This window comes from Quercus robur, chromosome 3 (assembly GCF_932294415.1).
Source record: "Quercus robur chromosome 3, dhQueRobu3.1, whole genome shotgun sequence".
NCBI classification, from domain to species: domain Eukaryota; kingdom Viridiplantae; phylum Streptophyta; class Magnoliopsida; order Fagales; family Fagaceae; genus Quercus; species Quercus robur.
The window spans coordinates 52,869,984-52,942,072 of NC_065536.1; the positions used below are offsets into that span (position 1 = coordinate 52,869,984).

A 72,089-nucleotide genomic window follows, 5' to 3' on the forward strand; every position below is an offset into this window, starting at 1 on the left:
GTTGAACGAGGTGGGATTGCGAGCTGAATTGTAGGATTGTACATAATTGCAATCCTACAAGGATTAATCACATATACGACAAATGGGCTTTTTCTTGTTATTGGTTAGTGATCCTTTAATTTGATCCCAAAAATGAAAGGAATTTGTTGCTCATTCCATAAGCAACTTCAAGTCGGCCCAAAGTCCATAAAATGACAATAAAATAAAAAGAAAAGAAATGTAAAGTAAGCTTAAAATTTCTCATTTGAAAAGAAAACGTGATTTCCTTCAATTCCCATTTGCTACATTTGTTAAAACCGTAAGCTTAAAATTCCTCATTTGAGATGTTTACCGCGTCAGGAACTATTACTACTAGTCTACTATTGTGCTATCATGTACGTGTTTTTTAGCCTTTATATAATTTTTTTTTATCAATGTCAAAAATATAGATCAAAATTAGCTTTGTTTGATGGCACTTTACCCTTTCATGTGCATGAGTTGGGTTAAAGGGTTTCTTCAACCCGAAACAAGCATGTCGGATTGAGAAATTCTGAACCTAACCCAACCCATTACATGTCTAGAAACCAAACCTACCCTACTCACATGAGTTGGGTTAGATTAGACTAGGTCAATGTATACATATTTCATGTATTGTAAAAAATTAAATTTTTGTCAACTATTTAAGCCCTTTTTAAAAATAAATTATTACAATTCACAAATATACATAAATTATATTCCAAATTTCTAAATTCATCAAAACTATTTTTCAAAATAGCAAAAGCAGTCAAACTAAAAATGAAATAAGGTTAATAAAATAAACTTATACATATAGTGGGTTGTGTTGGGTCAAATGGGTTGAAAAAAACTATCATCACAAACTCGACCTAATCTGAGGCTCGAAATAAAAGTTCAATCCAACCTAACCCACCAATTCACGAAAAATCAACCTAAGGTATTGAGTTGGGTTGGTTCATTAGATTGGTGGGTTGAATGCACACCTCTTATTTTAATTGTCCAGGGAGTAATATTCTCAAACATTTAGGGCATGTTTGATACATTGAACAAGAATTAAGACATGAATGATAATCTTTATTACTGGGAATAAAATGTGTTACAATTGAATAATAAAACCTATTCATAAGTTTGATTGTGAGTTGTGAGTTGTAACATTAAAAATAAAACATAAGATATATTTTAGGAAATATTTTATTCAGACAATTATATCATCTAAAAAAAAAAATTTAAAATTTGAGAGAGAAGTTAGTTATTTTTTATAATTTTTTATTTTCATAATTTTTATGTGCATATGAAAATTTTTGTTTATTTAGAAAAATATTAATTTTAGAAATTATTACACCTACTAAGGAATAATTATTACAACTTTCTTAGTGAGAAATAGTTATTCCTCATTTTAAAGGATAACTATTCATATGGAATAACTGTACTCAATTATAAAAACATAACCAAAATACCGAATAGTTAAACTATAGGAACAACTATTATATTATAGTACCTATTACAATCTATCAAACATACTCTTATTGTTAATGGGTATGTAGAATTACATAAAATTAAAAATAAAAATAAAAAACTCATTCATGTAGACGCCCTTTAGTTGCTTTCTAAGTTATTTTGTTGTTAGGTTTCTGGCTTTACCTCAATTACAGATAAAAAATTTGATGAAATTTAGCTTAGAGAGAGTGTTCATAAGTTAAGGTTGTTAATCCTGTTTTAGTTTATCAATTAATTGCCAATCCTTTTTACTTGCTATTCTTTTACCCTTTATCTTTAATAAGTCTCCCTCTCCCCACTCTTCCCATGGATGATATGGGTGCTAATAAGTTATTACTTTGAATTTTGGAGTTTGTCATTTTGTTTATGTATTGGTAATAGGTTACTTAGTAGCTATTCCCATTACAATTATTTTTGTGTCAAATTTATTTCTTTATTTTATTGTTCTTTAACATATATATCATAGTTATTGGTGATTTTTTTTTTTTTTTAATGAAAAATAGAATCTTATGATCCTCAATCCTATTTGAACCCCTTTATCCTTTCAACTGTCCTAAGTAAGGTCCCAATCTTGTCAACCATGGACACAACTAATTCATGAATTTTCCACAATTTGTTGATCTTGATCAGAAATATTAAAAGTGGTATTAACCATGAGTCCATGTAAGTCATGAGGAAAATTATAAAATTAATTAACTTTTTCTTAGTATATTTGATTTGGCATAGGTTGAAGTCTAAGGCTCGTTGGTATGGAGCTAAGCCAAAAGAGTTTTAAAGAGGTGTAAACCTTTTCTTTTTCTCTTTTTTCTTTTTAAAGAAAAATTCGCCAACCGATTTGTAATTTTACTAAAGAACATTTTTCTCTCCCCCTTAAAAAAAGAAAAAAACACTTAGACAAATATAATTATACCTAAAAATAAATTGTAGCTAGAAAAATAAGTGGTGCCAATTGTAAAATGGACACTTATTAAATGTAGTAGTACTGTTATCAATAATCAATCTCTTTTTTTTCCCTCCTTCACCCCCCAGATTCGAAGGAGGGAAAAAAAAGAGAGAAAAAGATTGATTATTGATAACAGTACTACTGCATTAATATTTAATGAATAATACATCACTGAGGTGGCTTTCAAAAAAAAAAAATCTTTTTTTTTTAATGGGTGCTAAATGTCTATTAATAATCAACCAAATTGCTTGCGTACAGATATCATATGTATGATGTATCACCGTATTAATTAATAATATAGGAAGCAGGTAGGAGCTGAAGTTCTTACATCTCCTTTGATATGTGCTATTTCCAACTCTTTTTTTTTTTTTTAAAGAGAGTTTTAACTTATGACGTCCGCTTCTAATGATAACTTTTTATCATGAAACCAAGACACTAATCGGTTTTTGGTGTAGGTGAAGATTGAACTTTAAATCTTTTATTCAACCATCAAAGACTTTATCAAATGAGCTAATTGGAACCACTTGATTCTTCTTTTAGCTAAAGTTTGTCATGTTGTGGCTAAATATCTGGTAAGTAGTAGCCAAAAAAAGAATCTGCTGCGCCTATAGCAGTTAACCAAACACTATTTACAGCATCTATAATGAATGAGAGAGAGAGAGAGCATGACAAGATTGCTTTTTAGCTGTATATGTGAACAGTGATATAACCAGCTTATTGTTTAGTTTTTCTACAAATTGTGAATCTTGCGTGAGTTATTTACTTTACCTTTTTTATTTAGCTTTTAATTATAGTACTTTGAGTAAAAAAAATATAAAAAAGAAAAAAGAAAAAAAAAAGATAAATTGTTCTCAAAATAGACACGTGCATAAATATTAAAATATCATGTGATTGAGTTAAAACTCAGTTTTGTTCCTAATAAGTTATAACCCAAGAAATTGAATCTTGGCATCGTAAGTATGGGCCATCTTTCAGCACCGTTGTCTTTGTTCGTGGTGTATTTTATTGGCAACTTATTGATACCAATGCCGTCGAAGTTCAGACGATTGAACTTTCATCAGCTAGCTTATCTGCAACAAGGCTGGCATTAAAAAAAACTAGCAACTTGTAAGTTAAATACAGTATATTTATTATCAAAAAAAACTAGCAACTTGTAAGTTAAATACAGTATATTTATTATCAAAGTCTTCAGAATACCAAAATTTCTAGTAATGGTTGATTCCGAAGATAATATACCAAGAAGCTAGTCCGAGTTCCATTATTAATTTTGGAAGTATATTGACGTACACACAAACGTATGCTTTGTTCAAAACTGAAAGTGTGCAAGCTAAAATTTTGATACTAAATAATTCAAGTGAAAGGGGACAAATCTTTTGTCCAAGTCCAACCAAATATGGTCGTTTTAGAGATTTTTTTTTTTTTTTTTTTTAAAGAGTTTCAACTTATGAAGTCCGCTCCTAATGATAACTTTATATCATCAAATTAAGACATCAATCAGTTTTTTGCGTGAGCGGGAATTGAACTCCAAGTCTCTTATTCACCTATCAGAGTTTTTATCAGTTGAGCTAATTGAAACCCACATGTTTTAGAGATTTCATTTCAAAGTTAATATTTTATTTTATTTTATTTAATAATTAATATACATGATGTTAGATCATTTACAATTTTAAATTACGTGACTTTAAATATATTTTTTTAGATCTATCATTAAATTGAACAGGTTAAAATGAAGAGTATGGATGGAGTTGTTATAATGTTAATTAAATAAAACCTTAGTATATTTAGCCTAATGCTTTCCTCTCTCATTTCACAAGTGGAATTTTTTAATTATTTATATCGGATTGTATGAGATGATAATGCTCAGTTGATTGTATGCACCAACTGGACCTACAACTACGAACTACTACAAAATGGGGAGAGGGGATCAATGAGCTCAGCAACTTGTTTTTTTATTTTTTATTTTTTATTTTATTTTATTTTATGTTTGACCTGATCATCTTGGCTCATCTTGTACGTAGGTTGACTTAGAATTGAGATCCGGTACAATAGTCATTACACCATGCAATACTCTTTGAATGGAGAAGAATGAAATTTAGAAATTTTACTTTAATTTTTTCATTTTTTTAAAAAAATTTCCCTCTCACACATTATGGGTCTATTTGAATAATACTTATTGCTAAAAACTAAAATCTTATTGCTGAAAACACTGTAGAAAAATAATTTTTAAATATGTGAATAGTACTGTGTAACCCAGTTTTAAAGTTGATTTTGTCAGATTCTGTACTTGCGGGTTCCATGAACAGTGCATAGGATTCAGGGGAAAAAAATGCAGACGCACAGAACGTGTAACCTGCCACTATCCAAACTCACACTATATAGTAATTGCACAATGCAACAGCTAGGGCAGAACCAAATCTATGGACATGGTAATTTTGGCGTATGTCACTTGATCTTAATGCTTAATTAGTCTTGGTTTTGGTGTTCGAGCTCGGCCTCTTCACTCGTCTTTGGTCTGAAGCCTTAGGTTGTCACACAAAATTAACATGGTTTGGTTAAACATTCATGGACTATGCCAACTAAAATTTACTATTATTTAGAAATTACAACCACACATAAACTTTCACAAAAAATTCTCAAATTTGAACAAAACCAAAACCCCAATACACCTAAAGGTGCCCTGATAATAACTCACAAAACCTTAATTAGTCTTTAACTCTCTCACATGAAGAAAAAAAAAAATTGCTTCTAACTCTCATACATACAACAAAGCTACACGATCCATCACTTTATTTATAAGGAATGACACACTTTCTTACTTCTTTTCTTTTCTTTTTAACTTGGGAGTCGGGACTACCGCTTTTAATATAATTAGTGTATTTCCTTATTATTCTACTAGCTAATGTGTGATTCTTAAACTAATAATTAAAAAAGGGTCATACTAACAAGTGTCCTTAGGACACTCGTTAATAATCTATTTTAGGAAAGTTTTGATACCACTTTTATAGGAAATGAAAAAACTGTCAAAATATTAATTTTTTTTTTTTTTCATTTCCCATAAAAACTTTCTTTAAATAGATTATTAACGAGTGCTCTAAGGACACTCGTTAGCATTTTTTATTAAGAAATTCTTTAAACTTTTCTGTCATGAGCTAGACTAAAAAATTCATGAAACTGGATGTCTCTTGTATTAGGGTGATAACATCATTTTCATTTCTAGCTAATAGCCTAATTTAGATGATGAATGTACACCATTGTCCATTGTTGTATACTAAATTCCTAAAGGGTATGGGATCATTCCAAATATGTGGGCAACCAAATTATTGAGCCGTTTGAATCAATCAATTTCAAAGAAAAATAAACATGTGCGTTTATTAAAATGAAAAAAAAAAAAAAAAAAAAGCCCCTTTAAGATTTTTTTTTTTGGGGGGGGTGGGACTTTTTTTGGTCCTATGGCCATTAATTAGTTGCCCACGCATGTCGGCAAAGTGTCCCTTGAATTTTGTCCTTCTACACAAATGCTTTGTACATTAGTACTGTGAGCTATACCTGAGCAAGTGTTTAGCTTAATTAGCTTTTCAATAGGGTGTGTAAACAGTGATATATCATATTTATTGTAGCATTGCTAGTTAATAATACCTCTGATCAATGGGACCATCCTAATTCCTAAGGGCTAAGGCTAGCTCTTGCACCGGACAAAACAACAAACAAGTCATGACCTCTTTTCCATACTTATTAGTCAGAAAGGTTAACGACTATTTTTAGATAATTATAAATAAATCATATTAGAAAAGATTTGACGTTGAAAATATAAAACTTGTTAAAATAATTAATTGTTTTATCACTTTTTTATAAAATGTTTCTAAAAATAGTTTCTAATTAAATAAATGACATTTCTTAACATTTTCCTTTAATAAAATTTTTAAGAAAGATCCCGAGAAACAAAAAAAAAGAAAAAGAAAGATCCCGAGAAAAAAAAAAAAAACCCTTAAAAAGGAAAAAAAGATATCACAATCCACAAACATGAAACCCACCTCATGCATATGTGATTACATGTATGATACACATTTTATACCAACTCTTCGAAAAGAGACAAGCTAGGTTAGGTTACAAATTTTCATGGTTTCTACATTGCTCCCCTGCATAAAATGAGTGTTCCAGTTTCCTTTTGTTGTTTTTTTCTTTTTTTTCTTTCTCATACTACAAGCATATAACATACACGTTAGACGATTACCATCTACATGACTTTCATAATCTATTTTTTTTATTATTATTATTATTAACGATTGTGAGTTTGTGTCCACAAAGAAAGGCGAGAAAATCGAGAGAGAAGACAGTCTTAGAGATCTATATACAGCTTGAAGATCAAGGGGTCATTTGGTAACGTTGTTTGTATTTTTGAAAATACATGTGAATAAAAAATGTATAAAAATACGTATAATATTATTTAAAAATTAAAAAATACTATTTCAAATCACATACCAAACAGCTCCCAAACCTTTTAGCATCTTGTCTGTATATGCATGCAAAATGCCAACCCAAACAAACAGGAACCCAATATTTTTAAACATAAACTAGCGGAGAAAAACAATCCACCTTTTCCTGTTGGCTGTTGTTTAGAAATTCAGATACGAGTCTAGCTAGTCGTGCCCTATTGTAAACCCACGGTGCTTACAACATTAATTAATTCAACCCACTAGCTTTGTTTTTATTTATTTGTAGGATTGCATAATTTGAGAACAATGCTACTGCTGTAACATTTTACATAACTTTTTATCACAATTTTACCACGTGTGAGTTGTAAGTGATGGAAGAAAAATTGTGAATTCATGTGAGTTCACATCTTTACCACTTACAATTCACCATATGACAAATTAGGGCAAAAATTATATAAAAAGCTGTAGTACTAGCATTTTTCATGATGTGATTGAGCAATTAACAATGTTGATTTTATACGCTCACTTACACATGTTGCACATACTCTCCACTTTTGTACAAAAATTGTGATTGGAAGTCTTGATTTTGAAATTTCAGTTCAAAAAATTGTGCATGTGTGTATTGTGTTTGAAATTTTCCTAGCTAATTTGATCACCTCTTATTACTATTTTGGCCCAGCTCCAAGCATCAAGCAAGCGATCGCTTACATATTGATCTTCCATGGTGACAAAGCTTGACCTTTCAGAGGATATTCCGCTAAAGCACTATATGCCAATTCCAGAAACCTATACTACACTAGCCTCTGAACACGTGCTCACGTGCGAGCTCAGAGGCTCTTCTATTTTTTTTGGGTAAAATAATTTGCATCTTTTTTTTTTTAATTTTTTATTTTTTATTTTTATTTTTTATATTATGTCTAACCTAATGATCATCTTGGCTCATCTTGTACATAGGTTAACCTGGGATTGAGAACCGGTGCAATACTCTTTGAATGGATAATGATAGGCCAAGAATGTATTGACCCCTTGTGATAAATTAACCAATTAATTAGCCAAGTTAATTAATTAAGTTAATTAACATGTAATACACGTGGTAACACAAACAAATCACCAACTAAGTTAATATGTAACGGAAAATAAAGTTGACACGGTGATTTGTTTATGAATGGGGAAAACCTCCAAGGCGAAAACCCCCCATCGAGTGATTTTAAGGTCACCGCTCCTGATAATCTTCTATTATCATAACAAGCGGTTACAAGTAAAAGAATCCCAGTACCTTATACCAACCTACAGTTGAACTCTTTCCCTAATACTCAATTTGACTTGTTCTATAGTGACAATCTCTCCATTTAATGCATGGCTCCCAGTACGTAACTAACCAATTGATACACGGATTCAAGTACGTGACTAACCACCAACTTCAGAAGGATGTTGGTTGCAAAGTTCTTCAATTCATCAACACGATGAAGATTACGAAACTCCTTGGTTACAAAACCTTACGGCATACAAACCAGCAGCTTCTTGAAGAGAAAGATGAACTAGGGCAAATTTTCAAGCTTCTTGAAGAGAAAGAAAAGAAATCATACACTAAATCGGTTCAATCAGAAGCAGATTTCTAGAGACTGAGCATCTCGTCAAGCTTTGCACTTGAAGTCCTTTTCAACCGAGTTCTGACTTGGAACAGCTCTGCCTCAAGCTTCTTAACCTTTTCAGCCAATAAATTATTTTCAAGCCACAGTGCTCCAATGGTCGATTAGCTTCATCAAACTTTGTGGAAAGCTCTTCTCGATCAAGTTTCACATCACTCAGCTTCTTGGTGGCCACCCTATATAGTTTCTCATGCTTCTTAGAAGCCTTATAGAATTTTTCATAGGCTGTATGGATATCATCTTGATCATTCATTTTCTTGAACTTAGAATCCACCAAGTCCTCTTCATCATCTACTATTTTTGAACCACCATCAGTAGGATCAATTGTAGCAGTGAAGGCATTCAAGATTCCCTCGTCATCATTGTTTGAATCATCCTTAGGTTTGGTGTCGCTTAAAGTAGCAACAAGTGCCTTGCTTTTCCCGATGGTCTTGAGATACGTAGGGCACTCTTGTTTCATGTGACCAAAGCCTTGATACCCAAAGCACTTTGTTCCTGAGGGAACAGTGTACTGACCGCCTTCCTTAGCATCCTTCTTTCGTCTGTCTTGGTTCTTGAGTTGAGACGAACTGGACTGCTTAGATCTTTATCAAATCCTCTTGAATTGGCATTCTTCATGAACTTTTTGAACTACCTTGTGATATAGGATTTCATCTTAGAATCTTCATCATCAGAGGACTCATCAGTATCACTGCTTTTGGCCTTTAGTGTCATGCTCTTACTCTTGCTTGATTTCCCAATCCTTGTCAAACCTAATTCATAGGTCGGCAGGTTGCCGACTAGCTCTATCAAATGAATTTTATCAATATCCTTTGATTCCTCAATTACGGTGATCTTGGCATGAAATCTCTCAGGTAGAGATCTAAGCACCTTTCTAATAATCTTGGGTTTGGGAATGGTTTCCCCAAGATTAAAGGCTGAGTTCATTATGTCCTTGAGCTTGGCATAAAACTCATCGAATGACTCATCCTCCTTCATCTTAATCTCTTCAAAACTCGTGGTAAGCCTCTGAAGTTTTGAATCTTTGACAGCCTTGGTTCCTTCATAGGTTGTCTAAAGGATGGTCCATGTTTCTTTTGCAGTTTCAGTGGAAGATATCTTCTTGAACTCCTCATTTGTGACTGCACTGAATAAGGCATTCAATGCCCTGCTATTGAAGTTAGCCGCTTTGATTTTTGCATTATCCTAATCAGCCGGAGCTTCCTTAGGCTTGGTCCAGCCTATCCCTACAGCTTACCACACTTTTTCACCTAATGACTGCAAGAAAGCTCTCATGTGTACTTTCCAATATGCATAGTTAGTGACATCAAATAAAGGAGGTATAATTAAAGATTGTCCTCTATCCATGATAACAGGGGTCAATGGATCATATAGCAAAGATTAACTCTAATCAGAGTATGCCTGCTCTGGTACCACTTGATAGGCTAAGAATGTATTGATCCCTTGTGATAAATTAACCAATTAATTAGCCAAGTGAATTAATTAAGTTAATTAACATGCAATACGCGTGGTAGCACAAACAAATTACTAACTAAGTTAATATGCTACTGAAAATAAAGTTGACAAGGTGATTTGTTTATAAATGGGGAAAACCTCCAAGGCGAAAACCCCACTAAGTGATTTTAAGGTCACCACTCCTGAGAATCCACTATTATCACAAGCAGTTACAAGTAAAGGAATCCCAGTACCTTATACCAACCTACAGTTGAACCCTTATCCCAATACCTAATTGGATTTGTTCTGTAGTGACAATCTCTCTTTTTAATGCACGGCTCCCAGTATGTGACTAATCAATTGATGTACGGATCTAAGTACGTGACTAACCACCAACTTGAGAAGGACGTTGGTTGCAAAGTTCTTCAGTTTATTAACACGATGAAGATCACAAAACTCCTTAGTTACAAAACCCTATGGCGTACAAACGCGGCAGCTTCTTAAAGAGAAAGTCGAACTATGGCAAATTGTCTCCGGTCATAATATGCTTGGGAAAAACTTTTGCATCAAGTTACACTCTCTTGCATCAACTGTGACGGCTCTTAAAATAATCCTTATATATGTTTAGAGTTGCGAGAAAAGAAAGCCTAAACATGTATACATGGATTGGAGTGAAATCAGAACGAACAAAAGTTGTCTTTTAAATCTCGATAGATAGATTATCTATCAAGCAACTGTCGAGTATCAGACAAAAGTTGTCTTTTAAATCTCGATAGATGCTATCTGTCGAACTAGCTGTTAAGTTTTAAAATCTAACACTTCTTTACTTGATTCTTGGACAGATTTGCATGGGTTTAACACTTGGATTTGAAACCTTGTTCCATGAAATATTAAACACATCCTAGATTTACCCAATTACAAGTAAAGTGCGTTTTGTCAAAGGATTAACCAATTCTATATTTACATATGTTCCTAACATGATCCACATATGTCCTAACATATAAGATTGAAACTTAAAAAATTTACTTCAATTTTTTTCACTTTTTATTTTTAAACTTTCCTCTCACACATTATATTATAATAGCACAATGCAATAGCTAGGGCAATGGTAATTTTGGCTTTTGTCACTTGATTGTAATGCTTAATTAGTCTTGGTTTTGGTGTTTGAGCTCAACCTCTTCACTTGTCTTTGGTCTGAAGCTTCAGGTTGTCACACAAAATTAATTAACGTGGCTTGGTTAAACATTCATGGACTATGCCATCCAAAACTTACTATTATTTAGAAATTACAATCACACAAACTCTCACAAAAAAAAATCTCAAATTTAAACAAAACCAAAAACCCAATACACCTAAAGGTGCTCTCACACTAACTCACTAGGCAAAACCTTAGTCTTTTACTCTCTTACATGAAAAAAAAAAAAAAAAAAAAAAAAAAAAAAAAAAAAAAAAAAAACTTTGTTTCTAACTCACACACATGCAATAAAGCTACACCATCCCTCTATTTATCCCTCTGTTTATAAGGAGTGACACACCTTACTAATTACTTCCTTTAGTTTTAATATGGGACTACCACTTTTAATATAATTAATGTACCTCCTTACTATTCTTCTAGCTAATATGTGATTCCAAAACTAATAACAAATTCTTTATACTTTTCTATTGTGCACTAGACTCAACGATTCATGAAAATGAATTATCTCTTGTATTAGGGTGATAACCAAGGTTTTTAGACCTGGACCATTCATTGAACCGTAAAAGGGAGAGATTCAAGGTTTTTGAGGTTGAACCGAGATCGAACCATGATGACGTCATAATTAATTTAATAATTAATTAAAGCTTAAATATAGATATTGAATTTATAAAACTAGCAAAATTGACAATATATCTATATATGTGAGGGAAATTTAATGATTTTCAAGCATATAAATTAAATAAGAAAGTTAATAAAATAATATAATAACCATGAAAACATTAAAATTTATGATTAATTTTTGAAGTAAAGTTGAATATCTTTGAAGGATTTTAATTATAATTTTTTTTTATTCCTTGTAAGAGATGGATAATTTAATTAAGTAGAATAAAATTGTGTTAAGTTGTTTTTATAAATAAAAAAAATGCTAAGGGGTTCACGCTTTTTGCCACCGATTCGTGCAGTCCAACCCCGGTTTTAAGGGTTCACGGAATTAACAAAAAATTCGGTTTTTTATGCTTAAAAAACCAGTTTTTATCCCGATTCCTGGTTTTCACGGTCCGATCTCCCGGTCCAGTTCGGGTCTGAAAACCTTGGTGATAACATCATTTTCATTTCTAGTAACTTTTTTTTAAGAGAGTTTTAATCTATGACATCCGTTAGCTTCTGATGATGCTCTTTATCATACTAAGACACTAATTGATTTTTGATATAGATGGAGATTAATGAATTCCAGATCTTTTATTTAACCTTCAGAAACTTTACTAATTAAGTTAACTGGAATCCATAATGTATAATTTGGACGATGAATGCGCACCAATGTTGTATACTTATACCAAAAGGGTATGGGGTCATTCAAAATATGTTGACAACCAAATTATTAAGCCGATAAATGTTTTGTGACTCAATCAATTTCAAAAGAAAAATAAACATGTGCGTTCATTAAAATGGAAAAATGCCCTTTAAGATGTGGGGGGGACATTTTTTTTTCGGTCCTTAATTAGGCCATTTATTAGTTGCCCACGCATGTCGGCGAAGTGTCCCTTGAATTTTGTCCTTCTGCACAAATGCTTTGTTCATTAGTACTGTTACTACTGTAAGCTATACCTGAGCAAGTGTTTAGCTTAATTAGCTTTTCAATAGGGTGTAAACAGTGATATATCATACATATGCATGGTAGCATTCCTAGTTAATAATATACCTCTGATCAATGGGACCATCCTAATTCCTAAGGGCTAAGGCTAGCTTTTGCACTGGACAAAACAAACAATTCATATCCAATAACTCATAACTATACCATCTTCATAATTCTTTTTCAATACTTACTATTAGGTCATGTTAATGGCTATTTTTAGAGCAATTGCTAATAAATTATATTATGAAAGTTTTGAAACTATTTTCATTAGATATTTAAAAATCTGTAAGAAAAAAAAAATTAAATTTTTTTATCATTTTCCTAGAAAATGTTTCTAAACCAATACTTTCCCTTTATTATTTAAAGCATTAGGACATGGTTGACAAAATCGCGATTTGGATTGTAAGATCGCACGATTTTACAATTCCACCTCACTAAAACATTTTAGATCGCACTAGGATCGTAAAAATGGTAAGATCGTGTAAGACTGTACAGGATCGTAGGATCCTATGGGATCTTACCGATCCTACCAAGACATGGTTTTTTAGTTTTTTTTTTTTTTTTTTTTTGTGGGATAAATTTTTTGTTTTGATGAATCTTTAAGGGTTTTTATTTTTCCATGTTGTGATGGTATGACTTTTTTTTTTAACAATAAAATTATGTTAACCTAAGCAAATGTTTTCTAGTGTCTAGTTCACTTGTATTCAAAATGAAGGAATGCTTCATCATTTCTAAATGAAAAATTTGATGTTGGCTTTACTACCTTTTAAGCTATAATGTTGTTAAATTTGTTTGATCAATATACTAATTTGTATTCTAATATTCTAAAATGTTTTTTATATATAATTTTATCTGTTATGCTTGTATTTGTATATTGATTGATTGATTTTTTTGAGCATGCTTTGTAATTGTTTCTGAATGGTATATATTGAATAGTTGAGTGTGAAGTTGTATCTTAATATCTTTTACAGTACAATGTCTACATAGATGATTTAGGACGATGGTTATAAGAGTCATAGAATAAAAATAATTAAATATTCATTTCATATTAATATTCATCTTACTTTTGGACTTCATATTGTAGTTAGCTAGTTTTCATTTTCTAACTTATTTTGGATTTTAAACTTGAAAAATATTTTCCATATATGTTGATAAATATTTTGGTATTTGGTTGCTAATTAGACGTCTATTGAACTTTTTAGATAAATTGGGTCAAAACTTAAATATATTTGTTTTGTTAGTATTGACATAGTAATGTATGACATGCAAATTACATTATATGATGCAAATCTTAGTTTTTTATGAATGAATTTATAACTTACATGATTATTCAACATATAAAATTATTATCAATATGTTTTTTACTTTAAATTTGAAAGTATGTAGCATCTTACGATTCACGATCCTATTTACTTCCCGTGATCCTACGTAAAATCTTGATTTTGACAACTTTTTAGAGGTCATGATTCCTATGAAATACTCCATTAATATATTTTTTAAGAAAGATCCGGAGAAACCAAAAAAAAAAAAAAAAAATTTGTGTGCTTCTGTTTCCCCTTAAAAGGACAAAAAGATATCACAATATACAAACATGAAAGAGACAAGCTAGGTTAGGTTACAATTTTTCATGTTTTTTACATTGCACCCCTGTATAAAATGTGTGCTTCTGTTTCCCCTTTTATTTTTTTTTCTTTTATTTCTTTCTCATACAGGTCCATTTGGGTAGTGCGGCTGCGTCCACGTTTCGGCTGTTTTTTTTTTTTTAAGTCTAGCGTGTTATGCACTATTTATTGGTTATGAACAGTGATTTTAGGTCAATGAACAATACTAAACAGTAAAAAAATTATTTTTTATTATTTTCAATTTTTAATAAAATAACCTGTATCCAAAGACACACTACAAGTGTACAACATACAATTTTTTTTTTTTTTTGGGCTAAAAACATACACGTTAGTCCGTTACCATCTTCATGACTTTCGTAATCTAATTTATTATTGTTATTAACCATTGTGAGTTTGTGTCCATAAAGAAAGGCGAGGAAATCGAGAGATCGAGAAGACAGTACTAGTAATCTATATACAGCTTGAAGATCAAACCTTTTAGCATCTTGTCTGTACATGCATGCAAAATGCCAACCCAAACAAACGGGGGCCCAATATTTTTAAACATAAACTAGCGGAGAAAAACAATCCACCTTTTCCAATTGGCTGTTGTTTAGAAATTCAGATACGAGTCTAGCTAGTCGTGCCAGTGCCCTACTGGCTACTGTAAACCCACAGTGCTTACATCATTAATTAATTCAACCCACTCGCTTTGTTTTTATTTATTTATAGGATTGTATAATTTGAGAACAGTGCTACTGCTGTAACATTTTACACAGTTTTTTATCACAACTTTTCCCCACGTGGGAGTTGTGAATCGTGAAAGAAAAATGGTAAGTTCATGTGAATTTACATTTTTATTATTTATAATTCATCATATGACAAATTAGGGTAAAAATTATATAAAAAGCTGAATACTATCATTTTTCATGATGTGATCTAGTAATCAACAATGTTTATTTTATATGCTCACTTACACCTACCGCAAATACTCTCCACTCTTGTACAAAAATCTTGATTAGAAGTCTTGATTTTGAAATTTTAGTTCAAAAAACTGAGCATGTATGTAATGTGTTTGAAATTTTCCTAATTTGATCACCTCCTATTACTATTTTGGCCCAGCTCCAAGCATCAAGCAAGCGATCGCTCTCATATTGATTTACCATGGTAACAAAGCTTGACCTTTCGGAGGATATTCCACTAAAGCACTATATGTCAATTTCAGAAACCTATACTACATAAAATGATAATACACATATTTTCAGATAAGTTGAAAGATTCTTTTTCCTTGTTATGTGGATTGGTAAAATTCTCTTTAACTGAACTGGAGAGCTCTTGAGTCTTGACAGATAAGTTGAGAAGTTTGAAACAAATTAATGAATGAACGCTTTATGAAGATTAATTTCAAAACCTCATCCAGATAGAGCATTTTTAATTTTTATTATTACTATTTAATAGAGTAACAAGTAAGTTTCTCAAAAAAAAAAAAAAAGTTTCATAGTCATTAAATAATGCATATACTAATTTTTTTTGGATAACTAATCACTATGTAAACCGTAGTGATGATGGGATGGTTTTACCTAGGTGAGTGAAGAGGTCATTTAATTTTTAATTGAATAATATTTTTTTAATTGAATAATATAAATATGATAAAATTTGAATCTAAACTTACTCTTTCTTTTTCTTTTTTTTTTTTAGAGAAGCTGAATCTAAACTTACTTGGAGTTATCTTTTACAACTCACAGGTGACAAAATTATATAATTATTTTTATATATTATTTAAATAAGTCACATGACATAACTCATTAAAAACAATTATGTGATTAAATTATATATGAACTCTCTTGCATTGTCATATAATAGGTTAGATCAAGATAGTTCCAAATATGTATAGTGCCAAATTGTTTCCTTATAAAAAAGTCATTTGACACAAAAATTAAGAAAATTATAAAAAAAATTGACACTTGGCACAAGATTAAACTAAAATTAAAAACTAAAATAGAGAAATTTTTTAGAGACACAGCAAAATCTCACAGTATTTTCATAACCCTGTTGTTTTTTTGATAAGAAGATCATAGCTTTTATTAAAAATTAAAAATAAGATAAAAACAATACATCCTAAGCCAAAGCTAACTCAACTATATTAAAATTTTTCTCTATCCAAGTTACATAATTGTCTATATTCTTGGCATAATGTGCCAAAACATGTGATGAGCAATTGCTTTATTTTTTAACATGTGATAATTGTTTTGAGTAATAATGAACAGTATTTAATATTTTTATTTTATGTTATTTTGACTTTAGAATTTTTTTTTTTTTTTTTTGGTTGGATAGGTTGAACTATAGTGGACTGATACATTGAATAATTATAAGAATAAGAATATTGTATAAATTTGTTTTGCATATACAAAAACTTTGGTAATATATAATATATACAATATGGTAGTTGGAGTACACAATTAAAAAAAGATTAACTTTTTTTAATCTTTTCTCCATGCATTACCTCGACCAATTGCATTCGTCCCTTTTATTTCTCAATCCCATCCTCCACGTGGCACATTCTATTAGCTCCCAACTCCCCAAATTTCTTATATATATACCCTCTCACACAAGTTTCCATATGACTCTCTCTCACACTCTAAAAGCCGGCATGAGGGTCCGCACATTGCTAGCCACTTGTTCCTCCTCCACATGCACCACCACCACCACCACCAACACCGACAACTACTCAACCATCCCATTCCCGAAAAACCGGACACCAACTCCGAAACTCTTATTAGCTTCCGATACAGGCAGCTCTTCCGATATTACTAGTAATTCCACTTCATCATCAAACTCAACCGATACCACCACCGTCACCAGCAGTAGCACCCTACAAAGCGACCTCTCCCTCCAGAGTCTGCCATCTGTCCCTTCCCTCCAAAAACTCTCCCCGGAAACCCTAAACCTCTCTGTCTCTCACCTCTGCACCACCACCATTAAACCCACTGCATCTCTCCCAATCACATCTCTCGCCGTCCATTCCAATCTCCTCTACGCCGCCTCCTCTCACGAGATCAACGTCTATGATTGCTCCTCTTGTTCGTCTGTCAGCTCATTCAACGGTCAGGATTCCTCCTCCGGTTCTCTCAAGTCCGTTAGTTTCTGTAACGGAAAAATTTTCACCGCTCACCAAGACTGTAAAATCCGAGTCTGGCAGGTAACGGCTACTCCGACCAAAAAGCACAAGCTTTTAACGACTCTCCCAACTGTCAACGACCGTCTACGCCGCTTCGTGCTTCCGAAGAACTACGTAACCGTTCGCCGTCACAAGAAGCGGCTCTGGATCGAGCATTCCGACGCCGTCACTGGCCTCGCCGTTAACGACGGCTTCATCTATTCGGTTTCGTGGGATAAAAGTTTGAAAATATGGAGAGCTTCCGATCTCCGTTGCGTTGAGTCCATTAAAGCTCACGAGGACGCCGTGAACGCCGTAACGGTCTCTGAAGACGGAACGGTTTACACGGGCTCCGCCGATAGGCGAATCCGGGTTTGGGCCAAACCGTTTGGCGAGAAAAGACACGCGTTGGTTGCCACGCTGGAAAAGCATAAATCGGCTGTGAATGCCTTGGCCTTAAACGACGACGGATCGGTGCTGTTTTCGGGTGCGTGCGACCGTTCGATATTGGTGTGGGAGAGAGAGGACAGCGCGAATCACATGGCTGTCACCGGAGCATTGAGAGGTCACAGTAAAGCGATACTGTGTCTGATCAACGTCTCCGATTTGTTGTTCAGTGGTTCAGCTGATTGCACGGTCAGGATTTGGCAACGTGGACTTGATGGCAGGTATTGCTGTTTGGCCGTTTTGGATGGGCTTCAGAAACCGGTAAAGTCGTTAGCGGCAGTTTCAGATGATAAATCAAACGGTGTCGTTTCTGTCTTTGGTGGTAGTCTTGACGGGGAGATTAAGGTGTGGCAGGTCTCAGTTTCGAATCATTATAGTCCGACATCCTCAGTTGTTCTTTGATGAAACTTATGACAATAAAAATTGTACCAAGTGGTAGTAGAATCAGATATGTACACACACTGTTTTTTTTTTTTTTTTGGTATGATTTTTTTTAGACTATACCAATGAGTAAATTTGATTTTTTTTTTTTTTTTTTGGTTTGAGTAGTGTAAATGTGAATGTGGTAGTTTGGTGTGAATTCATTTAGTTTATGCAGTAATAATTAGCTCTTGTTAACAATTACATAGACAATAAAGTAAGCTTTATTCATTGATTTCATTCTATGCTTAACTCTATTATCTACTGATGACAACATCGCCGAAATAATGCTAGGTTGCCTTGGACTTTTGAGTCATACCTTGAGCATAGAATATGTAAGTAACTAGTAAGTTTAATTTCAGACATTTTTCTCGTTATATTTATGATGTACATTTTCTTTATGTTGAATGAAAGTTTTCAAACTTTCTACCTCAAAAAAAGAAGAAGAAGAAAAAAAAAAAAAAAAAAAAAAAAATTCCTTGTTGGAAATTGGCCTAATTGCACATACAAAATTTTCAAACCTTGACTATATATAAGAGACTTGAAAAGAGAAAGTAAGAAGAAATAATCCTTTCTTTATCATTTATGGACGAAAAAATAAAGCAAAACATGACCATTCAATGTACATTATTTTGGATCCATACAGGTACCAAAACCGTGGACCAGTTAGCCAAACTTTAATTTCTTCTAGAGGATCAAACATGGAATCTTCCTATTTTACCAATAATTCATTGAGAAAAACGAGTGAAGAACCTCCCAATTCAAACGATGGAGTCCCCATTGGAATATGACTTTTTATAATTAAGTTTAATTTAGGTCAACGAAAACAATGCCAAATGCATGAATGATGCAACCTCTTTGTTATTTCCGTACCTTTGAAGAATAAAATATTGGATTATTAATTACTAGAAAACAGTCCAAGACCTAGCTGGGCAGATGAAGACAAGGAAGTATGAAATCCTTGTGCTTAGTTGGATAACCCTCTTTTTAATCATAATTAACTTCCATAACTACCAATCAATTGTCTTGTTTAAGCATGATATACCTCGGAATTATAAACAATTCTCCGGTTGAGCTAAACCTTTGATCACCGGGAATTGTAAAAAAAGAAGAAGATAGATTTTATACATATATACAGGTCAAACAAAGGAACAATACAATTTGCCGACACAGCATTAACTGGTTTAGTCCAATAGTATATATCAAGCTTTGAATTAAACTAACCTTAAGATTATCAAATTAGTTTTAGAATCGCCTTTAGAAAATAATCATTCCCTTAGGTATTGACTGAAGAAATCATGCACGAAGATTTATTTAACAATACAAATAATATCTTCGAGTAGTAGGGGCTAAATATAATCTAAGGATAATGTCTCTCCCACTTGACAATAAAGAAGTTAATTACATTCGGAGTGCGCTCTAAAAATATGAACACTTCAAGAAAAAGGATAATGTCAAACTCTTTAAGAAAAAAGGCTTTGAAATTTAAAGAAAAATTCATCAAGTTTGTTTGTGAAAAAGATGCCTTAACCACTAAACTTAATTAATCTAATAAGTTGGTTGAGAAGTATAAGAAACTTGTTGAACATTCTTTGGAAAAGTTGAAGGAGTTTGAATGTTTGAATGTGGACTTGGATGCTAAACTTGTTTTGTCTAACAAACTTGTTGATGATCTTAAATGTGAAATTGAATCTCTTAAGATGCATGCCAAGTGTTTGAATGCAAAACCTATTGCTAAAAGCCTAAAAATGAAGAAAATCTTTGTTGCAATCATGTTATGAAACCCGATTTTGTGTTTATTGTGAGTTTTACCTTTAAAAACAAATCGGTGTACATTTCTCCACAAAAAAAAAAAAAAAAAAAAAAAAAAAAAAAAAACAAAAAGAAAAGTAGAGAGAAAGGCTCTTAAGCCAAAGCCTTCGTTTAGGTCTCATCATAGAGATTTGAATGGATCTAAGTTTGTTCCTACTTACCATCATTGTAGTGTGATCGGTCATATTAGACCTCATTGTTCCATGTTGAAGAGAGAATAAAACCATGTTACTAGATCCTTCCCTAAAAAGCCTAGTGGACCTAAACACATTACTTGTCACCATTGTGGTGATTTTGGTCATCTAAGACCCCATTGCTTTAAGTTTCAAACTTTTAAAAGAATAAAAAGAAAAGAAAAACTTGAGTTTTTTGGAAGTTGTGCTAAGAAAGTTAAATCGGATTGGATTGAAAATGGTAAGTTGTTGAAGCATATGGTTAATGCTCTTACCTTGTTGTCTATGTGCATTTTCGGTTCTTATTCTTCTAACCCTCATCTCACTCTCATGAGACACTTACTTCAAAAAATCATTCCGTTTGAGTGAGAAAATGTTCCTATGATTAAGCTTTTGCTTTTTTGGTCCTTGATCTAATTCTTTCGATCTTTGTAGGACTCTTCATGCATTGAATGCTACACCCTTATGCATTTGTGCAACATGCATCTATTTATATGCATTGTGTTTGTTGATCTTGCTTTATTGTTTTTGTTTTGAGTGAGTAAAAATCCAAAAACTCATAAAAAGTAAAAAATCTCAAAAAGTTTGATCGCTTATATTGTGTCATATCACATATTGAGTTTGGTCTGGTACCTTTATACTAATGGCTTAGTGTATTTACGAGCTTAACTTATCATACATTTTAAGTGTGAGTGAAATCTAGAAATCTATGTTTGATTGTTGTAAATAGATCTTCAAACTTGTCATGAATGTCTAGCCAATAGTCTTGATTGATCTTGATACATGAGTAGACTTGATCCTATATATCTCCTCACATTTATTTTTATATCAAAAAGCTCTTCAAACGCCAATCTCTAAAAGGAGAAAGAGCTAAAAAGCCTTGCTTCGAAAACTAGTTAGACTAGGAAAAGGTGGAGCAAAAATGTATGATGCCAAAGCCAAAGACTTATTCCTCAAAGAAATATAAAAAATTTCATGGCGTCGTTGCTAAAAAATTGAGTTGTATTGATAAAAAGAGTATGAAAAATGGAAATCAAATGAAAAACTTTCAATCATTGTAAACACTTTGGTGAGGAGTCATATATGTTCATTTATATTAATGAGATAGATCACTTGACTTCGTGCTATTTGTGTATGACTTGATTGAATTGATCATTGAAATTTCATACTAGACTATGAACTAATTCATACTTGATACTCACACACAACACACAAATCTAATGTTCAATGAATATCTATTTTGTTTGCGTGATTGTACATGTTTAAATGTGATGTGTGTGCACTCAACTATATATGGATCAAACCAAAAAGTTTTTGATCATTTTATTTACTTTTGGAAGCGTTTTGTATCACCCATATTTTTCAAAGTTTTTCAAGTTGATTTTGTGTGAAAAACATGTTTTTTGGGTATTTTCGAGACTCATTTAATGAGTGGTATAAGTCACAGCCTAGTCACGAGTTTAAATGGTCCAATTCTCAAGTTTTTAAACTTTGGACAGAGAGTTTCGTGATTAGTTCACGACTTGAAACCTGACTCACGAAAATTTCACAGGTGGCTCGCTACTCAGCCTTGAGTCCCCAAATTTTTCAGCAACTTGCGAAAATGCTCAGAAACAGCTTTTTAAAGGGTTTTCCGTGATTTGTTTTGCTTATAACTTCTCCCATCTTCTCCAAAACCTTTATTTCAATGTTTCTACATCAAAACCCAACTAAATTCAATTGTTTTTCATTCCATTAACATCTTTAAGGTAATCTTTAACTCTTTTTATTAATTTTGATCATTAGATTATGTTTTTGGAGGTTTTATGTTCATAGTTGAGATTTTCTCAAATGGAATTTGGAAAAACTTAATTTTTGTCAAATTTCTATGTGCGATTTGTTTTTTTTGATGATTTGCTTTGGATGTTGGCCCCTTGTGGCAATTAGAACATGTATTAAGGATAGATTTCACCATGTTCATGCATTTCATTATATATAGGGTGTTAGTGCGCACACTAGGTGTTTGATGAATTGCCTCTTAAGCATTTTCTCACTCGTTTGGGCTCTAATTAGTACCAAACTTTGGAGTTTTTCATATTTCCTCGTTAGAAACATGTTTGGTTTATTGGTTGTGTGTAGTTTACACACCTTGCCCCACATGTGCATTTTCATGCATTGTTCATACATTGCACATAGCCACCTCTTGCACACACCTTTACTACCATTGTCATGCCTTGGTCTAGACTAAGACATTAATCGGTTTTTGGTGTAGGTGGAAATTGAACCCTTGATCTCTTATTCAATTATCAGAAACTTTACCAATTTAAATTAACTGGAACCCACAATCTTGTATCATTTTACTTTGGTACAAAAGCAAGAAATTTTGCTTAGGGATGCCAATGTATTGGGTCTAGTGGGTTTGGGTTCACATTTTAAACCCATTAGGGTTTGATTTTAATACCTTAAGTACTCGCATTTGACCGGATAGTGCATCTAAATTACTAAAATATATTTATTATTAATTGTCTTTAGATTAAAAAATTAGGGTTTTTTATAATAAAAGTAAGTGTGCATCTCATTATCTCTTTTTATATTTTTTTAATTTGGTGTAAAAATGCTTACTAATTAATGCGTAAATTTTGTTAAACATTATTTTAAAAGTTCAATTATTTTAGGTTAGTCCAACTTGATTTAATTTGTTTGGCCCAACTTTTGTAAGATAAAAGAAAAAATTTCTGTTTTTAAATATACATGTGTGTGTTATTTTTAATCCAAATTCTCGAACACTGTCATAGATTTTCAACTGACAATTTTATTGGGGGCAAATGCAAACATACATACAAATGAACGCAGAGAAAAATGGTATAAGCAAGAAGATATATATATGGCTGAGGCATAATCAAACTCGAACTTATACTACAGTATATGAAAGGCAAAAAGGTCAATTTGCATAAAATATTGCTCACTTTATGCCGACGAGCAACCAGAATTTTTGTGGTAGCCTTATCTTTCTTCGCTCTCTTTCTAATGATATTTTACTTGCTTTACAACCAATCAAGTGTCTTGTTAAAAAAAAGTGTCTAATGATATTTTTTAGGTTAAAACTCTCTAAAAAAAAAAAGTGTCTTGTTAAAGCATGATAACCACAAATAATATTATATTCTCTTTTCCCTTCGATGTCAGCTGGATGAGTTAAATATCTCAAAAAAAGCTGGACGAGTTAAAGCTTTGATCATTAGGAATTGTAAAAAGAAGACGTACGTCAAATATAATTCGAACAAATTAAGGATACAAGCTACCGACTTGGCTTAGTCCACTGACATAATGTAAATCATGTATATATATATATATATATTCTTTTTTTTTTTTTTTTTTTTTAAGTTATAGAACCACTATATAAATTATATTAATATGAATGCCATTTTTTATTAGAGAATTTAATCTAATTAAGTATATGCAAGTTGACAAGTTGAGCATGAAAGCAAAAGATTGAGAATATGATTAGAAAATTAATCCATGATCTCATTGGAAAATAAATATTATTGCAAGTTGGGGTCCATCCTATTGCATATCCAAGAAGATAATTGGCAAAAACAAGGGAGATGGAAGGGAAAGGAAAGGGAGGAAGAGAGGGGAGAAATGAAAGGAAATATACTTCAGTGGGTCCCACCAATAAAAGGGTTGTTCAAGTCTATTGCCTTTATCACACACATGTATCCTTTTGATGGAGACAAACTATACATATAGGTTAGACTAGGGACCCTTTTAGATGGCAAGGAGTTTAAAATTTGTAACTTCATGGAATTTATTAACCAAATGGATTATACCAATTGAGAGTTATTAATATAACATTGCACTTAACATGTAACTTTTACAAATAGAAAACTTAAATACATGATTTTTTCATCTATCACTAAGCATACATGGCATTTAAATAACTTGATAAGGATTTTCACTTTAATATGACCATGATATTACCCATGTCAACTAGTTGTGAAATGCTCTCATACAAATAATGAGTACTTCCTTCCATGTATTATAATGTATGGTAATTCATACATGAGTACTTTATGAGCCATTAATTCTTTATGAATGGACTATCTATTAACCATTTGAGTCCTGCTTTATACATCCTCACAGATATATCCTCCTTATATATCTCCACAAATATTTCTAACTTAATACTTATGTGCACAAAATTTAAAATATATATATATATATATACTTTCTTCACCAAGAATAATCAAATATGTGTCCAAAACATAGAATAATTAGAGAGAAATCAAACACCAAATGAGCTAACAAGTTCCATATGTCCAAAAGACTTTTATAGTGCTTTGTCCGCAAACCTTTAGTTATGAAATTAATGTATATTAGCTAAATAATTTTAACTCAGGAAACTCTTAGTTACTTCATGTTGATATGTTTTCACTATCATTATTCTTAGAGAAGAATATTATAGCCAAGTTATATTTAAAAATCTTTAAAGGTCTCATTATAAAATAGACAACGCCTATCCATAATGCGTGTGTTATAGCTTCATAGCATATATGATACCTTACATGGCAAAACTAAATCACTACTTCAAAGTAGTATGACATTCATATTTAGGCCTAAAAATACATTTGCTTCCATTAACTTAAGGTATATACACTGATCAATAGCGTTCTTAGTAAAATTAGATGAGGCAAGAACGTTGGAGAACCTTTATATACCATTCGCTGGATGCCTAATTCTTACCTTTAGCAACCTAAAACTTTTATTGGAATTCAAACCTTAGCGGATCTTGTAAATTAATATTAATAGCTTACATAAAACCTTTAACTTTATAGGAATAAATTCTCAAACCCTTACTCTTGAGCACTTAGATCATTCCAATCTTGCACTAAATTTCTCAATTGGCATATTTTACTCAATGAGATGGGTGGTTCACTAAATAAAATAAACTTTGTTGCTATGAAACTTAAACTTTAATTCTAAATTAACCAATGTCAATTTAATAGTAAATTCTAACATTCCTATGGGCAGAAGTGCATCATGCATGAATTTACTATAAAACTTATTGATAAGACTAGTAAATATAAACACTAAGAATAAATTTTTCCATGCCTATGGGCCTAGGAAAATTCTCATCTTTATGCTACATTCACCATCTCTTATTCCAATTAAATCATAAAAATAATAAGCTCCTTATGGGACATGGTCACTATCTTCATGAATTAATTGCAACTTAGATGTCTTTATTATGAACGAATTATTTATATATATATATATATATATATATATATATTTATGTGATTATCAACATGACTTACGATGCTGTGGTCTCTCCTAGGTCATCATGATATTCGCTACTTTAAATGGTATCATGAAGATCAACTAACCCTAATGTTGATCATGACAATATGCACTAAAAAATGACATGAAATAATATTTCAAAACAAGATAAGGGCAAAGATACCTAAAATACACATAATCAAATTGAAGTATTTCAAAACAAGATAAGGGCAAAGATACCTAAAATACACATAATCAAATTACTAACTTCAATGATTCAAATCTCATATGTAACAGTAAGCTTTATGAAATAATTGCAGAATTACATGCAACACATTTATCCCCATAATTTATTTTAAAAATTTATGGTCTCTAAAACATAAAGATCATTAGTGTTATCATGCCAAATATATTGATCCACAAAAATGGTCTCTAAAGCAATTTGTGATTGAAAATTGTACAAATATCAAGATGAGGCATGTTTGTCATATCGGCCACCATACTGCCATAAATATTTGCCAAATAATTAAGACTTTTATATCCAGGAAATAAACATAAGTACTCAAACTTGATGAATAACAAAATCACATTTACTAACACTTTAAGTGTCCTAGCATGTATTTTAGTCAGATTATCCACTGGTCCACATTGGTGTATTGTAAAATACTAGATGTGGACAATTTAATATTAGAGAAAACAAAGTCCTCATGTCGCACATTTAACAAAAAAAAAAAATAGATACAGCGTATCTACCATTGAGCCTATCTAATTCTATATAGATAATAATCATGAAGATTTCAAATTGATACTTCCAATTTCAAAATTCAATGTTAATTCATTGCACAAATATCAAAAAAAAGAAAAAAAAAAAGAAAAAGAAAAAAAAGATGCAAAACAAAACATGTCTACAAGGTTCCACACTTCCATGGTACACATGCTCTATATTGCCATCCAAAACAATGTTAACTTCACCCCAACATTAAATTAGAGAATACAAACTTTAATCATAGATGGTATAGATATACCATGATTGGAAATAACAGAAATTTCTCAAACTAAAATCACTAAACAACATAGCATGAAGGATGACTCTGATATTAAATGTAAGATAAATTTAGAACAGGGGCCAAAAAAAAAATCATACCTCCAACTATGGTTGTTTAAGTGTTTTAGAGAAAAAAGACTAAAGATAATGTATAGATAAAAGGCTTCTTCTAGTCTATGGCCTTTACCACACACATTTTTTTTTAAAAAAAATTATGAAGACACAAGCTATATATATTGGGACCCTTTTAGATTAACATTTGTTCCATAACTATGCTTCCATCAAGGAGTTTAAAATTTGTAATTTCATGGTATTTATTAACCAAATGAGTTATACCAATTGAGAGTTACCTATAGAATGTTACACCTAACATGTAACTTTCATAAATAGAAAACTTAAATACGTGAGTTTTTCATTTATCACTTAAATGTGGGCCACATAAATTCTTCTAAAGGGGATATAATCTTACATATACTTCCTTCCTCTTACAGAGGGGTGGGTCGCACCTATCATAGGGCACACCCTTTGGTGAGAGGGAGGGAGCATATTCCTGAAGTATGCAATAACAACTCATGTTCTATAAACATATCTACACACAATCACTTTAGATGTAGTTTCTTAATAGCACTTACATGTATTTTCTCTTTGATATTAGGGTTGCATACCAAAATTTCCATACAGTCTCGTAACTGATTGATAACCCAGTTGTGACCTAGGCCAAGGCTTTATGACCTTGGTGATCCTGACATCATCATCAATGAAGATGTTTCTGATGTTCTTAGTCTTCTTTCGGTCGTGATCAAGATCTTTAAGGGCCTTGATGAAGAGTCTGGAGGGATGATTGAGACCTTGCACAGTGAACATTGACTTCTACTGAGGTTCTTGGGTCTCTTTCTCTGGTTTGAGTAATGGAATGGAGAAGGCTGATATAAGAACTGATAAATTAAAAGATTTTGGAAGAGAAAAATAATAAAAAATAATAAAAATTTTATTAAAATGAATTAGAGAAATTATAAATAGGTTGCTTTTGTCTAGTGACTAGTTAAAATAAAAAGAGAGTTTAACTATAAAAAAAGATTTGCAAAAGTGACTAGTTATATAAAATAAAAGAGAGAGTTATTGTCCAAAATTTGGATAGAAATAAAATTAGCTTTTGGTTTTGGAGATGCTCTTACTTATGTATAATTGTGTTGTTCAATTATAATTAACAAAATATCTGTCATCTAGTCATGACATCGTCTGCCTTGCACCATCAGCATGCTTAATAATAGATTCTTCTCTGGAGTATTCTGAGTTAATTCCTATACGCATTAAGAATAAATAAATTAGTAGGACTCGCATGATTCAAAATTGAAAAAAAAAAAAATTTTGTTCAAAGTCAAATTGTCTGTCTTACGCGCAATTTATCAAAATGGATTCTATATATTGCATGTTGTGTATTATTATACTGTCAGTCTTGCCTTACATTAAATGATTTGGGGCACAAGCTTAATGGAGAAACTTAGCAAGCATTAACAAAACCCTACTTGACAAATTTATTACTCTATACATGCAAGTTGGGGCCAATTTTATTAGAAAAAAAAAAATTTAATACGAAAGCACGTAAAGTTGTCTCCTTGTTTCATATATAGAGAAATAATTTAAAGGCTAATCCATAAAAAAACTAATTTGGATAAAGAATAAAGAAATTAATTAAGATCAAACAATTGCATCAATCAAAAAACAAGAAATGAAGAGACATATACCATCAGCACTCTAATTAAACATATTACAAGGACCGGTCAAGCCCTTGATTAGAAGTTAGAACTCTATAGTAATTATCACAGTGCATATATGGTAAAGAAAAATGGAAAAAATTTGGTTGGGCAATGGAAGATTGAGATGACCATTGGTCACCTTTTAATATGTTTTCAGCTAATTTTTCTGAGTTTTCTCATCCAGAGGCAAGCAAAAGCTTAGGCCACGTTCTAGCATGCGGTAGGAACTCGTACTAAAGCTGAATGCTGATCTCTTTCTTTCTTCTACTTCAACTTCTTCTCTGTGTGTGTATATATATATATATATATATATATATATCTTAAGGTCTGTGACGAACAGAAACCATATATCTATATTATTTGATAATCACAGTGGAGTGTACCCGTGTATAAACACTGTCAAATTGAGATATTTTCATGAAGATTGTGTTTGGACAAGATTAAAATCTAGTTTATTTTCACCAACTCTGTTTACTACTTAAAATATATATATATATATATATATATTTATTTATTATACAAATAAACTAATAAAATAAGCTATCTCAAAGACTCAAACCTATCCTAAAAATCAAATAAAGAACGAAAACGAGGATAGGAAGACAAAATTATATACATTGTTAAAACATGCTGCAAACGAAAGCTTAGATCATAGAAAGTTTTTAGATTTTGTAAAGATTTGTCTCTTGGTTTAATTTAAATTTAAAAAAAAAAAAAAAAAAGAGAGAAAGAGAGAGAGAGAGAGAGAAGAATTTCAAGTAGATATTTTTATTTTTATTGATACAATATTGTAATTTCTATCAAAACTGGTGACAGAGTCACAGAAGCTCATAAACAACCCATTAATTGGTTTTAGATTAGGTGTGGCTGATGGCCACAACTTCTTATTTCCCTATGTCCCCACAACCAGTTCTTATATGAATGTTTACAATGTTCTTATTTGCTCACTCAACTTGCCAGGCAACTTGTTCATGCTCACCAATCTCTCTCTCTCTCTCTCTCTAATTAAGTATTTTATTGCAAATTCCAGCCAAAGCGTTTCTGGTCTCCAAAAATACTGTGGGAGTATTCCTCAATACAAACGAGCAGTTCTTTTTTGGACTCTTACTTATGATATCCACACTGATAGCCACGACCTGTCCTGTTCATTTTCTCCTAGTTTTTTAAACAACTAGCAAGTCGATATAGTAAGAGAGAAACAGTCCCTTTTAGTCAGGGAATTTATATTTTAAATTCTGCGTTGTCTTCAACATTTCACCAATAAAATATGGATGTGTAAATGTAAAAAAAGATAAGCTTCTTTATGTATCAGAACTCAGAAGGAAATAGTGGAAATCAATTTTTTTTTTTTTTTTTCCAAAATAAAATTTCTACTCTAATCTAATCTATAAGTGTATATGTGTGTGAGGCTCATTCTTAGAGATTTGAACCCTGACTCTTGCCCCCAACACCCCACAAGAATTTATATTTGTGAAGTGACCACCGTACCAAGAGTATGCGATAGTGAAAATCATATTGTTGGATATTCGTTGTATGTAACCATATACACTGCCTAGTTGTTTTTTCCTTTTATTTTAATAATGTATTGTTTTTATATAGTTATAGAGGTAATAGGGTTTAAAATTTATGACATTTATTTAAAGAATTACTCTTTATAATCAAGTTAAGACATTAATGGATATCTTTTTGGTGTTGACAGGATTCGAACATAATTACATTATTCGTCAACTATACACTTTATTAATTAAGCTAATTGGAACTCATTTATTTTTTTGTTAATTTTTTATTTGATAAGTCAATAGAAACAATGGGAAATAGAAGATTCACTGCAAGAAAAAAAAAATAAATAAAAAAATAAAAAAATAAAAAAACTATTTTGCAACAAAGAAACATTATAGTTGCAATAAACATAAATATGTGCCTATATTATTTTTTGTTGCAATAAAGACTTAAATATACTAATATATTGCATCAATATTTTATTTGTTGCAACAACTTGCAATAACTTTGTGTGAGAATTCTAAGCAAAAGCCAAAAAAAGAAAGGAAGAAGAGTGTGAGAATTGAGAAATTTGTGAATGAGTGATTGAGTGGGTTTTGAAATGGTGAGAATGGGATGATTGATCGAGCATTCTTTGTGGTTTGGTAGCAGATGCTTGACTTCTGGATCTTCAACTATAAAAAAGGACAGGAATTTGCTTCTATTTCTAACCTGGCTGACATTTGTATCTTCTTGTTTAAGTTCGAAGTCCCTCATGAAGTCAAGAATCACCTACCAAATAATCACACAAAAGGCAAAGTTCAGCATTCTAACCCAATCATGATATCCTCCTAAGCACCACTGGTGCATTACAACTCACAAGCAACTGAAGCAAGATTTTCATTATCATGTTGTTAATTATATTCCAACTATGTTTAAACTAATATCTTCACACGTTCTTGCCAAAGTATATATTCTTTACGTTTGCACATTTTCCAAATATCTTTTATTTATTTATTTATTTTTTTTTTTTTTAGAATCAAATCGGTAAAGTTTTATTTAGTTCTTGCAAAATCAGAAACAAGAATACTAAAGATGTCTAAAGGAAATAGACTATATTCAAACTAATAAAGAAAAAAGAATGCTTAACTCTCTTGCTTAAGGCATGAGTTACAATATTATCCTACCACCTAGTATGAGAGAAGGACTTGTTCACTAAGGAACCAGCAATAGATTTTGCATTTTTAACAAAATGTCCAATGGATGAAAGAGAAGCAGAGGCGTAGCCTAAAAAAATTTTACTTTTTTTGGGGGGGCGGGGGGGCGAATTGTAGTATTAATATATTAACCATAGTTCATATTGAATACAAAATTATTAACTTTGATATATTGTTATATTCTTAAATATTAATGAACATACAAAAATTATATAGTTTATTATAGACAAATAGAAAAAAAAATCCATAAAAGAACATTTCGCATCAAAATTATGCTTGATGATCTTTAATGGAATAAAGATAGCTGTGGGTGAACTGGGCCTGATGAACCAGACCGACCATCGAGGCAAAGCCCAACACAAAGCCCAAGGCCCATTAAGTGATGTGGGCCTGATACCCAATGGAAAGGTTACTCCGAGGCTTCATCATAATGGACCTGATCACTGGCTGAGTACCGGGAGTTAGTGCGGCCCTTCTCGAGGGGTCCTTTAAGAGGAAAGGGTCTAAACCAGTAATGAAAGAAGTCTGTACGTAGTCTTTAAGAGGTTGGTAACCGAGAGTTAACGATTATGAAAGGAATCCACTACCGAGCCCTATCCGGCGTCTAGAACAAGTTCCAAGGGAATAGTCTGAATTCGTAAGGATCTCTTAGGATTCTGGAGATATGGGAATACGTGAGTGAGTGGGAATAAAAATGACGGCCACCCCACTCACGGAGGGATATAAAAGGAGGTCTAAGCAATGGTTTTAGGGGTTGGAAAAAATAGGGAAGGAGAGTGATAAGATAAAAACGAACCAAAGGAACTAGGGAAGAAAGGTGGGGGAAGCAGAGAAGAGGGTGAGAGTTAAGAGCTTGGGAGAGGCTGGCCAGGTCAAGGTTGGAGCCCCATTAGTAGGATTGAGAGTAAGCCCACAAACAAATAAGTTGAGGGCCCAAGTACTAGCACATATACGCATTCCTCAGTGCCCACAATAGCAATACAAAAAAGTGAACAACAAAATCTTAAATACCCATATGCATATCAACACACACACAGTGGCAAAAGAAAGAAACAAAAATAATACTAATGGTAAAATAATAATGATGATTGATGAGAGAGAGAGAGAGAGAGAGAAAATGCACTTGCATATTTACTTCTTTAAAGAGTCAAGAAGATGATGTTGCACCAGGATTAAAAAAATGGATTAATAGTTTTGGTTGAGATAGGAGTTTTTGTGTTGAGAAGAAAGAAAATGGGGCAATGGGCTAGCACTAGTAGCTACAACAAAGTTCTGTAGGTACCTAAAGATGAAAAAAAAAATTGAATTATGTTAGGAAATGGGTTGTCAATGATGCTAAAGAATGAGTTATTATCTATTGGATTAATTACAAATTTTTTAGAAAATTGAGAAGATCAACCGTTAGTCATTATCCTTTGGACTAACTATAAATCTTAGGAATAATTGGGGTAGACCGGTAATAAAGTTTTGGACAATGAGGAGGCCAATTAGAAATCCATTGGACAAACTAGAAATCTTAGAAATAATTAGAGGGGCTAGTTCTAATTTTTTGGTAGGGCTATATCCTATTACTAGTGTAGTTGTAGGAGAAAAAAAAAATTGGGAGGGCCAAGGAGCAATGTAACTCTGCCCTTGAAGAGGAGAATCATCATGTGTAAGCCCTCCAAGCTACTAGCATCTCTAGCATCACCACTGTCGAAGGCATGCAATGATATTGTTTTAGACAAAGTTGTCATCACTTCCCCTTGCCACTACGCACCATAATGCCAATCCATGCTTCATTTTTATCTTCAAACAAAATCCATCAAAATTTATTTTAACTTTGTCATGAGCAGGAGGATTTTCCAAATACTTGATAATTAAGTTTGTGGACAACCTTTTTATGGGGTCATTTTCACTCTCTTCTCTTAAGGTGTGTTTGTTTGAAGGTGAAATAGAGTAGATGAAAAATTTTGAAAAGAAAATGGGAAGGAAAAAGTTTTTGGAGTATATTTGGTTAAGTGGGGAGGAAGGAAAATAAACAGTAAGGCCCAGGTGTTTTCTCATTGGTCCCACTAAAAAGTTTTCTCCCTAAAATGGAGACAAAATTGAAGGGAGAAATTAAACATCATTTTTGGACGAAAATGCCCATGTGTAGTTGCACACTTCACACATGGGCTTCATCCAAATTGCTCTTCTTCACTTTTTTTTCCCTTCCTCCTGGATGTTGCCTATTCTTCTTCTTCTTCTTTTCTTTTTTCTTTTGATTTACTAGGCAGGCTTTGTCCAGTGCTCATATACTTTTTTTTTTTTTTTTAAGATTTGATTTTTTTTACATGATTTTTATTTTTTTTAATAAATTTAGGTTATTGATTTTTATTATTATTATTTTTTGTCGTTTATCACATTTTTGGTTTTAATTGGACATCATTTTTTAACAAGGGTATATGTGTAAATATCTACAAACTCACTTTTTCTATCCCTCTACTTTTCCACTCCTAAGTCCCAACCAAACAAAAAATGAGAGAAATTAAAATTTTTTCTATCCTCCTACTATTTTCTACCCTCCCACTTTTCTACCCCTCCGACTAAACGGCTTTAATGTTATCTTGATAATTATATACAATAAAGGCTTTACAATATTTTCTTAATAACTATATACAAAAAAGGCTTTAATGTTTTTACGACAAGCATTAAATAGTTCTTAATCTCATGAATCACAAATTTATATTATACCCTTAATATCATATGTATTCATTGTTCAAAAGATATGAATTATTACAAAATTACTAAGAGTCTTATAACTTAGTGATATTATATTTTCCTTTATAAAAAGAAATAGGATTTGATTCTTCATTCCCTATTGTTGTTCTATCGAATTAAAAAATAAAAAATAAAAAAACTACAAAATTATAAGACCATAATTTTGAATGCTATTTGTGGGAACACTTTCCGCATTAAGCAGTTTTTGTCCGCTTTGGGGAGCCAGTCCCTCACAGTTTTGTCAAGAAGGGGTGGGAGCTCAGGATTTTCACCCTTTGGGCTTGACACCCGAGTCCCACATCGCCTAAGTAACCCTCCCACTCATGGTTTATAAGTTTCTGGAGCGACCATGAGTGGGAGGGTTACTTAGGCGATGTGGGACTCGGGTGTCAAGCCCAAAGGGTGAAAATCCTGAGCTCCCACCCCTTCTTGACAAAACTGTGAGGGACTGGCTCCCCAAAGCGGACAAAAATTGCTTAATGCGGGAAGTGTTCCCACACTATTATATTTAAAAATAGGTTGAATCAAATATTAGAAGTAAAGAAAGAGAATTAGAATCCGTTTAGGATCTGCTTATTTTGCTAAAACTGAAAACCTTTTGTTGAAAATACTGTAAATAAATGTAGAAGTTAGCTTAAATAGTATAGTAGGATCATGAATAGTACCAAAGTATAGTGGGGTCTATAAGCATGAGCCTCCAAACTCCCGAGATAGCTATCATATCTAAATGAAAATTGAGTTGTGTAAATTTGATGCTAGTAGCATTTAATTGTAAAATTAAATGCATGGTTCACTAAGCCAATGACAGCTATGTAATATAATTCTCCCTTTCAAAAATGTCCGGCCCCTATAGCTCAGTGGTAGAGCGTCAGTCTTGTAAACTGAAGGTCTGTAGTTCGATCCTGCATGGGGGCAATTTCTTTTATCTTTTTTTTTTTTTGGGTCCTTGAAAAACTCAGGGAGTAAGGGGCAACGCCCATGTGTGCTCGTAACTGTAAGGTTATATAAAATAAAAGCCCATATAAAAACTGCTCTGTTGCTGATAAAATAAAAAATAAAAAACTTGCTTTTTTCTTTTTTAAGAAATTTTTAAACTATGATATCCGCTCGGACCGCTCCTAATAATAGTTATTTGTTGCTAACTTTGAAATCATGTCACCTACACATCCTGTAACTCCTATCAATTGTATGTTGTTTAGTTTTAGGCTGCTGTACGTGAAAGGCAGGCCTTGCCCTGAAAAAAAAAAATTATATATAATATTTTTATAATTATTTTATGGGTCATGCTAACGATAATCCATTTTAGGAAAGTTTTGATATCACTTTTATGAAAAATGAAAAAAGCTATCAAAACATAAATTGTTTTTTTTTTCTTTTCCTATAAAAACTTTTTTTAAATGGATTCTTAACCAGTACTCTAAGGACACTCGTTAGCATTTCCCTTATTTTATTTTGTCCACCCTAAATAATTTGAACACCCTAAATTTTATTTAAGCCCAAAAATTAAACTTGATCCCTTAGACAAAGACAAAATGCCCAACAACAACAAATTAACTTTCTTGCTCTAAAATCTTGAGAAAAAAAAAAAAAAAGAAAAGGAAAAGCCCATGGGAGCCCAACAAACAAAGAAAAGCCCATTTGGCACAAGTCGCACAACATAAAATATCAATCTCTCTCTCTGGGGACTGTGATTGTGACTTTGTAGAATATTGTGAGTCTATGACTATGACTATGTGACTTTGTGTGGATTGTTCTGAGTATGTTGTGAATTTTTAATTTGTGGTAGTGTCATTGTGCGCTAAGCCGCTAACGCATAATCTTATAAGTGTTTGTTTAGTGTTATGAAATATGAATCATAAATTTGCTGAGAGTTTAGTGGTTGTGCTGTGCGCCATGGGCCATACCAGTGGAACTGTGCTCAGTAAAAACTGGAAAATAGGTGGTAAAAGTCAATTTAAAAAAAAAAAAAAAATTGGATGGTTGAGTTGAATTCTTAATAGAATGATGTTACAGACGCAATAAAAACATTTCTTAATGTAAATTTTTTTTTTTGGTAAAACATTTCTTAATATAATTACAATGATAAAAATAATTCTTTGATTGAGCTGCATTTTTTTTCTTTTGTTAGTACTATGGTTATAGGGCTGTAAACGAATCAAGTCGATCGTGAACAATTCAGGTTCGATTCGATAAAAAGCTCATTTATATTTTTTTGTTTATAAATAAACCAAGTTTGATCCTTAGTTTTTGGATTATTTGATAAATAAGCCAAGCCTAAGCAAAAAACTTGTACGAGAACAAGCTTGTTAACAATCGGGCTTGATACAATACAAGCCAAACTTAAGCTCGTGTATAGCTTGATATATGTTTGCTAAAAAAACTAAATATTATAACATTACACATATTTTAATAATAAAATTCCCCACATGAGACCACTTACCATTACCCATTACTTTTTTTTTTTCCTTTCCTTTTTGTAAAACATTTTTAGCAAACAAAAAAAAAAAAAAAGCCAGGGACTTCATTTCTAGTAATTCACGCTTTTTCTAGACTTTTCAATTTTCACTTCTAGAGTTCTAGTATAGTAGTACTTCATGCATATTATGGATAGTTGGGCTTCACCATCTTAGTTGTCCTTTTGTAGTCTTTTTCTATTCATTTTCGTGTGTTACAGTTTAGTCATTTACTAATTACTAAGTATCCTTTCCCTTCTAGTTATCTAAATACACTGTAACTTCACATCCAATTTTCTAGTTCTTTAATTTAGTTTCTCTTCACTGCCTAAACTTCACAATTCAATTCTATTATTTAACAAAAAAAAAAGAAAAAAAACCCAACTCAGTTCTATTCAAACTAAAATTCTCGGCCGTCACTCAATGAGTCAATGTCTATCTTCTACAGTCTGCAACCTAAAACTCTTAGGCTCTCTTGGAAAGACCAAAGCTTCTTTGAGAAGCCTCAATCTTTCTCTCTTTTATCATCAATTTCTTTCTTTTCCCCAAATTTTCACAAAGAATTTATCAACTCTCTCTCTCGTGAGGTCAAGAAATTCCACCAAATTTGCTCTATATCTCTTTGCAACAGATGAACAAATCCTAGCTTTGGAAGAGTTTGATGCTAGCAAAGGGGATTTAGAGTCCGGTGTTTACCGAATCATCATGTAATCTAAGGGTTCTAGTGGGTGTGCAAAGAGCTCCAACAACAGCTCTAGATCCGGTGTCATATTTGGCATCACTACCATCTTCGCTCTCTACCTCCATCCTCCAAGACGTTCATAGCCTCTCTCACCATAGGTAAATTTCCATGTTTAAAAATTTTCTACATATTTTTATAGTTTTTTGCACTGTAGTTTGTTTGATATTGCAAAATTGTCTTAATTTCCAAGTTTTGGTTGTTTATGAAATTTCTATATAACTTAGAATTATCATGTTGGTTGTATTTGTTTGATAATAACTTAGCTTTGTAATTAGTAGATTGTGGTTGTGGGAGTCTGGTATGTAGTTTGGAATTGGACTGTGCTTTTCTTTTCTTTTCCTGAGGTGCAGATTCCTCTGTGGTTAGCTACTAAAAATGTTATAGTTTCTTTGTACTTAGTTTTGTTTTGTGCTGTGTGCTATGCGTTTTTGGATATCAAAGTTGATTTCTAATTTATTCATATATGTTTTGGAATGTTAATTTATTTAGATTTGTGAAGTGGAAAGTCAACAAATGGATGCTCCTGCTATTGAAAATCTGGATGTAATAGTTAATATTGATGAGAATGAGAATCTATAAAAAATAATGATGCTAAGCTTGAAGAAAATCCATTTCAACAAAAGAAAAGGAAGAGGACTTCTATGATTTGGAATGACTTTAATGAAATTATTATTCTTGATGGAACAAAAAAGGTTCAATATATTCATTGTCTTAAAAGACTTGCCTACAATAATAATGGTGCAACAACATAATACCATAGGCACATGAAAGGTTGTCTAAGTCGTAAACTAGCTGATAAGAAACAAAAACAGTTAGTTGTAAATGAAGGTGGGGTGGAAAGTGAGGTGGCAATAGCAAACTTTAAGTATGACCATGCCAATGTCAAGAAAAAGGCTTCACATATGATCCTTACGCATGAATACCCTTTTAATATGATAGAGCATCAGGTTTTTAATGTTTTTTATGAAAACTGCTACTCCATTTTATCAGAAAATTTCACACAATACTGCAAGGAATGATTGCATTTCTACTTTTGAGTTGGAGAAGAAGAAATTGAAGACTATGCTTGGTAGTGTCAATAGAGTTAGCCTTATTGCGGATTTTTGGAAATCTGGACAAAAAGTTGAGTATATGTGTCTCACTTGTCATTTTGTTGACTCTAGTTGGAAATTACAAAAGTGAATTATAAATTTTTGTCATGTGCCACCTTCACATTCCAGAGTTGTAATTTCTAATACTATCTTTAAGTCTTTGCTTGATTGGGGGCTTGAAAACAAGGTGTATACAATAACCTTAGACAATGCTAATAACAATAATGCGGCTATAAGAATTTTGAAAGATGCTATCAAAAGGAAGCTCATGTTGGGTGGCAAGATCTTTCATGTATGTTGTTGTGCACATATCATTAATTTGTTGGTACAAGATGGGTTGAGTGAGATTGAAACGGTGATTGAAAATATCCGTGAAAGTGTGAAGTATCTAATTGCATCAAAAGCTCGTCTTATAAAGTTTGGTGGGATTGCAAAGCAATTGCAATTACCTTCCAAGAAGTTGATCCTAAATTGTCCCACATGTTGGAATGCAACGTATGTAATGTTGGCTGCTGCCTTGGAGTTTAGAGAGGTGTTCTTTAGGTGTAATGATAGAGATGCGGGGTATAATTGGCTACCTAGTGAGGAAGATTGAGATAGGACAGACTATGTGTGCAATTTTTTATCAATTTTTGAAGAAGTCACAAATGTCATATCAAGAAGTGAATATCCAACTGCAAATATATTCCTTCTTGAGATTTGGAAGATAAAAGAAGTTTTAAATGAGAAGTCACTTGATGAAAATGATTACATTAAAGCTATGGCATGAAAGATGAAGTTAAAGTTTGACAAATATTGGGGTGAATGCAACTTTGTAATGGCCATAGCTGCTATGTTAGATCCTCGGTTCAAAATGACTTTGATAAACTTTTCTTTTCCAAAGATCTATCAAGAGTTTGAAGTAGCTAGAAACATTGGTCATGTTCATGATTCCTTATATGAACTTTATAATGAATATGTTGTAGACTATACTTCAAGCAATGTTGGACAAAGTCCATCTAAATCCACTGAAGGTAGTAGTAGAGTTGGTGGCAATAATTCAAAGTTTAAAACTACAGGTAGTTTTGATCAATTTGTTAGAAATGCCGATAACATACAACTAGCAAAATCAGATTTGGATGTGTACTTGTAAGAAAGAGTTTTTTTATGCGCCGATGATTTAGACTTAGACTTTGATACTTTGGAGTGGTGGAAGGCTAACAACCTAAAATTTTGTATTCTCTCAAAGATAGCATCTGACATACTTTCCATCCCCATCATCACAATAGCTTCAAAATCTGCATTCTCTACAAGAGGTAGAGTAATTGATGTGTATTGAGCTTCTTTATCATCAAAAAATGTACAAGCTTTACTTTGTAGAGGTGATTGGGTTCGGCCTCTTTACAAAACTAAGAAACAATTAAAAGTAAGTATTCATCACATTTATTAATTCTTTTCTGAAAAACAACTTAATTTATTTTAATTTTTGTCTATTGTAACATAGACTTAGAATCTAAAGCTTCTAATTTGTTTTTTTTTTTTTTTTTTTTTTTTTTTTTTTTTTTTTTTTATTGTAGGTTGAACCGAGGTCTACTAGCATCACGGAGATAGCCATACCTTTTCCAAAATAATGCTATCTTAAATGTATTGTTTAGTATGTGTGTGTGTCTTTTATTTTCATTAAATGTTTATTTTTATGGTTCTTTTTTTTTTTTTTTTTTAACTAATGTTCTTGAAAGCTTATATTTTCTTTTACATGCAATTGGAAGGATAATGAGTTGAAAGATTTTTTGTTGTGGATGATAGTTTTTTTGTGTTTGCAAGAGGGTGTAATTGGTATGTGCGTTGTTATTTGATAATACTCTTTTATATCTATGATTTTCTTATATTTGCAAAGGACATGTTATGTTGATATGATGCATATTGATAATACAGCTATAATAATGTAAGTTGATTTTCTCTTAATATGCTGAATATTAACTATAATTATCATCTTCTCCTATAATTTCTAATGTCTTTTTATTATTTTTGGTTGTTTTGTATGCAGGTTGTTGGTTTTCTGATCGGGTGCATATTAAAGGCCTTTTGGTGGAATATATTCCTAGATTTGTGAAGGATAGATAGTTTTGTTTTAAAAAAATTAAATATTCTTTTTGTTAATGGCATGGTGTTTAGCATATGATAACTTAGCATATGGTGATACGGATGCTTTTGAAATATCATGTCAGGATGGTTTTTTTTTTTTTTTTTTTGAAGATTATAGTTGCACAGATGACAAATGTGGATCTCAGAATTGTATTTTGAACAAGTATTAAAGCTATAGACAAGGAAGTATGAGTGGATAGATTTAATTATGTAAAACTTTAATTTTAGCAATTGCTAATCACAAGTGGAATTAGAAGCATGAACAAATGAGTATATTATTTTCTTATTTTTGTTTACTTGATTGTTGGAGATTTGAGCAGATGTGAGCACTTGATAATGCAATTTTGTTAGATCCCAAACAAAAAAAACCTTGACTTGAGCTCGAGTTTAAGCTTGATATTAAGCTCGAGCTTGACTTAATTAATTTATCAAGCTAAGCCAAGCTGGACTCAAGAATTTTGGTTTTCCCATGAGCTCGAGTTCAAACATTGTATACTATGGTGAGAGAAGGCTATGAACGCTTTGGAGGATGGAGGTAGAGAGCGAAGATGGTAGTGATACCAAATACTACACCGAATCTAGAGCTGTTGTTGGAGCTCTTTGCACACCCACTAGAACCCTTAGATTACATGGTGATTCGGTAAACACCGGACTCTAAATCCTCTTTGCTAGCATCAAACTCATTCAAATCTAGGACTTGTTCATCTGTTGCAAAGAGATATAGGGCAGATTTGGTGGAATTTCTTGACCTCATGAGAGAGAGAGCTTATCAATTCTTTGTGAAAATTTAGGGAAAAGAAAGAAACTGATGATAAAAGAGAGAAAGATTGAGGCTTCTCAAAAAAGCTTCGGTCTTTCCAAGAGAGCCTAAGAGTTTTAAGCTATAAATTGTAGAAGATAGACATTGACTCATTAAGTGATAGCTGAGAATTTCAATTTGAATAGAACTAAATTGCATTTTTTTTTGTTGAATAATAGAACTGAATTGTGAAGTTTAGGCAAAAAGGAGAAACTAAATTAAAGAACTAGAAAATTGGATGTGAAGTTATAGTGTATTCAGATAACTAAAAGGGAAAGGATACTTAGTAATTAGTAAATGACTAAACTGTAACACATGAAAAGGAATAGGAAAAGACTACAAAAGGGCACCTAAGATGGTGAAGTCTAGCTGTCCATAACATGCACGAAGTACTACTATACTAGAACTCTAGAAGTGAAAACTGGAAAGTCTAGAAAAAGCCTGAATTACTAGAAATGAAGTCCATAGTCTCTCTTTTTTTGGCTAAAAATGTTTTAAAAAAAGGAAAGAAAAAAAAATTTAAAGTAATGGGTAATGTTAAGTGGTCTCATGTGGGGAATTTCATTATTAAAATATGTATAATGTTATAATATTTAGTTTATTTAGCAAACATATATTGAGCCTTTTATCAAGCTATACACGAGTTTAAGCTTGGATTGTGTTATATCGAGCTCGATTGTTCACGAACAAATTTTTTTTGCTTAGGCTCAACTTGTTTATCAAACAAGTTGAAAACTATGGCTCGAGTTTGGCTTATTTATAAACAAACAAATATGAACTTACTTTTTATCTAGTTAAGCCTGAGTTATTCACGATCGGCTTGGTTCGTTTATAGCCCTATTTGTGGATTGCCTATTTTGAACTTGGTGTCGAGGGATACTAGCTTGTCCTACAACCTAATTATCTGGAAAATGATTTTCCTATGATTGACATGTTGGAAGGCTGCCTCACTATTCTTCATTATGTGGATGTTGGGTTCGTCAATGTCTGGATGATGAAAGAATATGGAGTAAGAGATTCTTTGACCAAAATGTTTTCCTTTAGGACTAGTTATGATGGATTTGAATCCTCTCCATTTCTCTTTGAAATGGAGAGTGTCTAGTTAAGGGCTGAGATTTAATTAAAATCAATCTATGGTCTAAAATATGCCACGTCATTTAAAAGACACTAACCTAACATTTCACGGAAAGTCATGGGCAAACAAACGTTAGTTTCACTGTGTTCTTTCTTTCGACTCTTGGCTCTCTCACTCATCTCAGTTTCTTTCTCACTCTTAACAAAGTCCAGCCATGGCCGACCTCTCCTTGCACGCACATCACCTCCATTGACAGATCTTATGACTGGAATCACCCCAAATATCTAGGTTTTCTTCTCTAACTCTCTATCCCTCTCCTCTCTGTTTCTCTCTCCCTCCCATCAAACCCAGCGATGGTCATTGGTCAAGCTTCTCCAGTTCTCCATACCCACACACAGTTGTGCGTCAACTGTATTTCAGCCATCCACCTTTGTCTCTATCTCTCTCTCTCTTAGGTTTCTCTCTCTCACCGAACCCAATCGAATCAAGGGGGGAGGGGAGGAGGGGTGTTTGTTTCTCGAGAATCCGAGAAAGATTTTGAATAAGTTTTTGGTAAATCCCCTTTATTAACAGCTCTCTGATTTTTTTTTGACCCTTTTCCAGGCTCTGATTATACTCGAATCTGCGAGCTTTGTTGTTCTGTTGTGTATTTGGGTGGTGGTGGTGGTTTGTACGGATCGACTTTGGGAAGCTTGTGATGTAGTAGTTTAATTCAAATTTTGGAACTTTTTGCTAATTAGGGTTCTGGGCTTTGGGTATTTTTGAAACTTTTTTATTGTTGTGATGTAGTGTTTTGTTGGAAATGGTAATTTGGAGGTTTGAGCTGTGAGAAAAAAAATGGTGTTTTGGATATGGGTTTGTTGTGAATTTTGATTTGACTGCTTTGTATGAACTCAAATGATAGTGAATTCATTTGCTTAATGCTTGTTGTAGTTTATGCTTTTGTTGTTTTTACTTTACAGTTAAAATTTTGAAATTGTTGTGAAATATTGATTAATAGCAGAAATATTTGTGATTGAGTAATACAGCTAAATTTAACTCGCTGCTGCTTCTGTTTCTAAAGGAAGTTTTTAGTTTATAATTATTTAGAGAAAGTCTATGTATGCTACTTGTATATACTTATCCACAAAAAAAAAGTATGATGCTTGTATATAAACGGTTTACTAATACAGTTTGTATCACTCGATTCACTTGTCAAATAATAAGGCTTACAGGTATCATCTCTTTTCATGGTTTCGTTTTGTGTTTGCAGGAATTGATTATTTGAGGAATCCTCTTGGTATTGATCAGATCCATCTTGTTGCATGACTGCCTATTTGCAATTGAACTCTACTCTCTACCAGTTGAGCCAAATATCTGTGAAATTAGTCTTAAGTGGAGCGTATAGGATGGTGCACATAGTCAAGCCATTTTTCTAGCTTAGGATATTGTTTTTCTAATTTAGAATCATGTTTTGTAATATTTGACACAAGTTGTGTACAAATGCTCTAATGGTTGTTTATATACCAATTGGTTTGGTAAGGGTGTACTAGTGTTTCAAGTATACTTTGTACATTTGAATATATGGAATTAAGATACATTTCAGGTTCATAGCTTGTTTTGAAGCACAAGATGACCATAAAAAGAAAAATCCTTCAAATCCAATTTATGAATGGAAACAACAGAAGTTACTACCATAAATCTTGCTTGTTAAATACATAAGATAAGTACCTCTTATCACTTATACAAGAGTTACAAAAGAAATTCAACATGAAACCATTCAAGGTTCACGTTTTCAACAAAGAGAGCAATCTTCAAATCAAATACGTATAATAATTCCTGCTGAGTTACGAATTCTTGCTCATTTGATTATTTAAGAGGGAAAGAGAGAGAGAGACCATGTATTTGTACGTTAATTCTTGTAGTGGACAATTTTTTCCAACATCAGATTATATTGAAAGATTACGTATTCAAGTCTTACCACTACCATGATTAATATGGATTTCAGCAGTATGTTAAGCACGAGATGATTGAAGAGCAATGTGCCGGGTTGAGTGGTGAACTTTGTCACCTTGTGATTTTAGTTTGAAGTTTGAACAAATTGAAACAGGATTATGCTTCATAGCTTAATAAGAATTTTGAACATTGAAGTTTGTCACATTGTATCAGGGGTAAGTTACATAAGCTATGAAATAAAATCAATGACATTATCTGTTTGATTAAATATCCAATTTTTTGCTAATAAACTCATTCAAATTTTACACTAGTACAAAGGAAATTTTGAATTTAAGAATCTTCATTGAAAATCTACCTAGGCAATGAGTGATCCAAAAATGAACAAAAGTTTATTAAAATGAACATTTTGATCACAAGACCATGAATCCATGATAACAAGAGTTCTATTGAAACCATAACAACATGATTGTTGACAATAAACAACTTTCACCACTATAATACATGATTCTCATAAAAAATTGGGCAAGAAAAAGAAGAAGAAAGTCTTGCATCCTTGAAGATCTACTTTTTGAGAAGATTTTGCAGATTCAGACAATTTCTGATGGCTTGACTCCCCAACAATTATGCCAAAATGGTGCCCTACATAAAGGAGAAAATAAGAAAGAAGGCATGTTAGATACAAAAAATATCAATATGCCTCATAGCATATCAATATGTCAAAATTAGGAATTCAGGATTCCATCTATCATCTCCACCATCTTGATCTTCATCATCCTGAAGACAATTTTTTTTTTAATCTTTAACTTAGACAAATTCCACCTATATATTGGAATTTCGGCAATGACATCAGAGTATTATAAGCAATCTAATACCAGACCAAAATAATAGCGACAAAAAGAATGACAAAAAACATGAGATCGGGAAGGAAAATGGGGTTTGAAACAAGACTGCATAGTGCTAACTCATCCAAAAGAGCACATGAATAACAGTTAGATGTTATGCTTTACTTTTCTAGAAACTCATACTAATCTAGTGTGCACATGCATAACACTAACATTCCACATATTTGCATACTCTTCACTTCTCCTAAGCTTGGATTAGCCAAGTATGACTATAGCAGGCTTTAATATACCAGCATCCAATGCACGTGATTGTTTGAAATTTAAAAAGAAAAAAGAAGAAATAATTAACATCCAAATTCCTTCCCATTGCATGCTAAGCCATAAAATGAGAGTGGCACAAAGTAAGCACTCTAAGCAACAAACAAAAAGGAACAAAAATATTCTGAAATGAGTAGCCATAATGAAGTACATTCTAGATGGGTCAAGTCAATCAAATGGTGTTTTGGTTCCTACTATGAGGATATATTGGGACTTCCATATCTTTTATGTATATTTGTGCTAACAAATAAGAATTTCTCAATTATGCAACAAAATTTCCTGCACCAAACACTAAACACAAGTTTCAAAGCACTCTGTACCAGTTTCCACACACATATTTTCAACTAATTTCTACTCCTTTCCTCATTAACACCAAAGCCTTCAGATTAGGCTAAATGTATCACTCCACAAATAATAAATTGCAAATCCAACATCCACAGTTTAGAATCATAATACATCATCATAAAAGACAAAAAACTTGAATAATTACACTTATTCTGATCTAACATCCACAATGGTAGAATACACAGTTGGAAGAACATAGAGAATTACATAATTATTAATTCTGAGATTTAAGCTCTATAAAGTGGTTTTCATTTTTCATTCCTTCCATTTTTTTAATCACTATTTCAGAGAGAGAGAGAGAGAGAGAGAGAGAGAGAAACTAAGATTTATTTATTTATTTTTAAGAACGTCGCATAAATGAACAAGGATTTATCAGTTTAGTGCTCATAATAGAACTTACTGGAAAATTTTAGGCAGAGAAAAATGAGGACAACATATACCATGGCAATATAATGATAATAAGAGATGCAAAAACAAACCTCGAGAAGCTGTGTATCAGGTGGGTGCTCTTGGAACTGGGCACTTGGTGCAGCTTATCTATTATTGGCTTAAACAATGACTGGTAGCTCTCATCATCAATACCATCATCTAGCAATAACCATGAAAACTCATTTCAAATTGCAATTATCATCCTGATGGCTACCAAACGTACATTAATCATTCAAATCAGTCATGTTTTCCCCAAGATAGTTTGCATAGATTTTATATTTTGAAACTTAAAAGTTTAACAAAATTTTATATATAGTTTATTCAACATATTATTATTATATAAACATATAACTTAAATGAAAAAAAGATTTTATGATTTTTTCAATAAATTGAAATCAGAACTTACTCTTAGTTAATGCCAAAGCCTAGAGACCCATAAACCCCAAATTTCAAATTCAAGCAAAATCATCAAGCTTTACACTCAACAAGAAAACACAGTCATCAAATTGATCAAAACTAAAATAAAATGAGATCCAAGGGTAAAAAGAGAGAGAGAAACCAAGATGAGAGAAGCTCATATACACCTACTACAGTTACCACAGATCTATAGCAAGGAAAGGAAAAAAATTCAATCAAAGTAAGGGATAATCTTTAGTGCTCTAAATGAAACATAAGGATGCTCTTGACAAAGAAAACAAGAAAAGAAAGAACAAAACCATATATTAGATATCAAATTTTGAATTACTCAGATTTTTTTTTTTTTTTTTTGGGTGGGGTTTAAAAAGCTCATATCAAAACTTCCTTACTAGATATTCGGGGTGATTCCGGTCATAAGATCTGTCAATGGAGGTGATGTGCATGCAAGGAAAGGTCGGCCATGGCTGGACTTTGTTGAGAGTGAGAAAGAAATTGAGATGAGTGAGAGAGCCAAGAGTCAAAAGAAAGAACACGGTGAAACTAACGTTTGTTTGCCCATGGCTCTCTGTGAAATGTTAGGTTAGTGTCTTTTAAATGACGTGGCATATTTCAGACCATAGATTGATTTTAATTAAATCTCAGCCCTTAACTGGACACTCTCCATTTCAAATGAAATGGAGAGGATTCGGATCCTAGTTATGACCATGTGACTCCACTGTTATTCTCAAAGACCGATGGGAAAGTTCTCTTCTTAAAGGAGGCTGAATAGCTTTTTTGGTATATATTTGAGAACAAGACAATCAGGATTCACTACACCAAAACAAGTCCATTACATCAAGTGTTAATGCAACAATATTAGTATAGTAATATTAGATATAATATCACATCTACAAATTAAAAGTTGTTGCAATAGTAACATAAAAGTGGTAAATTATTACATTAATAATAATTAATTGCAATAGCTTGTAATTTTCAGCTATTGTGTTGAGCTATTTTATACAGTCATATATTTGCAACTTCAAGAGCTTCACAACCTTTTTTCAAAGGTGAATATTGAGTTGTCACTTTGTATGATTTGCTTGAATCCAAGTGATTCATTTGTGGCTTTTGATTAAAAAAAAAAAGCTGATTTGCCTTGCAAGAGATATCCATATGATTTTTCTTGGGACAGATTTTTTAGCACTTGATGGTCAACTTCAAAATTACATTTTTGATATGCACTACGAGTCATCGTTTTTATAGCTTGAAGGAATTTGTGTTCTTGCTCACAAGTTAGTGGAGATAAAGAAGCATGACATATATCCATTAGTTTATTTGCTTGTGAAGTTAGTTTTAACTCTTCTAGTTGTGATTGCATCAATAGAAAGAAGTTTTTTAGCAATAAAATATATAAAGAATGAATTGTGCAATTGAATAGGAGATCAATGGATGAATAATTGCTAGGTTGTGTATATTGAAAGAGACATAGCTTGTAATATTTATAATGAGATTATTATGTAACGGTTTCAAAATATGAAAACTTGTAGAAAGAAATTATTAAACTTTATGTATTTGTGCTTTTTTTTGGATCAATATATAAAGTTCTCTATTTATTATATTTTGTATAATTTATGTTCGTAATGACCACTCTTAAAAAAAAAAAAAAAAAAGCTTAAAGCCGCCATTCATTTTTTCCTTTGTTAACTTCAAATTGGAATGTTTATCGCCAAATTATTCACATATTGTCAATGTCCGTACGTTCTTGTATATAGAGGGTTTTAGTTTCGGACTCCTTAATTACACCTTGGCAAAAATAAAAGAAGGTCTACATGTCAAAGCTAAAAACCATTTGATTAAAGGTAGTTCCAACCTCCAAGATCTTGTGATATAATAAGTAGAGCTTAAGTTCTGGCCTTCAAATAAGGTTCGACCCTCAATTGTAAGTAATTGATTTCATCATGGCAGGTTTGAATTCAATGAAGATGTTTTATTTTATTTAATTTTTCCCATAATATTAACCGAATACGACAATGATAGAAACCAAACAACAAAATAAAATCATGAATACAAATTGTCTCATCCATATTGTGGCAATTCTTGGGTAGTCTCACAAATTGTTCCGTGACTATCTAAGTTTTTTCCTATTGTCGGTAAATCTGGTCATACAAATTACAAACCTCATAAATAGCTACTCTAGGTATTACCCATCCAAATGGGAGAGCTTATAAACAAATGCAAATCAAAGAGCCCAAAACATTTTCTGAAAAAAGCCCAAAACGTTAGTCTCAAAATATTAGACCTACTATCCCATCAATTTGGGCTAGAATGATTTAATTTTTTTTATTCAGTAAACTCAGCCACAGACATCATTCAGCCGATTCAAAAAAGAAAAAGAAAAAGGCCGAACACAGAACACTACCCTATATGGCCCATGTTCCACATAAGTTTAAATGGCAAATTTGTTATTTTACTAAAACAAAGGGGTCATATTTTATGCATCCCTCTATAAAATCCATACCCCTCTGCAAAGGGCTTGAAAGCCCTAGCGCCGCTCCATACAGTAGTGATTTGAATTTCAGGTTCCTCTTTTTGTGTTCTATATTTCTTTGATTTGTGAATTTTCTTTTATCCATGGTTAATTGTTATTGCTATTTTGCATTTTCATTTCTGTGCGGTCGCTTTTGATAGGCGTTGCGTTCATCGTTGGTTTAATTAATCCAGAAGGACGTGTCAACGAAAGCGTAAACTAAATTCCAATTCCCCGAATTCCTTATTATTATTACCAAACAGCTACGCATCCTTTTTATTTGGCGTAGTTTGTTTCAGGATCGGGTTGTCACATTTTTTTATTTTTTATAAAATTTTTCAAATTAAATCTAAAATGTTTTTAGAGTCAATTATTTGTTTGTGTTAGATTGAAATTTAGCAAGTGTTGCTTCATATGGTGAACTCTCTCTTGTAAAAATGGGGGATGTTCAAGTTTCCGAAGCATAGATTAATAATTTTTTGCCAGTATTTAAACAGCGCCGTGTGTTCTTTCTTGTTGCACCGTGCTACCTGTCTCCTGGTACATTTTTTATTTGGAACCAATCGAAAATCCTTGTGTTGGGTACTTGGGATTGTTACGAGATGTATCATTAAAACCTCATAGATGGACTAATCTTTTCTACATTTTTTTCGTTTGTGTCAAGAATTTCACTTATTTTTTGACGTCGTTTTGTGAATCAAAGTTGTGATTTTATTAAGTAAACCGTTATCACTTTTAAGTTACAAGACCAAAAGTTACGGAATGTGTATTTTGCATTGTTGGTGTCTTGGTGATTTCATTTATTCACGTCCTCAGCCCGCTAATGGTAATTTGTTGATTTGAAACTATCCCACATCGTTTATAAAGTGGCTTGATGATATAAAGAATTGGTATAAAACGAAGCTCACTTTACTTATTCTCTTCTGGGTCATATTCATAAGAGCTCACTTGGAATTTTGCCTATCGGAAGGCTTGGCTTTCGATCTCAATTGGGTAAAGATTTTAATAGGCTTGAAAGATTATGAGAAAAATTAGATATTATTATGATATCTAAAATTGTAATTACCAATTTGTGTTCTTTGACATTTTGCATACCGTGAAATGGATGCTCTCTGTTTTTATACGAATCGGAAAGCATCCTCTTCTTTGTTGGTGTTTCACGATTCATCAAGGGCCCAGCATGAGCCTCAAAACTACTATGCCAAATAAGTTCTCTCATTTAAACAGTATTTATGGACAAGGAACCTCTCAAAGAAGCGTTTAAAGGTACTAAAAACGACAGTCCCTCGTCTTAATTAAAAGAATATTGTAGCTTATTTGCAAATCTCCAAGTAATTTATAACTTCCTCTGTTTATTTAAGCGAGTTTGAGATAAATGAATCAACCGAATTTCCCTTCTGATATCTGAAATATCATAAAGGTAACGCAATTATATCATATCATATTAAAGGAAATTGATAGCATCACTATAACCTTAAGTCTAAAAACAGTGTCTACGCACATGCAAAAATTAAGTTATAGATTATCAACAAAACTAGTTATGATGGGTCATATGTATTTGAGTTTGAATTTGGCAAGGATGGGTGTAAAATAAGAGATTGTTACATTAGTATTTTACTTAAAATTCAATACATCTTACCATGTCTAATAACATCTCAATAAACTCCAAATTTGTTAGATTTATATATGGGTATTAGAATTTTTTTTTAATGCTATAGTTACAAATTATTTTACAACATTTTTATAAACCGGTGATGTAGCTAACTTCTTAGTAGTGGTTTTCATCTAAAACCACCATTAACATCACTTTTTCATTTACCAATAACTACTCACTACACCAACAATTTGTAAAAAATTTGTATCTCTAGCATTACTTATCTTTATTTGTTCCTTCAATTTGAATGACTTCAGTATTTTCACTTGTGAATTAATGGATTTCATCTCTTTTCACCCCTATAAGGAATACCAAGTATAATAATGATAAAAAGAAAGCCATTTACCAAAATTTTGGGTTTACCCATGCTTGTTAAATTTTTTATTTTATTTTTATTATTATTTTTTTTTTTTTAGTATAGATACTTGTAATAAAATTTAACTAAATACAAGTGTAGTTAAAAATAAAAATTGAATTTCTGGAAAGTTTGGTACCAGTTCCTCATGATGCAAGCATAGAATTTATAACTTTATTTATTTACAGAAGTTTGAGATAAATGATGAACACACCCAATTAATGATCATTAGATCAATGGGAGCCAATAGTTGAATTCTTCAACTCTCTTCCCGCCGGAGTGCTTCCTCCCTTAAGCTAGTGAAAGGGAATGCCGTAGTTGGCCAAATCCATATCATATATATGAAATGCATTTAGGTTCACGACTTCCCCTTGTGGGTCAAGCACCACAAGCAAAGGTTTCTTAGTGAAGTGCCACACCTCCTTGATGTATATGATGACTACTGAGTCAAGCTGTGATGGGTGATACACCGAGTAACACGACATCTCCATTTGTAAGGTCTCAAATTGCCTTTGCTTCTCTGCATTCCTAGGGGTCGACTTGTCCACCACTGGAATCCACACAATCTCGAACTGACTCTTTGGCAACGTTGGTTCGACTTGCTTCACTGTGTACATTGCTTCAACTAATTTTTGAAGCTCTTCGTAGGTGATTTCCAGGTCTTTAATAAATAGCAATACAAGCTTCCCTCTCAACACCTCAATGCTAACCTGTTTTAGCCGTGCATATTATATGTAGAGATTCAGATACATTCATTGAAATCATTGATCTAGCCGTGTTCAAGTCAGTGTCACATGGAATTGAATGGTCATGACTTTTTAAAGAGTAAGAATTAACAAGTAGTAATTAAGTAAGACGGAGTAAATGTTAGGTAGAGTTTCTTATGTGTTGTACTTTAGATGTCTTAATTAAATTTAACATATAATTATACTACTTAATAAATCATAGGGTTGAATTTTGCTGTTATTGAAAAAAAAAGGGTAAATTATATATTTGGTCCCTAAGCTTTACACTAAATGGCAATTTGGTCATTGACCTTTTAAATGTCTCAATTTAGTCCCTAATCTTTTGGTATTGTATCAAAATGGTTCTTGCTGTTAAGTGCTGGATGGAAAATGTTAACGTGGCTAACGGTAAAATTAAAATATTGATTTTATGCCACATAGATTTCCACATAAGCTGCCATGTGGAATTAATTTACGAACTAGTTGTTTCTTTATGATTCCTCTTCTTCTTCTTCTCCTCTCTCTTCCTTTTTTTTGGTCTTGTGCAAGAACGTCATATGGCAATATGACTTTTACGATGAAGGAAGATAAGGATTTCCTTGGTATCCTTTAAGGCAATAATAATATTTGGTCTCGTAAAGTGTAGGATACCCTTCTGAGTTCCGTCTTCTCAGCTCGTCTGGATCCACGGTAATAAAAAAAAATCTGAATGATTTGACATCAAGATTGTTGGTAATTGCAGTAGCTGACCTTGACATCCCGTGGGAAGATAAGGATTTCCTTGGTATCCTTTAAGGCAATAATAATATTTGGTCTCGTAAAGTGTAGGATACCCTTCTGAGTTCCATCTTCTCAGCTTGTCTGGATCTACGGTAATAAAAAAAATCTGAATGATTTGACATTAAGATTATTTGATGGAATTTGCTGGGAAAGGCAAAAATAGTTGGACTTGTTACCAACTTTAGTCACAAATGAATTAAGACCTGGACGGTTAGACCCATGCAACAAATACTCCTTTCTAGAATTCTCAGCTTGTCTGGATCTACGGTAATAAAAAAAATCTGAATGATTTGACATCAAGATTATTTGATGGAATTTGCTGGGAAAGGCAAAAATAGTTGGACTTGTTACCAACTTTAGTCACAAATGAATTAAGACCTGGACGGTTAGACCCATGCAACAAATACCCCTTTCTAGAATTCTGTGGTGCTTGTGGTGTTTTCTAGAATTCTGTGGATTGGGTTACTTCTTGTGGTGGTTTTCTTCTTATACCCCTTTCATTTTGGGCCCTTTGGGCTTTTGTTTTTTTGTATTCTTTTTTTTTTTTTTTTTTAAATTTGTAAATAGTAAGGAAAAAAAATGTAATAAACTAACTTATAAGTGCATTTCACTTTAGTGTGCATTTGGCAACCAATTATAAGTTTTACTATTTATTTTTTAAATTATCAAGTGTTTGCGAGTCTCACATTACTTTTAACTTTTTGGTTTATATAATGCAAATAAACTATTGAAAATAAACAATTTTCAAATGAATATTAGTTTTTTTTTTTTTTTTTTTTTGGAGAGAGAGATAGAAAGAAAGAGTCTCAACTTATTTGACTTTCTGTTGTTTTTTTTTTTTTTTTTTTTTTTTTTTTTTTTTTAACTAAAAACTGTTTAAAATTTATTTGTACTTTTAAAAAGAAGTAAGGTTTGAAAAAATTATATATTAGTAAAATAAGCTAAAAGTTAAATGTATCAAAATGGTTATTACCATTAAGTGCTGGATGGAAAATGTTAACGTGGTTAATAGTAAAATTAAAATATTGATTTTATGCCACATAGATTTCCACATAAGCTGCCATGTGGAATTAATTTAAAAAATCAAAGTTTTTCTATCCCACTCTAACTCTCTCTCTGTCTCTGATATATCCCTCTCTCTATGCTTACTACTCTGCCTCCATGACCGAAGCTTACTCAAGGCTAGGCAAATACAAAAATACCCATTCCAAGTCCAAATCTATTTTGATGGAGCTCCTTTTGTCTCATACCATGTAACTTCTTGGCTCCTTCAAAGCTCCAATGATCGAACTCCATGAAAGAAGTCAATAAAATACAATATATTCACACTGTAGACGTGTAATTTGTATCCTTCATTCTCTTTAAATAATTTTTATTAAAAAAAAAAACCCTCCATTTCAATTCCATCAAATGGAAAAAATGAAAGAAGGGATAGTATTGGGAAACTCAATTTTAGAAGATAGAAATAGAATAGAAGTTAAAATACCCAGACCTTTGCAAAAATAATTTGTTTTTGATTTTGCAAAGCTAAGCTGAAAGTACCCAGACCTTTATACCAAAACAAAAAAAATTTAGTCAAATTACATGGAGCACTTACTCATACCCACACCCATTTACAAATCAACTTAGAATCGGAAACATTCAAACCCATGAATCCATTTTGAAAAACAAACCAAAATCCAAATCAAATCATACCATCTATATGGCTTGCAAAAATGAACAATACCCACAAATGCAAAGGGATTCATCCACTCAAAACATGCCCATCTAAAATCACCAGACCCATCTCCTTTAGATTCCCCTTATGCACAGTTCAAAAACAGATAGAGGCTTAGAGCTTCAATCTTGGTAGATTGATGAGAGAGAGCGAGTAAGAGTGAGAGAACGCGAGGTTACAAAAGAGGGTTTGGATTTGGCAACCACTGGTGTGATGGTGGTGGCAAGCGGCAGAGGATAGCAGTGGCGTTGAAGGAACTCAGAGAGTGAGCTTCGGTCATGCCATCATGGGGGCTGAGTATAGAAGAGAGAGAGTGACTCTGAATTGGATCAAATAGACAGAGAGTTAGAGGGAGTGAATTTTTTATTTATTTATTTTTATTAACGCCACATGGAAGCTTATGTGGAAATTGCCATGGCATAAAAGATAATATTAATTTTATCGTTAACCACGTCAACATTTTTTATCTAGCACTTAATGACAAAGACTCTTTTGATATAATATCAAAAGGTTAGGGATAACATTGACACATTTAAAAGGTCAAGGTCAATGCTAAGTACCAAATATGTAACTTACCCAAAAAAATAGCATTATTTACACTATATATAAATCAATATAATTGTGTTGTTAAATTTATCTGGAGTTTTTTTTCTCAAAAAAATTTAATTGAAGAATATACCATATTACCCTTAAGAAATTGTAATTAAGTTTTGCTCCATAAGACATGATCACAAGACAAAATTAATTTGACTGAAATTTAGGATGCCATCACCAATTTTATATATATATATATATATATGACAAAATTTATATACAGTATCTCAGGTGCTGTTTTTTAGGTTCCCGTCTTAAGATTCTGTCATATAAGCACTTAACTAAAATATACACTTTCATCTCATGAGAAAAAAGCCACATGACAAAATCTTAAGAGAGGAACCTAAGAAACAGTACCTAAGTACTATACCAAAGTCTTGCCCATATATATATATATATATATATATATATATATATGTATGTATGTATTGATAACCACGACAATCTTATATTATTTGCAATTTAAGTTGAACTTGAGACCTTTGTATTTTTATTTTTTATCCCTTTCAATGGCAAGTACCTTTTAACAGTCATGGCAGACATGACATCTATCTCTAATTATTATCCGAGAAGTACCAAATGCGACTAAAAATAATAGAGTCAGTGACGAGTAGTGATAAAATGGTTGTCCATAAAATGATCATCCATACGAGGAGGCGTTATTAACATAGAAGATCGTAAGCACATTAATCTTAGATATAAATTCTTCATTTAATGGCGAATGAACAACGGATACAAGGCCGTTACAGTTGTCTTCTCCTAGCCGTTGCATGACCGTTACAAACATTGAATGTGGAGATTAAATGACCATTACTGAGCCATTTAATCCTTCATCTCAGGCACAATGTAAGGGGAAACCAACAAACTACACACTTACTTACGAATAGGCTATATAAAGCTAGAAAGAGCAAGTAAGTAAAGATATACACTAAGCCATAATAAACACAAATTACTCCCAATACACACTGTTGATTTCTAAAGAGATAAGCTAACTTAAGCATTGAAGGATCCTTAGCTGACCCCAAATTGTTGTCTTTCATTATATTGCTTTTTCTCTTAGACAGGATACTATCATCGTCTAGCGGCATCGACGAGGAACATATTGACGAGGCAATATCTTGTTTTATTAATTTGGCGCTATCTGTGGGGACAAAACGAATTGTAATTCAATCCAGCAAGCCATCGTATCTCTACCGATAAAGTTCCTCGGAGCCCATGGATTCAACCACAACCACTCCACCAAATCTGGTGGTAATGGCCCAACAAAATCAAACATTGACAACCAATGTGCAGGAGCTGATGAAGCAGAACAAAGACTTGAAACGGTGAGTACATTCCGAAAGCAATAATATGTCCCTTGCATGGCATAATCGCAATCATAATGACGACGAAGCCAACAGCCTAAGCAACAGCAGGAGAGAGACTTTTTAGCATACTAAATAGTTGACTCACAGCAATGATTAGATGATAAAAAGTATGAGAAAGGAGTTGGATGAAATGAAAAATTCCATGAAAGGAAAGACGGCGATGAACCTTGATGGCATGATCAAAAGAACATATTCACCCTTCACTGCCAATGTTTTGGAGTGTCCTTTACCTCCTAAATTTCGCCTTCTACAGTTGGAGGTCTATGATGGTACCAAAGATCCCATAGATCACATAGGGGCTTTCTAAACAATATTTAACCTCCAACAAACCCCGAACAAGGAAATCTGCAGGTCTTTCCCAACTACCCTCAGAGGAGCTACAAGGGTATGGTTTAGTAAATTGTCCTTATCATCAATTGCAAACTTTGAGCAGTTAAGCGATTCTTTTGTCCGACATTTTATTGGAGGCCAATAGCATAAAAGGCCCACTTCGTATCTACTAACTATAAAGTAGCAGGAGGGGGAAACCTTAAGGGAGTATGTGAAATGCTTCAACAAAGCAGTATTGGAGATTGACAAGCTTTATGATCAGGTGATAATGACGAGCTTCCAAGCAAGGTTGAATAATCCTAATTTTGTCTTCTCTTAACTTCAATGATGAATCTCTTGTTCAAAGTCCAGAAGTATATGAATGGAGAAGATGCCTTAACTGTGAAAGGGTTAGTGGGCAAACGAAAGAAGGAAGAAAGTACTGATTTGCAGAGTAGGAAGATGGACTGCAAAGATAATTCTTCAGATACCAAGGCTAGCAAAAGCAGTCTAGAAGCATCGACGAAAAAATTAAATTTACTCCTTTACTAATGCTTGTAGACAATTTCTGATGCAGACAAAAGAAGATCCTCGCTTTGAAATTGCCAAAACCATTAAGTTCGTCCTCAGAACAAAGAGATCCAAAGAAGTATTGTCACTTTCACAAAGATCATGGCCATTACACTGATGAGTGTTGCAATTTGAAGGAATGGATTGAAGAATTGATTCAGAGAGGGAAGCTTCAAAAGTTTGTCAAGAAAGACTAGTAGTCTCAGCCAAGGATAGAAGAAAAATCTAATGACGACCACAAAGAAGAAGAGTGGGATCGTCCTAAACAGGTCGTGGGAGAAATACGGGTGATCACTGGAGGGCCGATCATGGGAGGATCATATAGGTCCTTGAGAAAGGCATTTTAGAGGCAAGTCAATAGCGTTCATGTGAAGCATCCAATAGCAAAGTATCGACGTTTAGGTGGTGATAATATCATTTTCTATGAACGGGATGCGAGAGAAGTCAGGCAACCACATGACAACCCACTCGTTATCATGTTGACAATAGAAGGGTACGATACCAGGAGAGTCTTGGTTGACAATGGAAGCTCAACAGACGTGATATACATGATGGCATATCAACAGATGAAATTGGACCCAAAACGACTTCGACCTTTTGGATCCCCCCTTAGTTAGTTTCAGTGGAGACCGTCTATTCCCAAAGGGCATTATCTCTTTTTCGATCACAGTAGGGAGTTATCCTGCACAGGTAACAAGGGAGATAGACTTTCTAATTGTTGATTACCCTTCATCTTACAATGTGATTTTAAGGCGACCAACGTCGTTTCAAGGTTGCAACTTCTACATACTACCTTAAAGTGAAGTTCCCAACCCCTTAAGGGATTGGAGAAATCTGTGGAGACCAACTTTTAGCTAGGGAGTGTTACCAAGCAATGTTGGCGTCCAAAGAAAACCACACCTGGATGGTAGAGGAAGAACCAACAAAGCCTATTGAAGAGGTAGAGAATGTGGAGTTGGTAGAGGGTGATCCTTCGAAAACTACCAAGGTAGGAGGGGAGCTCCAGTTACCCTTGAAGGAAGAAATGATAAAGTTCTTGAGAGAGAACCTAGATGTCTTTTCATAGAGCCATGAGGATATGCCAGGTATAGGTGACAATGTGATAAAACATCTTCTTAATGTTGATTCGACAAAGAAGCCCATCTAGTAGAGACGACAAGTATTCACTCCAGGACAAAACAAAGTAGTCATGGAAAAAGTAGAGAAACTCCTGATTGCAGGCTTTATTCAAGAGATCTACTAGCCCAAATGGCTTGCTAATGTCGTCATGGTGAAGAAGTCCAACGTAAAATAGAGGATGTGTGTAGATTTCACAAATCTAAATAATCGATGCCCAAAAGATAGTTTTCTTTTTCCCAGAATTGACCAACTCGTTGATTTGACAGTTGGACATGAACTACTAACTTTTATGGATGTTTTTTCAGGTTATAACTAGATTCTCATGAATGAGGAAGACCAGGAAAAAAATACATTTCTAAACAGCCAAAGGTTGTACTGTTATAAAGTCATGCCGTTTGGGCTAAAGAACGTAAGAGCCACATACTAGAGACTGGTAAACCAGATGTTCAGCAAGCAAATAGGCAAGAACGGGGAAGTCTATGTGGATGACATGCTTGTAAAGAGTAACGAGGCAAGGTCCCATCTCGACGACCTTCAAGAGACCTTTGGTACCTTGAGGAAGTATTGAATGAAGCTAAATCCTGCCAAATGTGTGTTTGGAGTTTCATCAGGGAAGTTTCTTAGTTTTATGGTCTCTCAACGAGGGATTGAAGCAAATTCAAAGAAGGTAAAAACTATACTTGATATGGCTTCACCGAGAAGTATGAAGGAAGTGCAAAGAGTGACTAGACTGATTGCAGATCAAAATAGATTCATCTCTAAGGCTACTGATAAGTGCCTCCCCTTTTTCAAGACCTTTAAGCAAGTCTTCCAATGGATAAACAAGTGTGAAGCAGCCTTTTAGAGCCTTAAGGAGTATTTATCTAAACCCCCGCTTTTGAGCCGTCCACAGATGGGAAGATCTGTTTTTGTATCTGGCTGTGTCACAAACGGTTGTTAGCCTAGCCTTGATTCATGAAGAGTTTAGGGTTCAACAGCCAGTTTATTACACTAATCAAGCTTTTTAGGGCACTGAAATGAAATACCCACGAATAGAGAAGATAGCTTTCTCCTTGATCGTCGCTTCAAGAAAACTTTGTCCATACTTCCAAGCTCATACCATCATGGTAATGACGGACCAGCCCATCCAGAAGGTCATGAGTATACACGATGCAGTAGGATGCATGGTTCAATAGGCGATTGAACTAAGCCAGTTTGATATCAAATACAAACCAAGGACAGCGATCGAAGCCCAAGCACTGGCAGATTATATCGTTGAATTCACTCTTCCAGACCTTGATCCAAAAGCAGAATATTGGACTGTGTATGCAAATGACTTGTCTGTTACAGGGCTCGGAGGGGTTGATGTAATTATATCCTCACTTGAGAAGGATACCTTCAAATATAAAGTGCAACTCCAATTCCCTGCAACAAAAAACGAAGCGGAGTACGAAGCAATCCTCACAAGTTTAAGGGTAGCTAAAACTTTAGGAGCCAAGAACTTGAAGCTGAAGACTGATTCCAAGCTAGTTGTTGGACAAATAAACAAAGAGTACGAAGCAAAGGAGGAGAGAATGAAGAGGTGTTTAAAGCTAACAAATTAGTTGGTTGATTATTTTGATGATGTCAAGTTTGAGCAAATCCCATGAGAGAATAATTCAGATGCTGATGAGGTGGCTTGATTTGCATCGTTTAATGAAGCCATGAATAGGCCCGGGATGTATATGGAGATATAGATGGTCCCAAGCATAGAAAGGCTACAAGCCTTCCCAGTTTAGTAGTCACCCACTTGGATGGATCCAATCCTTTTTTTACATTAAGGATGGCCAGCATCCATCAGACCTAGCAAAGGCAAAAAAGATCAAGGTTAGATTCACAAGGTTCAAGGTTGTAAATGACGAGCTTTATAAAAAGGGATTTTCATTACCCTATTTGAAGTGTTTAAATCTTGAAGAAGCAGTGTATATGTTGCGGGAAATCCATGAGGGTATATGTGGTAACCATTCAGGACCTCAGTCTCTAGTTGGGAAGGCAATCAGGGCAGGTTACTTTTGGCAGACTATGCAAAAAGACGCAGTTGAGCTCGTCCAAAAAATGTGATAAATGCCAAAGATTTGGAAATGTGCATCATATTCTAGGGGAGATAATAACGAGCATCTCTTCCCCATAGCCATTCTTAACTTGAGGGATTGATATCGTTGGCCCATTGTCACAAGGTAAGAGGCAAGTTAAGTTTTTGCTCGTTGCTATTGATTGTTTCATAAAATGGGTTGAAGCAGAACATTTAGCAATAATCACAGAGAATAAGGTACAAAACTTTGTCTGGAAGAACATTTTCTGTAGGTTTGGAATCCCAAGGGTGATAATTTCTAACAATGGACAATAATTTGATAGCCGTAAGTTTAGTGATTTTTGCTGAGAGCTGGGAATAAAAAAACCATTACTCATCACTAGCGCATCCACAAGCGAATGGTCAGACAGAAGTTACAAATCGTACTTTTCTCAAGATCATCAAAGCTCGACTTGAGGGGGCAAAGGGTGCATGGTTAGAAGAGTTACCAAGTGTTTTATAGGCTTATCGGACAACTGCAAGAACACCAACACGAGAAACACCATTCAATCTAGCTTTTGGCATAGAAGTAGTGGTTCCTATTGAAGTAGGGTTGTCAAGCCTTAGATGAGCTAACTACGACAGGAATCTCAACAATGAAGAGCTAAAGCTAAGTTTGGATTGCTTGCTTGAAGTTAGAGATGATGAAGCTCAAAGAATGTCTCAATACCAGTAGAGGATGTCAAAGTACTACGACCGGAGGGTGAAACTTGAACGATTTAATCTTGACGATATGGTGTTGCGAAAAGTCTCTCAGGCCACCAAGGACCCAACCTAGGGAAAGTTAGGCCCTACTTAGGAAGGTCTATATAAGGTTATCCGTTACTCAAGAGGATGAAGTTACTACCTGAAAGACCTCAACGGTAATCCATTACCTTGTCCTTGTTATGTGGAGCACCCCAATAACTATTATCAATAGAAAGTATTGATAGCAATAAATTCCGTCCATAGGAATACCTCGTTTGACGAATCATCAGATAAGCGAGATCTCTTTTGTTGCAATTGCTTTTATTTTAGCATTTCTATTTGTTCAAGTTATTTCCCTTGTAATCCCTTCATAAATAAGGGTGAATAAAATAATAAGGCACCCTAAGCCATTTTCCTTCAAAGACTTGATCTTTTATTCGATCGTCTATAACAGCATAAACTCCAAAAGTAAAGTTGTAGATGTGACCATAAATTTTCTAAGGAAAAACTACCCATGGTAAAAACTTCAACAACGAGTTTAAATCATAGGAGGATATTATTAATGATAAAATCTTCAATGACGAGTTTAGATCATAAATTTCCTAGGGAAATATTATTAATGGTAGAAACTCCAACGACGAGTTTAAATCATAAATTTTCTAGGGAAATATTATTAATGGTAAAGACTCCAATGACGAGTTTAAATCCTAAATTTCCTAGGGAAATATTATTAATGATAAAAACTTTAATGATGAGTCTAAATCATAAATTCCTAGAGAAGTATTATTAATGATAAGAACTCCAATAATGGGTTTAAGTCATAGAAAGGTTTCTAAAGAAAAATTCGTTAAGAAAATTTTACTACGATTCGTCAAAAAACTTTATTGACGAACTTTTTAGGTTCAAACTGTAGAAAAGGTTCTTCAAGGAAAAAGTTCTAGCAATTAAAGCGAAGACATAATAGAAGATATTGGTAAAAGCTAAAGTTGCATTCAAAATAATCATTGTTTTTAAGCAAAAATATAAAAGGCACAAAACAAGGAGGCAACCGCTGTTCTCAAAAAAAAAAAAAAAAAAAAAAAAAAAAAAGAGAAAAAATATTCTTCTAAGGTTTAGCGACAACCTTGTCTTCATGGCTTTGTTCTACTCGTCCAACATCTGTAGCATTGTCTCCTCCAACAACAACAGTAGCAGCGACAGCAACAACAACTTCTTCTTGCTCTTTGGCTTCATTGGCAAGAATCTCAGTGTTCATGGTCTCAAAGTTGAGGTTGGAAAAGTCCACTGCCTGGTTATGATGTTTCATCATCCATCTATGAAGAAGCTCAAAACCTTTGTAATACTGGATAAATTGAAGATCAGAAAAGCGTTCGGATTTCAAGAACTTAGCAATCACTTTTTCATGCTCCTCGTTAGTCTTTAGAAGAGCAGCCTAGATCTCTTCGTCCTTCTGAGTGATGAGCATTTTTTCAACTTTCAACGCCTCACTGAGCTCCTTGACTTTCTCCTTGGATTTTGTGGTTTGATCCATAGCCTCGATCAAGTCCTTCCTCAACTTCGAGCTTTCAGCCTCGACAGATTCAACTTTAGAGTTAGCCACCACCACTTTCTCTTCATTGCTCAAGTAATTAGTCATCAAGCATAGGGATTTCCCAAGAACCTAAAGGAAAAATACATAATCAAATCTATGGTTTAGGTAAAAATTCAATGGCAATATCACGATTAAGTAAAATACCTACACCAATTTGTGTATGTGATGACTAACTAGTTCATGAGATGGGATGGAGGCCAGACCCTTAAGCTCCTTGTCCATAATTATGTTATGAGCTTGTCCAAAGGCCGTCACTGGGTCCTCCCAAACACTTATTCCAATTTTACTCTTCCCCTTGGAATGAGTAGTTGGAGGCGTGACATTATCACCTCGAGAGAAGGGGTTAGAGTAGAAGGGACTGTATGGACGGATGAAGAAACGATCGTCTCATATTTCTCTTCGTTCAATTTGCGTTTCTTCGTATCAATGGCTAGTTGTGGCAAAGGTTCATTCTTCATTCCCTTCACACGGGCATATTTTTCCTTGCTATATCTGGTGGCCATCCTTGCAAGAAGAGGATCAAGGAAAGAAGTGAGTCTTGAGACGAGTAAAAAAAAAACAAAAACAAAAACAAAAAGGGGGGAACACACATACTTTTCTCTTCTTGAAGGATTTTCTTTAGCACGTATTCTGTGGGTTCGGGTCCAAGGAAATGATCGTACAAGTGACGAGGATCCACAAGGTCGTCAAAATCTTCAATTTCTCAAGCAAATTCTATGGCAGCCTAAACTCGACCTTGGTAACAACTCTCCAACTTAGGACACTCAGAGACTGCAAAACAGATGATAAAAGAATGATCACACAGGTAAAATAAAAGTAGTTAGTCCAAGGAAAGTGTTAAAAGAATGCACCAAGAAGGTTAAGTAAGGTTGTAACCTTAGGTTACAACAAATTTTGTAGCTAAACTTTGTCCCTTGAAGAATGTCGGGGATGCCAAGTGCAGCATAATTAAAAATGTCCTCAATGATCTCAAGGAAAGCTTTGGCTTTAACCTCTCAGCCATATGGGGCATGAGTGGATTGAGTTAGCTTTATCATGGCATTGTCATCAGAGCTAGGGAACATCTGGTCATCATTCGTGAGTTTTAGGACCTCCTCTTGCGTAACATTAGCCATCTTGGTTTATCGCAAAGATCAGGATTTAGGTCAGGAACAAGGGTAGTGTTGGGCTGCATTTGGTTTTAATCTATGCCTTAGATATATATAGTTCATGTCAAATGGAATAAAGGCTAATTTGCTACCTTGCTTGCGATGGAGGTTGAATTGAACGAGAAGATAACTCCAAGGGTAGAATTTTGAATAAGGCTTTAAATTTTGTTTGTGTTCCTTAATCGTCCTCTTTTTAACTTTACAGCATGGAAGCTTAATTGCGAGATTTGTATGGTTGGATGTTGCGCGCTTAAGAACCATTCTCACGCAAAATCATATATTTAATAAAAGTTGGTTCTTAGAAGCTGTTGTGACTATGGTTTTAAAAATCAGAATGGTCAAAGAACCAAAAAAGAGATCCATTCACGGTTTTAATTAGTTTATTTATTTATTTTTAATTGGACCAATTCCATTCTGGTTCCCTATTGAATTGGTTCAACCAGCCAATCTAATTTTTAAAACAGTGGTTGTGATACCAAATGATTATCTTCTTTCTGTAATAAGTAGTTATACTATCCTTAAGAATGGAAGCTTAATTGCGGGATTTGTACCGTTGGATGTTGCATGCTAAAGAGTCATTCCTATGCAAAATCATATATTATATAATAAAAGTTGGCACCTAAGCTAGAGGTTGTTGTGATACCAAATTATTATCTTCTTTATGCAACAAGTGGTTATACTATCATTAATTATTAATTTCGTTACCTTATTTCACTTTACTTTATTATTTAACTCTCAAGAAATTAAAATTTTTACTCCAGCAAAAATTTTGTTTGTCTTAATTAGTAGGATAGTTTAATTTAGTTAAAACTCTATCATCTATGTTTCAAAAAAATTTTAAAATTCTAATTGATTATGAAAATTAATCTAAATATTGTTTTCGCCTAAATTTTGTATATTTTGTCTTTGAACTTTGAAAAATTATTTTTTGTCTTAAATTATTGAATATGTTACATTTATTACTTTTCAATTTTGAAAAGTTTTTTTTTTTTTTATCTCGAAATTATTAAAAAAAAAACAAATACTTAATATAATTAAAAAAAAAAAAAAAAACTCAACCTCAATCAGTGTATTGGCTTAATTAATGATAAAGTCATAAAAATTAAAGAGTAATTATCATGAAGTAGATGTCATATATAAAATCTTATAATTGAATTATTGAATTGTGAATTGTCTTCAGATTTATTTATATAAAAAATTAATTTACAAATTTTTTTAAGTTTTAAATTTATTTGTTTATGCATAATAACCTTTGTAAAAATGAATTTGTTTTATTCTTCATGTTTAGTTATATAAAAGGATTATATTAAGCCCTACTCTATTTAAATAGGTTCCAAATGCATCAAGGTTTTGTTTCTTCACTACCATTAATTGATATGAATTTATAGATTCCTGGCAACAAGTTGGGTTGCTACTGGTGACAAGGATTGTGTTGGGTTGCATTTGGTTTTAATCTATGCCCCTTAGATATATATATATATATATATATTTATTTATTTATATAGTTCATGTCAAATGGAATAAATGCCAATTTGCTACCTTGATTGCGATGGAGGTTGAGTTGAACGAGAAGGTAACCCCAAGGGTAGAATTTTGAATAAGGCTTTAGATATTGTTTATGTTCCTTTACCATCCTCTTTTTAAATTTACAACGTGGAATCTTAATTGCGAGATTCGTTTTGCTGGATATTGCATGCTTAAGAGTCATTCCCACGCAAAATTATATACTTAATAAAAGTTGGTTCTTAGAAGTTGTTGTGATCATGGTTTTAAAAATCAAAACGGTTAAAGAGACCAATTCCCTTTTTTTTTTTGACCAGATTGGTTCCATTTTGGTTCCCTGTTGAATTGGTTCAACCAGCCAATCTAATTTTTAAAACAATGGTTGTGATACCAAATGATTGTCTTCTTTCTGCAATAATTGTTCATGCTATCCTTACGAATGGAAGCTTAATTGGGAGATTTGTATTGTTGGATGTTGCGTGCTAAAGAGTCATTCCCATGAAAAATCATATACTATATAATAAAAGTTGGTATCTAGACTAGAGTTTGTTATGATACCAAATGATTATATTCTTTATGCAACAAGTGGTTATACTTGTACTATCATTAATTATTAATTTAGTTATCTTATTTCACTTTACTTTACTATTAAACTCAAGAAACTAAAATTTTTACTCCGAAAAAAATTCTGTTTGTCTTATTAATTTGTAGGATAGTTTAAATTAGTTAAAAATCTATCATCTAAGTTTCAAAAAAATTTAAAATTCTAATTGATTATGAAAATTAAGCTAAATATTGTTTGCCCCTAAACTTTGTATATTTTGTCTCTAAACTTTGAAAAATTATTGAATATGTTATGTTTATTACTTTTCAATTTTGAAATGTTTGTTTTTCATCCCTAAATTATTTTAAAAGTATTTTTTGGGTACCTAAACTATTGAAGGAGACTCTTTAAAAAGTTTAGAGATGGAAAATGTTTATTTTTTTTTTTATTTTTTTATTTTTAAGTTTAGGGATGAAAAATGAAATTCATACAAATTTTAGGGATGGGGACAACATTTTAATCAAAATTTTTATAGGTTGAGAAGATCTCACAACAAAAATTAGGAATGAAGAAAGAGAGACTAGAAAGAAAAATAGCACTTGATGGCTTAGTTCGAGAGTGGTGGACTTGGTTCTTTAAGAGAGGAATAGCATTTTGACTATCACAAAATACTTAAACATGCTCCTCATAAATTCCTTAGCCTCCCATCAAACCATTTAGCCAGATAACCTCCTTGATGGCTTCTACGAGTTCTATCACAGTCATATATTCATGCTTAGTGGTTGATAATGCAATAGTAGACTATAATGTGAACCTCTAACTCAAAAATTCTTTAACAAATGTAAACAAATAGAATGTAGTATAACATAACAATGTTTTTCTAGATAACCAGCATAGTTTGAGTCAACATTACCAATTATGTTTTACAACAAAATTGTTTCTCTCAAACTTCATACCCAAATCAAGTAGCTCTGGTGCTCAATCTTGGGTCTTAGGTGTGGGTTGAATCATGATAAAAGTGTCAACTTGATGTGCTAAACAACTATGATCAAAATCCTTTTGTATGAGTATGGTGTGAGACATGCTTTTATCTTTTCGTTCTTCGGATTATGGTCATGTCACTAAAAAAAATTGGACTATTGCAGTGGGCCAAAACCGATGCAAAAGCCCAAAAAAACCGTCGCTAAAGGTCCATTTGGCCTATTGCGGTGGCAACAAAAAACGCTGCTATAAATGTACCTTTTAGTGGCGTTTTTGGTTTTTTGCAGCAGGCAGAAAACTGCCGCCATATGAGGTCAAAATTCGTGTCAATTGACTTTTAGTAGCAGGCAAAAGGCGCCGCTATAGGGAACCAATTAAAATGGACTCATTGCATTTTTAGCGGCGAGGAGAAACGTTGCTATATGTGTAAACCTTTTAGCAGCGGGCAAAAACGCTGCTATAGGGCTTCATTTAAATCAGAATATATGCACCTTTAGTAGCGCTTTTTGACTGCCGCTATAGGGTTTTTTTTTTTTTTGTTTTTGTTTTTTTTTTTTTTTTTTTTTACAGATCTATTACAAAGAACCTGAAATATTTTTAGCTCTACTAACACAGTACCACAAATGTAACTAATTAACAACACCACAAATGTCTTCAAACTAACGTAATATTAATATAGAAATATATTATCAAATACATAACAAAAGAAAAGATGTGATCCTTTGTACATAGAAAGTCCTTCAACACTTAAATTAAACTAATAACAAAAGAAAAGATGTGGTCCTTTGTACACAGAAAGTCCTTCAACACTTAAATTAAACTAATACCATAATCAAAGTTTCAAAGTATTTCAAAATATTTTTCAACACTTGCAAAAAATGTGTTTGTTCAAATGTGGTTCTTTGTACACAAAATGTCCTTAAACACCAACATAAAATTTATAAGCTGCTAGGTTGATGGGATGCAGCTGATGATTTTTGGAGAGCTGAGGATTATAGGATTGGAGGAACGTCCTACATATAAAAAAAAAAAAAAAGCATTTATTAGGACACAGCGATATCAAATATTGGAATCCAAAATTGCTTAATGCATAAGCATTACAAGGGAAATTTGGAGTTTCAAAGGCTGCAACTACAATATGGAAATCACAATACAACTATCAAATACCTTAAAGTATAAACTCAATTTCTACAAGGAAGAAATGAATCTTGTTCATGTGGAATATTAACCATGTTAAATTTAATTTAGGTTGTGAAAAACCACATCCCCTTGAACATGTGTTGATCACCTTAAAAATTCATTTAGGAGTACCACTATGTTCCCAATCAACATAAAACCCACTAATTGCGGCAACATCAATGGAAAATAAGGAAGCTGCGCTTAGGCTTTATCATACCAAACCATAGTCCAACAAAAACCACAAACTTAGAATATAAATGGGCAAAACTCAGATTTTGAAAATAGTATGCAACCTAAAGAACAAACCTTGATTAAATTATAACCATGCATCCATAAACTGTATGCCAATGCAAGTGGATTGCATGATGTCCAAAGCTTGAAAGGTTGCGCATGAGCAGTGCCTTTAGAAAATTTGGGATCCTCTAATTCATATTGATCTATAACATATACTCGAACTTAAAAACGTTTACAATGCAAGATTAATTCAAAATATCGGTAAGAATTTTCAAATCATGATGTCAAGATTATAAGCATGTATAGTGAAGCATATTATAAGTTAAAGACCATTCTTGAGCACAGTCTCATTGAATTCTATGTTTATACTTTACTCAAGGATGTATATTCTATAAAGTCATCTCTGGTAAATGAAAAATGAAACAACAAAATGTCTACAGTGGCAGATACTCAAATAAAGGTTTTCTTAAAACAGAGGCCTAATACAATCAGCTTATGTCCCAACAATTCAACAACTCGATCCTCTTAGTTTCAACCAGAAAAATTTTGCACTTGACAAAGCTAAGCTACCTTTCCAGTTGATATGCTTTTTCAAATCAAAGTAAACGGCTGCCTAGCTGATTCAGATAAAGAACTAGCAGCTTATCAACCATTTAAGACGCTATTCAATATAATCCTTAAGCCATAATCTAACAAAAGTGATTTTTTTTTTTTATTGCCAATTACACAGCATCCCATTGGTTGACCTCATTCTCCACCTTTACTTAACTCAATTAATTCAACATTAAAATATAGAAGAATTTCAATACAAATGGCATATACAAGAACCCGATTGTATAAATTATTTGAGGGATGCAATTTCTGCCAATGACATTAGAAACCAGAGCAAGACTACTTATGTTACTTTCTGAGGCCCAATGCACTGCTAAGAGCAAATAACTTAAAATGATTCCCATGATCATGTACTTCCAAATCCCTTTACAAGATCTACTAGAAATGGTCTTGTATAGCAAGTATGCGAATAAAATTAGCACTAGCAATGGCACAACCACAGCTATAAATGTCCAAGAAGTTAGTCCTGAGGTAATACTAATAACTATCCAATATTTAATGCTAATCAAAGTGCTAATAAGCCCAAATGCTAATCAGCCCAAGTGCTAATCAACATTATCAGATTCCAAGCACTAATCAAAGTGCTAATCAGCCCAAAGGATTAAACCCCTTTACACATTTTTGATATTTTTCAACAACCCAAAGTGCTAATCAGCCCAAAGTCTTCACTAAGTTATATATTACCTTAAAATTGGCAAGTATAAATCATGTAGCTTAGAAAGAAAGCTCAAAAAACGCAACACAAACCTTATTACTATATGAATACAAATTAACCCAAAAACACAAATTAACCATTAGAAACCCCAAAATCAAAATCATTAATGCCAACCTGATTGCATTGTGAAGTTATTTGTTGCAGTTGTTGAAGCATGCGAGCCATTCTTTGCTTCATCTCTTTGAATTTACTAAGTCTTTCCTTCATTTTGTCAAAAGAGGACAATTTCTCTTGCATCTCAGCCAAGGAAGCCTTTAGTTGTGCAACTTCGTCGTGCTTTGATTGACTTGATTGTATTTGAAGGTCCGTGAGAACACACTTGGTACTTCGGCCACTTGGGCTTGGACCAAATCCTACCCCACGAATACAACATTTGTGCTCCTTACCCATCACTTTGGCAAACACATCGTTTGGTGCCCATGCAATACTACCACTTGTGTCAGATGATTGCAATTGATTCGAAGGTTCAACCAACAACTCCTTCATTTTATCCTGATATTTGGGTTTGAACAAAAAAATAATAATAATTAGAAATTAGCAACATCATTTGATTGAAGACAACAAAAATTTTATTGATAAGCATACACAATATAATGAATACAATAAGATGCAGCCAAAATCTGTTCTCTCTATAGCAATACAAGATACTATTAATAAAGATGAGAGAGGAACTAAATTAATACTTGCTGTCCTCTCTATAGAATTTCATTTCATCTGTCATTGATGAAATGAAATTCTCTTACATACCATATATGGATTGAAAGAATACACGAAGCTATGGTGAAGTTTGTGGAGATGAAAGCTTAGTTAAAACTATATGTGTTGAAGTTAGTGATAGAACTTGCTTATGCTTAGTCTTTAATAATATTATAAAGTCCTTAGAGTGTTTATAAAAGCCAATTGGGTTCATTATTTCAAAATAACCAATTTCAGTAGTCTCTTTACATTTTGAAGCAACAATACATATCCTTAACTATGGTCATTCATAGGCATTTACTCCATAGAATTAGAAATACAACAAGTATGCTAAACAATATGGTTATTGTGAAACCACTCTATTGAAGCAAATGCAATGATTGACAATGAAAATGAAACCACAAATGGATTACTCACCATTTTTGCTTGCACTACAGGATTAACTGCAAATCCATCTTTATGAGTATGTAGTATTGAATATAATGTTGCACACTCTACAGGATGTCCATCTGCTTTTGCTTGTAATATGAATGACATATTTATTTAGTGATGAATATTGGTTTCACATAAACTTAAGATAAGTCAAATCATTTAAAAATTAGTCATAATATTTAGTACATTCTTTGCAGCGTGCACGACAAGGCTGCATGAACTAGCAGTATGTAAGTCCTCTTGTTTAGAACGACGGTCCCTAATTCTTCTCTGACTCTATCTACAAAATTATGGAGTCAGAGAATACCATCAGAATAGCAACAAAAAATCTTTGATAAGCCTAAAAAGGCAAGACAAAATTATCTTTCTAACTGGGAAAATAAAAACTAACATAAAAGGGAAACGAAAACACTTATTTTATATGGGTAACTAAAACTCACACACTTGCATGGGATTCAACCCATAAGCTATCCTCCACCTCTTATTTAGGTAGGGAGCAGCAAAAGCAGTAGCAACAGCATTATAAATTAAAAAACATCAACATCAAAACACCTTAATTAGAAATTTCTAACTCCTTTGTGTCTTAGTTGGCAGAAATTTTGCTTCAAGACTAAAAGGAGTGGTAAATTGATCCAGGGGGTACTTAGATTGAGGAAAGTCCTTTTTTAGTTTCTGTTTTTGTTCTTTGCTTTATTTCTTTTGAGTTCTCTAAAAGAACTATTTAGTTGGCAAATATGTGTTAGTTGGCAAACAAGTTTAGCCTAATAAATAACCACTCAAGATAAATAACCATTCACCACATTGCATAATATGTGTTATATAATTTCGAAGATTACATATAGCTTATGCCAATTACAATGAGTTCATTATGCTTTTATTGACATATGGTTGATCAAGGACTCACTGTTCCAATATTGATATCTCAAGAATGGTCTCAATTTTATTCCCAAGATCACCTTTTGGACTCGATCTTGAGACCATATTTTGGTCTTGACATCAAGACCAATATAATATTATTTTTTGGTAGAAAGGAAAGTAAGAGTGAAACCTATATCATCATATATATGCTCACGCTAACACACAAACACTAACACACAACTAGTTGTGTGGCTTAGTTGAGTTGGAGTTTATTTTTCAAAACAAAACATAAAAGAAGGCCAAATTCTAATCATGGACAGTTAAGAAACAAGAAAATATTCATATACCAACACAAAAAAAAAAAACATTACAATCAGTTCATAGACATAAGAATTTAAATTCAAAGGATTTAATGAATTAATACATACACATCATGGATTTCAGTTTTGAGGATTTGATTTTAACAAAAACGCTTATCATGCACCTAATCATGTATCAATAGAACTTAAAATCTACCCATAGCAAAAGCAACAACAACAGCATTACATGACCTATATAAGACTATCTTAGCCATTGGCTAATACATGACCTATCTCAGATCACCAACTTTGTTGAGTCACAACTTTCAAGCAACAATTAGTAAAGTAAAACTTGTTCTTTGGGCAGAAAT

General features: G+C 32.9%; 1 protein-coding gene, 1 long non-coding RNA gene and 2 other non-coding genes across 6 annotated transcripts; 3 read left to right on the plus strand and 1 right to left on the minus strand.

The window, feature by feature from the left end:
- The first annotated feature begins 16,994 nt into the window (after positions 1–16,994).
- LOC126718332 (protein JINGUBANG) lies at positions 16,995–18,643 on the plus strand. Its single transcript, XM_050420463.1, has one exon. The coding sequence runs from the start codon at positions 17,000–17,002 to the stop codon at positions 18,383–18,385; it is 1,386 nt and encodes a 461-aa protein (XP_050276420.1). The 5' UTR covers positions 16,995–16,999; the 3' UTR covers positions 18,386–18,643.
- Positions 18,644–34,727: 16,084 nt separating this feature from the next.
- Positions 34,728–34,799, plus strand: TRNAT-UGU (transfer RNA threonine (anticodon UGU)). The gene has a single exon. It is a non-coding gene; the product is annotated as a tRNA-Thr (tRNA).
- Positions 34,800–44,425: 9,626 nt separating this feature from the next.
- LOC126718333 (uncharacterized) lies at positions 44,426–47,155 on the minus strand. 3 transcript variants are annotated; one of them, XR_007652889.1, is made up of 3 exons: positions 46,844–47,073; positions 46,088–46,196; positions 44,426–44,877 (listed from the first exon to the last, which is right to left on the minus strand). It is a non-coding gene; the product is annotated as an uncharacterized LOC126718333 (long non-coding RNA). The 3 variants fall into 3 exon arrangements; XR_007652888.1 differs by having other exon boundaries at positions 44,426–44,742; positions 46,844–47,042; XR_007652887.1 differs by lacking the exon at positions 46,088–46,196 and having other exon boundaries at positions 46,844–47,155.
- Positions 47,156–49,364: 2,209 nt separating this feature from the next.
- On the plus strand, positions 49,365–49,508 carry LOC126720127 (small nucleolar RNA snoR137). Its single transcript, XR_007653281.1, has one exon. It is a non-coding gene; the product is annotated as a small nucleolar RNA snoR137 (small nucleolar RNA).
- Positions 49,509–72,089: the final 22,581 nt, after the last annotated feature.

Coding starts and splice junctions, on each gene's coding strand:
- LOC126718332 (XM_050420463.1), top strand. CDS start 17,000: ATGACTCTCTCTCACACTCTAAAAGCCGGCATGAGGGTCCGCACATTG.